At 35.3% G+C, this 72,089-nt stretch overlaps 6 protein-coding genes across 7 annotated transcripts in view; 1 reads left to right on the top strand and 5 right to left on the bottom strand.

Moving 5' to 3' along the window:
• Positions 1 to 619, bottom strand: part of LOC124910734 (SUPPRESSOR OF ABI3-5-like) — a 7,238-nt gene extending 6,619 nt beyond the window's left edge. The window contains 1 exon segment of the mRNA XM_047451415.1: positions 343 to 619. The gene's annotated coding sequence lies outside the window, so the exon portion shown is untranslated.
• A 32,871-nt stretch (positions 620 to 33,490) lies between these two features.
• LOC124910408 (putative pentatricopeptide repeat-containing protein At1g74580) lies at positions 33,491 to 38,085 on the top strand. Of its 2 annotated transcripts, XM_047451044.1 has the most exons (3): positions 33,491 to 33,825; positions 35,288 to 37,688; positions 37,730 to 37,796. In XM_047451044.1, exon 2 carries the CDS (start codon positions 35,386 to 35,388, stop codon positions 37,684 to 37,686), a length of 2,301 nt encoding a protein of 766 aa, XP_047307000.1. In that variant the 5' UTR covers positions 33,491 to 33,825; positions 35,288 to 35,385; the 3' UTR covers positions 37,687 to 37,688; positions 37,730 to 37,796. The 2 variants fall into 2 exon arrangements, with proteins under 2 accessions (XP_047307000.1, XP_047306999.1); XM_047451043.1 differs by having other exon boundaries at positions 35,288 to 38,085.
• Positions 38,086 to 41,734: 3,649 nt separating this feature from the next.
• LOC124909774 lies at positions 41,735 to 42,622 on the bottom strand. The gene is made up of 2 exons (XM_047450417.1): positions 42,446 to 42,622; positions 41,735 to 42,062 (listed from the first exon to the last, which is right to left on the bottom strand). Exons 1-2 carry the CDS (start codon positions 42,562 to 42,564, stop codon positions 41,735 to 41,737), a joined length of 447 nt encoding a protein of 148 aa, XP_047306373.1. The 5' UTR covers positions 42,565 to 42,622.
• A 5-nt stretch (positions 42,623 to 42,627) lies between these two features.
• Positions 42,628 to 48,530, bottom strand: LOC124909775 (TPR and ankyrin repeat-containing protein 1-like). The gene is made up of 5 exons (XM_047450418.1): positions 47,994 to 48,530; positions 46,036 to 47,224; positions 45,606 to 45,956; positions 45,274 to 45,511; positions 42,628 to 45,191 (listed from the first exon to the last, which is right to left on the bottom strand). The coding sequence occupies exons 1-5, from the start codon at positions 48,374 to 48,376 to the stop codon at positions 42,628 to 42,630; spliced, it is 4,725 nt and encodes a 1,574-aa protein (XP_047306374.1). The 5' UTR covers positions 48,377 to 48,530.
• Positions 48,531 to 48,571: 41 nt separating this feature from the next.
• On the bottom strand, positions 48,572 to 52,289 carry LOC124909776. The gene is made up of 7 exons (XM_047450419.1): positions 52,167 to 52,289; positions 51,424 to 52,047; positions 50,103 to 51,347; positions 49,679 to 50,006; positions 49,319 to 49,574; positions 49,031 to 49,247; positions 48,572 to 48,958 (listed from the first exon to the last, which is right to left on the bottom strand). The coding sequence occupies exons 1-7, from the start codon at positions 52,287 to 52,289 to the stop codon at positions 48,572 to 48,574; spliced, it is 3,180 nt and encodes a 1,059-aa protein (XP_047306375.1).
• Positions 52,290 to 64,813: 12,524 nt separating this feature from the next.
• LOC124909777 (adoMet-dependent rRNA methyltransferase SPB1-like) lies at positions 64,814 to 67,644 on the bottom strand. The gene is made up of 5 exons (XM_047450420.1): positions 67,265 to 67,644; positions 66,277 to 67,174; positions 66,061 to 66,204; positions 65,632 to 65,880; positions 64,814 to 65,068 (listed from the first exon to the last, which is right to left on the bottom strand). The coding sequence occupies exons 1-5, from the start codon at positions 67,642 to 67,644 to the stop codon at positions 64,814 to 64,816; spliced, it is 1,926 nt and encodes a 641-aa protein (XP_047306376.1).
• Positions 67,645 to 72,089: the final 4,445 nt, after the last annotated feature.

Below are 72,089 nucleotides of genomic sequence, written 5' to 3' on the forward strand. Positions count from 1 at the left end.
TAATACAAAAATTAAATACCCTTGATAGCAGAAAATAGTTAAAAATCATTTCTATATCTGCAGCATAATAATATAAGGTCCAATCAAGATTATAACGATGGATACAGACATAGCAATACACAAAGTAAATTAATTTATCAAGCTGCGCATTTCCAACAACCAGTCATTACAGCAACAATCTTAAAGCAGAAATCCAAATCTAATATATGACTAATTGTTGTCTATTAATACAAATTAGTTAGCACAACCTTTTGCACGACGATTGAAATAAGTTAATAATGTCCAACGAAACGTAATAGTTAGGCTACTAGTCCTATATACCACGATCCATGAAGTACAGACCTGAAATCAGATGATTCACCCAGTGAAATCGTTTCCACAGGGTCTCCAAAAAGTTTTGAAAAGAGCAATTTTTAGGCGAAATCTTTTCCGAGCAAGAGAGATCAACCGCGACACTAATCGAAGGGAGGAGAGAACTGATCAGCCCTCTTTCTATGTGAAAATGATCTATGAGATTGATAGATCACAGAGATGAAAAGGAAGAATCGAGAGAGAGATCGCAATATGTAAGGGAAAAACCGCACGGATGTGAAAGGGGCCGTCAACCATCAATTGGTCTAGGGTTGATTTCGTTTGTTTCGTAGTTGCTTTTTTGGTGTGGATAAAACTCGGGAGAAAACGAACCGGTTTTGTCAATCAAATCAATTTGTGAAGTTTTTCTTTTCTTTTTCTGTAATTTATTTTATTTTTCTAGTATTGAATATAAATTTTAGTAAATATGAAAATTAGAAGTTAATTTATGATAAAAACTTTGAATTCATGCATCGAACCAATAAGAAAAACAAATAAAATCAATAATATTAACACTAGTTACTTTTGTTTTTGTTTATTGAAAAAAGATATCAACGACCAAAAATTCGACTATATTACTAGAGTGGTTTCATGTTCAAGTTCTTTAAAACCTGAACTTAAATAGGAATGGTAAGAAAATAATTGTAATAGAAACGAGAAGAATCATGAACAATGAATTTTTGATAAATTCTATATATGTATCATATATTTGCACTGAATTCTTTTTAATGAATTTTCTTCTGGAATCGAGCATCGTATTTGAAGATCTTACCATATTTCGGCTGTGTGCTTCGTCCGCTCCTGAAAAGCTAGATTTTCGACAATATGGATTGCTGCCTTGTTATCATATTTTAAGGGAATCGACAATTAAACTAGTGTGTGTCCATTTTAATTCGTAAGCAATTGTGGTCATGATGTGATATTCTATTTTAGCGGAAGAACGTGAAACGATGTTCTATGTTTTTGTTTTCCAAGGGCAATTCCAAACTTGATGTAATAAAATGTAACAAACATGTGATTATTGGTGCAAATCGTCAATATGCATCTGAAAAGCTCTTAAGTAAAGGATTATGAATACAAGAATAAAACAATCCCAACGAAGGCGTATAATTTAGATATCGCACAATCTATAAGGCAACTTTCTAATGTATTTGAAGAAAGTTGTGCATAAACTAATTTAGTTGATGGACACTAAAACAGATGTCGGACCGAGAAAAGTTCAAATATATTAATCGTCTGACTAATCTTTTAAACTTTGCGGGTTCAGTAAACACATGACTATCAATATCATTGAGTTTAATTCCATTTGTCATAAAAATACTATTTGGTTCACGACCAATCATTCATGTGTATCAGCCAATATATCAAGAACATATTTACGTTAATTTACATATAAACCAACATTAGTTGTGTATAGTTCTAAACCTAAAAAATAACTAATTATTTCAAGATCTTTGATTGAATTTTTTTATCAAGATATTTTTTGATATAATTGATTTCTTTTATGTCATCTCCAACAATAAGTATGATATTATATAAACAAGTAAAATAGTAATTGATTTTTCAGTTTTAAATATGAAAAGCCAATTATCATGAATGAATTAAATAAAATCATACTTAATAAGTTGTTTTGAAAATTCCAAGTTTCACTGTTATAAATTTGTTTTAATTCATAAATTTTTTTAAGACGTACTTTATTACCAATTACTTTAGTATAACCTTCAGGAGGATACATATAAATATCTTCTTCGGGGTCACCATGGAGATAAGCATTGTTCATTGTTGTAGATAACAATTATTAGCGAATATTGTTAAAACCAAAAAAAGTCTCACCGTCACTTTTTTGACAATTAAGGATAAACTATCGTGGAAATTAACCCCATCTTTTTGGTTGTATCATTTTGTAATGAGTTGTGCATTGTATTTTGCCATTGTTCCATTCAAATTGAGTTTTGTTTTGTAAATCCACATGCACCCTATTGGTTTTATAAGAATATAGAGATAAAGATTGTATTGAATGTTATTGATAATACAGAGTTATAATATATATATATATATATAAGATTTATCTTAGCGTCCAAGTTAGGGCAACTTTTAAATGAGCTCTAACCTTTAGATGGGTTGGCCCACATAATATATTCTAACACACCTCCTCAAGCTCAAAGTGGTAGAGTAGAGATCAACTTGAGTTTGCTCAATAACATGTAAAATTGACCTGACAAGAGAGACTTCGTGAGACATCTACAGTCTAGTGTTCAGTAGACACATACCGTAATTGTATAGTACCGGCACTAACATATTGTCGTACAAAGTGGTAATCGATCTCGATGTGCTTAGTGCGCTCATGAAACACATCATTCCGAGAAATGTGAATAGCATTCTAACTATCACAATGAAGATCAATGGCTGGCGGTTGAGGAATGTCAAGATCAGAGAGAAGTTGTCGAATCCAAAGAAGCTCAGAAGTAGAATCAGCAAGCGCACATTACTCTAACTCAACGCTGGAACGGGAAACAACAATTTATTTTCTTGTTTCGCTAGGAAACAAGAGAATCACCAAGAAGAAACAATAACTAGTGATGGAGCGTCGGTCAGTGAGATCGCCTACCCAATCAACATCTAAGTAACCAATGCGTACCAATGATGAATCAGTAGAGAAGTGAAGACCATGTAAGAGAGTTCCCTTAATATAGTGGAGAGTATGTTGTTGTTTTTTGGCACAATTAGAATCCCACATCGGAAGATAATGGGAGTGAAAGAAGTTTCTTAGTATATAAAAGAAACTATATTCACAATTAGCATAAATCCCACATCGAAAGATGATGGGAGTTGGGGAAGTTTCTTAGTGTATAAAAGAAACTCTCCCCTCTTTGGTTTATTGCACCCAAATTTGTATCTCTTCTTCCTTATTAATTGATAGCCTTAGTGCTCGGAGACGTAGGCAACATTTTGGCCGAACTCCGTTATCAAATTCTGTTAGTGTTCTTTCAGTTTGTTTTCTTCTTTTGTGGTTCTGTCAAGGGTTTTTCCCCAACAAGTGGTATCAGAGCCGAAGGTTTGTCCTTGGCATGGTGGAGTCTTCAAAAGGGGCGTCAATTCCTTCGTCATCCTGGACGAGGACACCGATGTCGAATTTGAAGTTTGCGGTGGAGATCTTTGATGGAACTGGGCATTTCGGCATGTGGCAAGGTGAAGTTCTAGATTGTCTTTTTCAGCAGGGTCTAGATGTTGCTATTGAGGTCGGAAAACCAGATGGTATAGAAGAAAAAGAGTGGAGTATCATGAATCGGTTGACGTGCGGAACAATTCGATCGTGCCTATCTAGAGAGCAGAAGTATGCTGTGAAGAATGAAACTTCTACACAGAAACTGTGGCAAGCATTGTAAGATAAATTTTTGAAGAAGAGTGGTCAGAATAAGCTCCTTATGAAGAAGCGATTGTTCCAGTTTGATTACCAATCAGGTACTATTATGAATGAGCACATAACTAAGTTTAATGAATTAGTAGCAGATCTGTTAAATCTTGACGTTAGGTTTGAAGATGAAGATCTTGCGTTGATGTTGCTATCGTCCCTTCCTGATGAATTTGAACACTTAGAAACAACGTTACTTCATGAGAAGGGAAATGTTTCTCTTGATGCTGTAAGTTCTGCTTTATATAGTCATGAATTGAGAAAGCAGGATAAAAGGATAAGCAAAGTAGGTACAACAGATGAATCATTGATGGTCAGGGGCCATCAGCAGAACAAATCAAAAAGGAAAGGAAGAAGATCTGAAAGTAGAGTTGCCAAAGATGAATGTGCTTTCTGTCGTGAGAAAGGACATTGGAAGATTAACTGCCCAAAGTTGAAGAAGAAAGAGAAAGATTCTAAAGATGCGAATGTTGCAGAAAACAAATGTGATGCAGATTCAGAATACTCTTTATCGATGTCACACACAACATCACATCCTGATGCGTGGATATTGGACTCAGCCTGCACTTATCATATGACACCAGTTCGAAAGTGGTTTTTTGACTTTAAGGAGCTAGATGGTGGAGTTGTTTACATGGGAGATGCTAATACATTTAAATAAAGGGAATAGGTTCAATCAAGCTGAGGAATGATGACGGATCCACCAGAATTATTAGAGATGTTCGGTACATACCGAATATGAAAAAGAATCTCATTTCTTTGGGGGCCTTGGAGTCGAAAAGCCTACATGTGAAATTGGAAAATGGAGTTCTTATAGTAATATCTGGAGCGTTAGTGATGTTGAAAGCTACCAGGAAGAGTAATAATTTGTATTACTATCAAGGTAGTACAGTTAATGGGATATCATGTGTATCAACTTCCGGGAGCAGTAAGGAGTTAGAGGCAACAAAGCTATGGCATATGCGATTGGGGCATGCTGGTGAGAAATCTATGCAAACTCTTGTCAAACAAGGATTGTTGAAAGGTACAAAAGTTTGTAAGTTAGATTTTTGTGAACATTGTATTCTGGAAAAACAAATGCGAGTAAAATTTGGCACTGCTATCCATAACACCAAGGGTATTTTGGATTATGTGCACTCAGATGTCTGGGGACCTGCCAAGACTCCTTCTCTTGGAGGTAGAAATTATTTTGTTACTTTTATTGATGATTTTTCCAAAAGAGTATGGGTGTTTACTATGAAGGATAAAGGTGAAGTGTTTGAGATTTTTCTTAAATGGAAAACTCAAGTTGAAGAAGAGACAGGAAAAAAGATCAAAATTTTCCGGACTGATAATAGTGGAGAATACAAGAATGATCCATTCCAGAAGTTATGTCAAGAGTGTGGCATAGTTCGACACTTCACAGTCAAAAAAACACCACAGCAGAATGGAGTATCGGAACGTATGAACAGGACATTGGTGGAGAAAGTTCGATGTATGTTGTCTAATGCTGGGTTAGACAGGAAATTTTGGGCAGAAGTTGTGTCATACGCTCAACATTTGGTAAATCGCCTACCATCATCTGCACTTGGTGGTAAGACTCCATTAGAGGTATGGTCTGGAAAACCTACAGCTGATTATGATTCTTTGCATATTTTTAGTTCTACTGCATATTATCATGTAGTTGAATCAAAGTTGGATCCACGAGGAAAGAAGACTCTTTTTATGGGATTTAATATAGGAGTTAAAAAATATCGCCTCTGGTGTTTGGATGCAAAGAAAACCATTATCAGAAGAGATGTTACTTTTGATGATTATTCAATGTTGAATAAGGTAACACCAGACAAGATTGATTGTACTCCGCAACAGGTGGAGTTTGAGCAGATAAAGATAAGCCCAACTAGAAGTGACTCTCCGACGACAGACGAAGAGTTAAATGTGGAAGAGGTTCTGACCCAAGAACCTTCAGAACAAAGTGAATCAATTGATGTGAATAGGCCAAGACGAGTTATTCAAAAATCAGGTCGGTTTGTTAACATGGCGGCTTATGCACTTCTAGTCGTAGATGATGTTCCATCCATTTTTTCAGATGTCAGTCGAAGTACTGAAAATGAAAAAAGGAGAGGTGTTATGGAAGATGAGATGCAATCTATTCAGAAAAATGAGACATGCAAGTTGAGGCATCTACGAAAAGAGAAGAATGCTATTGGTTATAAATGGATCTTTGCTAAGAAAGAAGGATTTCCTGAAAAATTTGATGTTCGCTACAAGGAAAAATTGGTAGTTAAAGAATATGCTCAGAAGGAAGGAGGTGATTATAATGATGTACTTTCTCCTGTTGTTAAACACTCTTCCATTAGAATTTTGTTAGCCTTGGTAGCGCAGATGAATTTGGAGCTAGCTCAACCAGATGTGAAGACCGCAGACATACACGGTCATTTGAATGAGGAAATCTACATTTATCAACCAGATGGATTCAATGTTCCTGATAAAGAAAATTGGGTTTGCAAGTTGAACAGATCATTGTACAGGTTGAAGCAATCGTCGAGACAATGGTACAAGCGACTTGACAAGTTTATGATGGAGCACAAGTACACAAGAAGCAGATTCAGTTCATGTGTGTATTTGCGCAAATTGCAAGATGAGTCTTACATCTATCTACTCTTGTACGTTGATGATATGTTGATAGCATCAAAGAGCCAATATGAAGTTGACAAATTGAAGGCTCAATTAAGTAAAGAGTTCGAGATGAAAGACATGGGGAAAACCAAATCTAATTGTTTAGATTTGGTACACATGTTCCGCGTTTGAGTCGGCGCTGAAGAGCGCCAATTGGAAGCACTGAAGGTTTATTTTTAATATTGAAGATTAGTATTTGAATATTGTGCCAAGGTGGAGATTTGTTGTTTTTTGGCACAATTAGAATCCCACATCGGAAGATAATGGGAGTGAAAAAAGTTTCTTAGTATATAAAAGAAACTATATTCACAATTAGCATAAATCCTACATCGGAAGATGATGGGAGTTGGGGAAGTTTCTTAGTGTATAAAAGAAACTCTCCCCTCTTTGGTTTATTGCACCCAAATTTGTATCTCTTCTTCCTTATTAATTGATAACCTTAGTGCTCGGAGACGTAGGCAACATTTTGGCCGAACTCCGTTATCAAATTCTGTTAGTGTTCTTTCAGATTGTTTTCTTCTTTTGTGGTTCTGTCAGGGTTTTCCCCAACATATGTAACACAATAGAGTGATGAGTTGTATGAGGACTAGTCATGAATTGACTAACTATGTGAACTACATAAGCTATGTTAGGGCGAGTAATAGTTAGATATATCAATGAGCTAACTAATGGACGATAGAGTGTGGGGTCTTTAAGAGGGGTTCCATCGAGAGGAGTAAGACGACAATTTTCCTCAAGTGGAGTCGAGGAAGTTTTTCTATCAGTCAAGTCAACATGGAAGATGAGGTCAGAAGCATACTTCGCCTGAGACAAGTAGATACCATCTAGTATGTCGGAAATCTCAAGACCTAGAAAGTAACGCAATTTACCAAGACTCTTCATATCAAAATGTTGATGAAGATAGGTCTGTAAATCAAATACTAGAGGCATCATCGTTAGTGATTACAATATCATCAACATATAATAATAGAATAATAATCTCAGATGAAGAGCGACAAATGAATAAAGTAGAGTCATAGGGAGAGTCAGTAAACCCATACTGAATAAGTGTTGAGTTGAACTTGGCAAACCAAGCTCGTAGTGCTTGTTTCAAACTGTAAAGAGCATAGCGTAGCTTACATACCTTCCCTGAAATGTCTGAACCTAGCGGTGAACTTATATAAACCTCCTCAAAAAGATCTCCATGAAAAAAAGCACTTTACATCCAACTGGTGAAGAGACCATCGACGAGCAGCAGCAATAGTCAAAAGACAACGAACAGAAGTCAAACGGGCAACGAGAGCAAAAGTCTCTACATAGTCAATGTCATAATCTTGTAAGAAACCCCTGGCCACAAGACGAGCTTTGTAGCGCTCAACAAATCCATTAGAATTATTTTTGATCTTGTAAATCAATTTGTAACTAATAGATTTCTTTCTAGGTGGTAGATCAACGATATCCCAAGTCCTAGTCTTCTTAAGATCCTACAGTTCCTCTAACATAGGCTCACGCCATAATGGATCACAATTTGCCTCACGAAAGTCTTAGGCTCATGGGTAGCTAGAATGACAGAGAAACAATGGTAATCTTGGAGATTATGAGGAAGGCAACGTACCTAGGTAGAATGTCGACTAGTGGCAGCAATGACATGAGGTATTTGATCGGGTACTTGTTTAGGAGACGCATGTGGGTCAGGTACTTCTTCAGAAGATGTAGGTGGGTCACCTAGGGGCGATGGGAGAGAAACGATAATGTCAACATAATTTTGTGTGATCTCATGACCTGTAAAAGAATGGGATGGATCTAAAACAAAAAATGGGGAATCAGTTTGAAAATGAGTGGCAAACTTGGACTCAAAAGAGAACATCTTATGTTCCCAAAAGGTGACATGACAAGAAACATGAATCTGATTTGATATAGGATCCCAATAACGATATCTTTTATGCTCTACCCCATATCCCAAAAAACAATACAAACAATTCTGAGGCTCCAATTTGTTTTGTTAATGCGAGGGGAGGTGGATAAAACTGACACAACCAAATGGTCGAAGAATTGAGTAATTTGGTGGCTGGACAAAGAGTTTTTGGTAAGGAGTGATATCCTGAAGTACAGAAGATGACATTCGGTTAATTGTATAGACATTAGTAAGGGCAGTTTCCCTCCTAAAACCGATATAGACATGAAGCAGAAAGAAGCATGACACAAATATTATCTAAAATGTGTCTATGTTTACGTTCAACCCTACCATTGTTGTGAGGTGTAAGGACATGAGCGCTGAATAACAGTACCCTGGGCAGAAAAAACTGAGAAAGGTATAATCATTGTATTATAGAGCATTATAGTACGAAGTGTTTTAATAGGGTATGAGAATTGTGTTTGAATCATTTCCACAAAATTGAATAAATAGAGGTAAGTTCAGAATGATTTTTCAAAAAATAAATCCAAGTAAAACGTGAATAATCATCAACAAATATCACAAAATATCGATAACCATGAAATGTACCAATAAGGGAGTGCCCCCAAATATCTGGGTGAACTAGCGAAAAAGGTTTATCAGCAATAGAATGATTATTCAAAAAAAGTGTTGGTTGTTTGCCAAGCTTATAATGCACACAATCAAATGACTCAAATTGAATAGGACCCAAAAAACTTTTAGCAACAAGAGACCGGAGTTTATTTAATGAAGCATATCCGAGTTTAAGATGGCACCGATAAATGGAGGAAGGAGAAACGACATTAGAAATTGAAGGTAAAGGTTGAAGGGAAGAAAATTCAAACAGGCGGCCCGTCTTGCATCCCATCCCAAAAATCCGACATGTTTGTGAATTCTGAACATGTATACCAGAAGATGTAAAAGTAATAGTAAGTCCCTACATAAACAATTGGCCAACAGAAACAAGGTTTAATGTTAAACGGGGAATGTAGTAGATATCTTGAAGAGATGGTGAAATGACATGACTAGTATGTGTAATGTGCATAGTTGCACTATTTGATGTGTAAATGGGAGGTGAGGTGGTGAGAGGTTTTAAGGAATGCAACAAATTAATGTTAGAGTTCATATAGTTACAACAAGCAGAATCTATGAACGATGGTTGATTACCTGATGTGGTGGCTAATGAAGGATTGAAATATAAAACATGATTGAGCAGTTTATGAATATTCATAAGGGTGGGAGTAGTGGACTGAGGCGATTGCAAATCATTTGTGGCGGCGACTATGGAGGAGGAAGAGCCAACTAAAGAAGATGAATGACCTAGTTTTGGGCATTTTTGAAGGACATGACCCTTTTGATGGCAATACCGACACTCAATGTTAGGGCAATGAGTGTACACATGATCATCATTCGGACAACGATGACATCTAGTAGACTTATCTGATCTAGCATCTTTCTGCGCATTCTTACGAGGAAACACGAGTAGAGAAGATGAAACAATCATAACAAAATCAGTAGTAGGAGATCGAAGTATGGCAAGACGAGTAGACTCAAAAGAGATCTCCTTCATAGTTATGTCTAATGAAGGAAATTGATGACGATGGAGCAATGATCCACCAACAAACTCGTACTCAGGGCCAAGCTTTATCAGTAGTTGAATGACCCTTAAGTGTTTCTCATTAATGCTGGCATCATCAATGCGATCCTAGAGTGACTGGATAGTAGAGAAGAAATCGTCTATGGATTGTCATGACTCATGTTTTAGTGCATGTAACGAACTCAACAATTGATAGTGGTGCATTCCTCCGGTTGCTTGGAATCGATCTTTCAGATAATCCCAAGTAATCTTGGCAGTATCCACTCGTTGAAGCTAGATTTAGATATTCTTAGATGACGTATTTCAAATCCATGTAAGAATAGTATGATTCTTACTATCTTAGTCATCAATAGGCACATAATAATCATCAATTTCTTTTGTAGTCGGCGGAGTAGAGGAAGATCCAATAGTGACATCGCCACAACTTCTTACCAATTAAAAAACTCTTCATAGATTTGGACCACAAATCATAGTTGTCTCCTAACAATATAACAGTAATACCAGATGCCTCCACACGATCCATATTGAGTGACATAAGGGGAAAATTCAAAATAGGAAAACTACCAATAACCAGCCAAAATATATTAAAAATTTCAATAAAGAACTCAGACTGCTCAGCGAATTAGAAAGCAATAGATTATTCAGAAAACCAAATCAGATATGAAAATAATATTCGAAATCAAAATTTGACTGCACTAGTGCGTCGATGATCGGAGCGAAACTGAATTACGGTGGATGAAATCAAAATCTGACCGCACTGGTGCGTCGATGATCGAAGCTAAACTGGATTGCGCCAGATGACATCAAGATCTGATGGTAGCGAATCTAATACCAAGTAAGAATATAGAGAAAAATGTTATATTGAATGTTATTGATAATACAGAATTATAACATATATATATTGTTAGGATCTAGGTCGCCGCTGGTGGACCGGGGGTTGGACCGGTTAGCGGTTCTCACTCGTAAGGTGGTGGTTAATCCGGTTAGAGATTAACACCGGGGTTTCAATACTACACAACCTGTCACAAACCCTTGAACTAGGTTCAAGCGCGGAAGAGGTTTGCTTTCAAGTTGAAGCGGTACACGTGTATGATAGGCGGAGTCGGTTTCGGATGATGGAGATTTGAAGAATGGTGGGTCGGTTTCGGTTATCTGGATATTCGGTATGGTCAGTATGGAGTCGGTTTGGAGTGGTATGGATAAGTTAGTCGGTTATGTAATGAAGCCAACAGAAAGTAAATAACACAACAGATTTTATGGATGTTCGGAGATAAAACTCCTACGTCACCCCTTCCTCTCGAAACCGCGAGAAGGATATTCACTAAGGAATACAAGTACAATTCGATCGAGACTTATTTCCTGCTCGATAACACTCTTACAATTCACACCGAAATTGTAGCACACACTTAGAATTTAGCACTTAGGCTTTCTTAGAATACCACACTGTTATCACTTGTAGTAAATGCTCTCAACGCTTCACTTGTCTCACTTAATGTCCCGCATTTACTCTTCTGCAACTGCCTCCTTTTATAGGTGAAATATGCCAACGGTCATATTTCAAAGCCTTGAATCTGATTGGCTGATCAGAGATGCAGTGATTCAGTGTCTTAGACCTATCGGTCGTCTCCTCAGACCTGTCGGTCAATCTCAGACCTGGTATCCTATTTCAGACCTGCCGGTCTGTAAGGCAAACCTGCTGGGTTTGTCTTTTACTTGATATAGGCACTGTCTGCTTGGACAGTTGTCTGTACTTTGAAGATTTCCTTTCTGGCTTATCCCGAAGTAGAGGGATCCGGTAGTACTGTTTTCTGCAGCCTACAGTCTTTCCTCAGACTTGCATGGATATGGAAGTATTCAGTCTGTTCCTTTGGTATCATTCTCAACAGATACCCAAAGTGTCTTCTTGTACTAGTCGGCCTCTTGACTTGGCCGAATGTCTTTTGGTAGTGAAGTAACCGGACTTCTTCCGGTTATTCTTGTCTTGTGGATGATCAGTTGTTTGATGGTTCCGGTTTTGAGCTTTGGCCGATCCTTCCTTTGTTTGGTCATGCTCCGAATACTCTTGATCGGTATGGTAACTTGACCGGTTCGGTTTCTTCAGTTGGTTCTCTTTTGTTCATCCCGTCCGGTTCCTTGTTCCTGCATGGGAAGTTTGTTTAAGTTAGGTTTATTTGAACCGGTATGAATTTATCTAACAATTTCTCCCTTTTTGATTATTTTATTTAAAATTATCAAAATTATGTAAGTTTGCAACCGTAGGCCGGTTGTTTTGTTTGGCCGATTTTTGAAAAAGAAACTTAGAGAATTTTCGAAAAATTTTGAGGGAGGAGTTTTGGAAGAATCTCTATCTTTTATCTAACAATTTCTCCCTTTTTGATTATTTTATTTAAAATTATCAAAATCATGTAGAAATGCAAAATAAGGCCGGTATTCAAAAATAACTTTATATATTTATAGATAACCGGAAAAGACAAAGCATAAATACTAAGGCAAATAAGAAAAAGAAGGATAGTCCCTATTCCGAGTCCGTGAATTCATAGGCACTCTTCTTTTTCTTCGGTTGCGGTGGCGGTTGCGGTTGCGGTTGCCTGGAGGGTCGTGGTCTTTTAGATGGGGACCGCAGCTGTTCTTCGACTTCGTCTTCGACTAGGTCGGCTTGCTGCGAAGAACCCGCAGTGATTGGTTCAGATATTTCATTTAGCATCTCGACAATCCGAACTTTCTTAGGAGCCGGCCTCTTTCTTTTTGTCGGTGCTGAAGCGGAGGCGGCCGCCTTCTTCTTTTTCTCGTGTTCCTTTGCAAATCCCGCCAGCCTTCGAGATTCCCTTTCCAGTCGTTCGGCATCCGCTGCGGCCTGTCTTGCCACTTGTTCAGCATACCCTGGATATAAGATCTCGGCCCTTCTTATTCTTTCGGCCTCTACTTCGGCTTCGGTCAGCTGAGACGATCGCGGCGCCTCTTTGTCTTTGCCAGCTTCGGCGTCCAGCGCATCCTGGACCCTTTTAGCTATTAGGGCATCAGCCTCTAGAGCCGCGGCATCCGCGTTTTCCTTAGCTTTCATAATTTCGGCCATCTGTTCGGTGAGTGCCTTTACCTCGGCCTCGAGAGTCTCATTTGTCTTTTCCAGCACTGAGACCCGGTCAATTGTCGTGTCGACCCTTTCGAAGTCCTTCTTTAAGTCTGAGGTCATAGCCTCCAGAGCTGCGGTTCGGTGAACACATTTTTCTCGCTCACCGGCCTCTTCCCACAGTCCGGTGCTGAGTTCAGCTAGGCGAGCTTGATGTTGATCCATAAGCTTCTTTGTCACATCGGCGAACTGCATAGCCGAATCAAATATTTTATCGCAACACTCCCTGAACGGTTGAAACTTGGACACTTCGTGTGCTTGAACGCGGTCATCAATCTACTCCGATATTGATGCCTTAAACTTTTGAAGCCGGTCTTCAAGCTGCCCTGATATGGACATTTCAAACTTCTTAAGTTGGTCAACAATCCGCCCCGAAACGGATGCTTCAAATTCTTGGAGCCGGTCTTCAATCTGTTCTTTAGATGGGACCGAGGCGGTGGCTTCCGGTGGTGGAGAGGGAATTGATTGCTCGGTGGGGTCAAGATCGGCTCTTTCACCGGAGTCTATCAGTGCGACATTCTCATTAGGAGGTTCTAATGTTGCCGCATCCTCTAAGCTTGGCACCTCACTTTCCAGGTTTGGAACCGCATCTTCTAAGTTTGGAACCTCAACTCCCAAAGTCGGTATCGGTTCCTCATCTTCCAATATCGGTTCCTCAACTTCCCTTGGTGTCTCAACTTCCTCTCTTGAGGGTGTTGGGTATTCAACTGGAAATTCTTCGATTACCGGAGCAGTATAGACCGGTACTTGCTTTTGGTTGCATATTGCTTCCAGCCGCTCTATTTCCTGACGTATTTCCAGTTTGCCCTTTTCAAGCTTTTCCAATACTCGCGGTGCTACGGTAGACACCGATCCCCCTTCGGCATATTCTTCCTTAATCTTTCTGATGCGCCTTCTTAGTTTCCGAAGATGACTTCTCGGTATCAGTAGGCAAGTTCGGCATTGTACCTCCTGAATGGTATTGGATTTTGTGAGGCTTAAGATCATGTTCTCGACTTCCTCCAATCTGGCGATGCAATTCTGTTGCGGGAGGTCCGATAGGATGTCTTTATACTTTGTGTTGAAGCGGTACTCATGCCACTCCAAATATAGGTCTATAACGTCCTCGTCTCGCTTGTTGATGCCGAGAAAGATATTCTGGGCTAGTCTTTCGGCCTCGGCTTCGTCGGCCTCTTCCCTGTTGAAGCCTTCATCATTGGCTCCTGTATCAACCCCGTCCTCACCCTCGGTTGTCTCAGGATTAGCGCTTTGTTCGGTATTATTCGGACTCCGAGTCGAATGATCGTCACCGTGGACCGTCTCATCTTCGGTCCTCTCCGGGTCGGTTCCCTCAGGGGCCCACTCCTCATCATCCGTTTGCTGTGGTGGGTCTTCGAAAGTTATCTTTTCTTTCCTCTTTCCTCCGGTCTTTGCTTTTGCCGGGGCATCTTTTTCTGCGGCTTTCCTCTTTCGGCCACCTGTGGAACTGGAGGCCGACTGCGTTCTAGGAAGAAATTGCCTCGATCGAATGATGCAACGTTTTATTAGCCCAACACCGGGACCGACGTTGAGGTTCAAGTGTAGGAAGATCTTACCGAGTTGCACGGCATATCCCCACGACCGGGCTGAATCCGGTCTTACCATGTCCATGAGATTGCCGAAAACTGCTCTTGCCCAGTTAACCTCCTTTCCTTCCAACAGACGAAATATCATTTTGATTTTGTCTCTGGTGAGGTTGCTGAAGTTTCCTCCCCTTGCCAGTATCGCCCTGGCGAAAACGTCACATGCCGGGATATATTCCGGCTTCAGCGTATTCTTACTTCCGGATGTCGTGATTGGCTTATTGGATGCCGATAGGAGGTGGCAGGCCGTCTCAAAAGTATCATCGTCTATTGCTGCCGTTGCGTCCTCGCCGGTAGTTGGGAGACGCAAACTCTCGGCCACCACTGCTTCGGTGATCTCGATTTGGGAACCGCAAACCGTTGCGATGATCCTGTCGTAGGAGATGACTGCGGTTTTGAAGAATTCTTCGACCGCCTCTCTGTAAATTACGTGAGGACCGTCTAGAAAATATTCCAGACCGGTTTTTATCAGTAGGTCAATGACTTCCTTTGCTTCGGTTGTCCCATTCTGCCGAATCTCTTCGAAGTCTACTTGAGAATAGAGTTTGAACAATGCCGAATCACGACCCATTTTGAAGAGTTTGAGAATGAGTGAAATCGGCTTCAGAAAGTTTGGGAAAGTTAGAGAGATAAAGTGAATTCGCGTGAGAATGAAATAAATGACCGAAGGCCCCCTTTTATAGTCGCGGTTTGGAAGCCCAACCGTCCCATCATGAATGGGCGGGAATTTTCCCTCCAATGTAAAAGTGCGTCAAACTATGGGCGGGAAACCGAAAACTGTGGGCGGCTATTTTGAGCGGGAATTTTCCCTCCAAAACACTTAGCCTATGTCATGGATGACGCTTTCATTTCTTTGAGACCGAATGAATAATCGGTTTCAGACATTTCGATTAACAGTTTTGATCAGATTCTATGAAACCGGATAAAAGCGAGTTAATATTTGGTTACTTAGATAAATTTGCAAAGAGTAGAGGGACACGGTCATTGAAACTAAAACGATATTTTAGACCGATACGAAGGAGTACATAGAGAAAACCGATAGAATGATACGAAAGATAGATATTTAAGCAGTAAGCACCATTCTGGAATACTTTTCCACCACCGCATCTGCATCAAGAATGTTTGAGGGAGATGCCGGTGTACCCGGTCCAAAATCTGGCCGGTACTTGAGAATCAGCTTGCTGATGTGAGGTGCAAAGCCGAGACCTTTCTTGGTCCGCACCATTTTCCTCAAGTTTTGAAAGAGGACCGCTGACCAATTGATGGGCGTGTGGTTGTAGATGTGGGTCATGATATTGTAGGTATTCTTTGAATACCGCTGATTGGGAGATTGGCACAGAATGGACCGAGTGACAATCTCAAGAAGTAGCTGAGTACTACGACCGAGGCGGGTTTTTAACCCATTGGTTTCCGCCGGGTCAAAGGTTGCAGAGCAGCGGAACCCATAATAGTATTCATCAGTTCCTTCCATGGCCGGAAAATCAGAGAACCCTTCTTTGGGCAGATTGAAGAGGGTGGCAAATTCGGCTTCATCAAGCCGGAAGGTATGATCCCTTACAGTGGTGACAATACGATCGCCCCAGTTGCAGGCATTTCTGAAGAATTCCTTGACATCCTCAGTTAGTATGGGACCGGATTCATCAAGGAAGGATTGAAGACCGGTAACAATAAGGCTTTCAAACATGTGTTTCTTTGGATGGTCATAATCCCATTCTGCCATACATGAGCTGAAGTCGACACTTAGAAAGTTTCCCAAAGTTCGGCTTGGCATGATTGTGGTATAGAGAGAGAAAGATTCAAGAGATGTTCAAGATGAATACAAGTATTTTGCACTTTTGGATGTGATAAAATGAAGAGAGATTGGCTCCTTATATAAGATCGGTTTTGGAGGGAAAATCTGTGCATTGATGGTCAGTTTTGTTTTATTAAGGAAGAGAATCTTTCCCTTTTAATGATGCATGGGGAAGGAGCAAATCGCAAAACCCAAGGTAAGTGTTAGTTGAGAAGTAACCGATTTGGTTGGATATTAAATGTTCAGGTGGTTGGGAGTTATCTCATTAATTTCGGATGATCTCATTAATTGCATTTAACACATAACGATATTGATTAGATAGAGACCGAAAATGGTAGAGATAAAGCCGAAACATGTTATACAGAAATGAAAAACACAGATAGAACCGAAGTGGACATGGATGAAGCCGATATGATCAGATTTGAGTTGAACAATAATACATCCGGTGCATGAAGCAAAATGACCGGATGCAAGAAGGAGTAACTTAGTGGTTCCTCCTCCACTCTCCCTCAACCCGATCGTAGAACGAGTCGATGAGTTCCTTGGTGAGCACCTGGCTGCGGTCCAAACCTTCGCCGTGACATGTTGGGACCTCAAGCTCCTCAAACAGTCGGCTTATCTGAGGAACGAACGCCACTGACCTGGTGCCGATTATCCAAATAAGGACATCGAACAGCACCCTAGACCAATTGACCGGCGTCCTTGTGATGATGGCCGCCATCATATTGAACGCTGCCGTGCAATATGTGTTGGTTACATCTTTCCCAAGGATGCTCCTCCCTATGATGTCGTTGAGGAGCTGGTACTCAGCCCTCAAGGGATATTTAGAGCCATGGTCATCGACAGGCTCATCTGACCGAGAGAGGGAAAGAGAGACCTCAGCCTTAGTGTCGGCTGGAGGGTGGAGATCCGTGAGCCCTTGTTTGGGCAGACCGAAGCACCGAGCAAAGTCTTGCTCGGTGAAGTCAAAGAGTATACCCCCAACCTTCGATTGGATGTGGGTATTGAAGTAGGGTGTCCCCCGGTACACCCTTGCATTGTTGAAAAATTCCACGACAGACTGAGGATAGATGGTTTGATTATCATCCAGAAAGTACTGGAGGCCGGTATCCTCCAGCTGTTTGATCATTCGATACAGATCATAGTGATCGGTATCGGAGCAAGATTCGAAGTTGACTTGTTGAATGTTTGTGAAGATAGACATTGTTAGGTTGCCTTAGAGAGAGGATGTTCTTGTGAGATTCTTTGCCTTAGTGAGGGAAAGAGTGTATTGCTTTGTGAGTGTTTGAGTGAAAGAGTGCTTCCTTTAAATACTGGTTTTGGGGCTAACCTATTATCCGGGCATTAAATGAGATGAAGTATATTGACCGCAAGATAAGAATCTTTGCATAAAACAGGCAGTTTTGCAGGTCTAGGTGTCGGTCATAGGCCTGGACTGTGAAAGATATCAAAAGATCTTCACGTCTTTTTAGGCACGACCAGGTTTATTCTAAAAGGTAATGATGCAGAGCAGAGACCTTTAACCTCTGATAACTATTCCTCTTCTGTTTGAAATTCAAATAATCTGGGGTAGCCTTCTTCCGAACCGGTCAGCTATCAGTTGTTCATCCCGATGCGGTTACGTGGTGCATGCACCAAGTGACCGGTCGGTTTACTCTATCTGATAGACTGGGCGGTTCTTCCACAAACACCCCGAAGATTCAAAGTTCAACATCTTAGGAAGAATTACCGGTTTGTCTGTCTGAACCGATTTCCCTTTAAGTATCCTTTGGAAGGATTTGGCTAATATCGGTTAAGCCGAGAGTAAGTCTAAATTGAGAAAACTTAGCTTCCTGCAGCGGCTTCGTGAAGATATCGGCTACTTGCTGATCGGTCGGTACGTACTCCAGCCGGATATGCTTCAGCGTGACATGCTCTCGGATGAAGTGATGTCTGATGTCGATGTGCTTGGTTCTGGAGTGGAGAACCGGGTTGTAGGTGATCGCAATGGCACTAGTGTTGTCACAGAAAATCGGGGACTCTTCGGCTGTAATACCGAAGTCCTTCAGCTGCTGTTGGATCCAGAGGAGTTGAGAGCAGCAGCTTCCGGCCGCCAAGTATTCAGCCTCCGCAGTTGATGTCGCCACCGATGTCTGCTTCTTGCTGTGCCATGACACCAGTCGGTCACCTAGGAACTGACATGTTCCACTGGTGCTTTTCCTATCGATCTTGCACCCTGCATAATCTGCGTCTGAGTAGCTTGTTAGATTAAAGGATGAGTCCTTTGGATACCACAGACCGACATCAGGAGTGCCTTTCAGATACTTCAGTATCCTCTTTGCGGCTGTGTAGTGGGATTGCTTTGGATTTGCTTGGAATCTCCCACACACACCAACTGCAAACAGGATGTCTGGTCTACTCGCTGTCAGATACAATAGGGAACCGATCATGCCTCGGTATGCAATCTGATCTACCGATTGACCTTCATCGTCCCTGTCCAGTTTGATTGACGAGCTCATTGGAGTAGCCGCCGAGGAGCAGGTGTCCATACCGAACTTCTTTAGCAGCTCCTTGGTATATTTCGGTTGACTGATGAATGTTCCTTCCTTGAGTTGTTTAACCTGAAGACCTAGGAAGAAACTTAATTCTCCCATCATACTCATTTCGAATTTGTCAGTCATCATTTTTGAGAACTTGTCACAGAGCTTTGGATCGGTGGAACCGAAAATGATATCATCTACATAAATTTGAACAAGTAGGATATGTTCCTTCTTTTCAAACTTAAACAAAGTTTTATCCACCGAACCGATGGTGAAATCATGCTCTAATAGAAATGCGGTCAGCGTATCATACCAGGCCCTAGGTGCTTGCTTTAGACCGTATAAAGCTTTGTTCAGTCGGTATACATGATTTGGAAATGCAGCATTTTTGAAACCGGGTGGTTGTTCAACGTACACTTCTTCACGTAGATCACCGTTCAGAAATGCACTTTTAACATCCATTTGAAAAACTTTAAAATTTTTGAAAGCCGCAAAGGCTAGAAAGATCCTAATGGCTTCTATTCTGGCTACAGGAGCAAATGACTCTTCAAAGTCAATGCCTTCTTCCTGTTTGTAACCTTGAGCCACTAATCTGGCTTTGTTCCTCGTGACCAAACCGTCCTCATTGAGTTTGTTTCTGAATACCCATCTTGTTCCTATGACCGATTGATCTTTCGGTCTGGGAACTAAGTACCAGACTTTACTACTCTCGAACTGGTTTAGCTCTTCTTGCATTCCCAAGATCCAATCCGGATCTGACAATGCTTCATCTATTCTTTTCGGTTCAATCTGGGATATAAAAGCAGAGTTAAAATATCCTTCCAGAAGTTGACCCCTAGTTCGAACAGGTTCTGAAGGGTCACCTATAATTTGCTCAGGAGGATGTTTACTATTTCTTCTGAGATTCAGTTCAGGAGTGTCTACCAGGTTGCCGTTTGTTTGATCAAGGCTAGACTTGTCGGTAGGTTGACCGAGATTGTCAGACCGACCGACTCCCTCGGATTGAACCGAAGTGTCAGCTTCCTGTTGTGAAACAGCTTGATCCGGCTGGGTATCAATATTACCCATTAGGTCATGGACAAACCGCCTGAAGACCGGAGTCTCATCTTCACTATCAGAATGGATATCATTGTTTTCCAATCTGTTGTGTAGATCAAAGCATGAAGTAGTATTGCTCTCAACCGATTCATCGAAAACAACATGAATTGTTTCCTCCATGGTTGCAGTTCTATTATTATATACTCTATATGCTTTACTTACTGCCGAGTATCCAAGCATGATGCCGGTATCGGTCTTTGCATCAAAAGCGGTGAGTTGAGTTTTACCATTTATATGAATATAACATTTACAACCGAAAATTCTGAGGTACTTGAGTTTAGGAACTCTGTTAAAATAAACCTCATATGGTGTTTTGTTGTGAAATCTGTTTATCAAAGACCGGTTTTGTGTATGGCATGCAGTATTGATAGCCTCAGCCCAAAATTTCTGAGCAATGCCGGAATCGGCTATCATAGATCGTGCGGCTTCCTTGAGAGTCCGGTTTCTTCTCTCGGCCAGGCCATTTTGTTGAGGAGTCCTAGCACTAGACAACTCGTGTCTAATGCCGGATTCATCAAGATATGCAGTTAATGTACTATTAGTAAATTCGGTACCTCGATCACTTCGAATGCTGTTGATACGAGTTGATTTTTCATTTTGCAACCGCTTAAGAAGTGTGATCAGGTTTGACACAGTTTCACGTTTAGATGGTAGAAATATCACCCATGTATATCTAGAATAATCATCAATAACTACCATGGTGTACAGCATACCGCCTAGACTAATGACCTGAATCGGTCCAAATAAATCCATGTGAAGAAGATCTAGACATCGGCTGGATTGAATATTTCCATTACTCTTAAAGGATGACCTAGTTTGTTTACCCATCTGGCATACTGAACAGACCTTATCCTGGTTAAACACTATATCAGGAATACCTTCAACTAGCTTTTTACCGCGAATATAGTTTAAGGTTTTCATGTTGAGATGGTTTAGTCTCTTATGCCATAGCCAGGTTTGATCAGTCTTAGCTATCATGCATATAGGATGTTCTACTCTTGTTCTCCAGTCTACCTTATAAATGTTTCCTATCCTATTTCCGGTTAGTAATACAATACCTTGAGAATCCTTAACTAAGCATGCATGTTTAAGGAATTCTACCGTGTATCCGGCATCACACATCTGACTAATACTAAGTAGATTAAAACGTAGGTTTTCAACTAAGAGTACATTATCAATAGTTAGATTACCATGGACAATCTTACCCTTGCCCACAGTTCTACCTTTTGAGTCGTCACCGAAGGTAATTAGAGCACCGGTTACTGATCTGATATCGATTAGCAAATTGCTATTTCCGGTCATGTGCCTGGAGCAACCGCTATCCAAGAACCATTCGGAGTTTCCTAGTCGTTTCTTTGGGTCCTGCAAAATGTACATATTTACAACTGTTTGGTACCCACATTTACTTGGGTCCACATGCGATTAGTCCCTTAGGTACCCAAACCTTGATAAACCGGACAGTTTTCTTTGCTAGGGTTTTAACTGTCCTTTTGACACTTGGTCTGGTGTATTTCGGTTTTCCATCAGATGTCCTAAATGGTGGTCGTCTTTGGTTCGGTGATCTGTAGTTTGACCTACGCGGTTCAGGGAAGTCTTTCTTATATTTGAGGATTTCGGCTTTTCTCTTCTCAAGGTCAAGCCATGAATCGGTTGGGCCAACATAATCGTATTTTAGCTTCTCTTCCCTATAATATGCGGTTTCCTATTCTTCGGCTGTCCAGGTGCTCTTAAGAAATTTTATAAAGGGTAGGTTTCCTTTTGTGAGTCTTGATTTCTCTATAGATTTTCGGTCTTTAGAGCTATTCCCTGTGTATCCTAGACCACGCTTACACCGAGGATGCCTATAGTGTTTATTCATATCCTTTACTATATCGCTAGATCTCTTATAGGCGGCCATCGTATATTGGAATCGGGCATTCTCTTCCTCGGTTAGCTCTCTAGTCGGTTCACTAGGTTGTTCGGTCTTGGGATCTAACTTGGTTTCTAGGGTGTGGGTATCATCAGGTTGTATGACTTCCGGTTCGGTGATGATAGGTACCTCTGGTTCTATTGGGATAGGTACTATGGGATCGGTCTTGATGTTGAGGTGTTTAGGTAACATGGTCAATAGGTTCTTATATTCTTCTACCATGTCATTCAATGCTTCATATAACTCATCTTTAGTAAATTCATCATAGGGAGAGTCAAATACATGTTCCTCATTGGCCATGAGGCACGTGAGTTCATCGTCGCTGTCACTGCGAGCCCATAGACTTCCTCCATCGTCGGCTATCAGTGCTTTTGGTACCTCACTTCCCTCACCGGCTTGTTGATAATTGTTTCTGTCATTTTGATATTCCGGTTTCTGGGTATCCCTCCTTGGTTTCCTGCATTCCCACTTAAAGTGTCCCATACAGTTACAGTTATAGCATCTTATATTGGATTTGTCACCATAGTAGTTGTTTGTCGGTTGGCTCCTTTTCATGAACCTCCCAAACTTCTGTGCAAGCATGGCCATGGCGTCCTCAGTAAACTGTTCGGCTGTTCTGATGGGTGCGGGTGCAGGGACCGGTGTTGGTGCAGGGGTGGGTACAGGAGCAGGTACAACCGGTTCTGTAGATGTGAATAATGCTCTGGTTGATGTTGAGGCCGAGACTTCCTCTTCGGTTCTGGATTTCATTTCGAACTCGTATGCCTTTAGATCTTCGAATACATCGTATAGTTTCATCTTACGTAGGCTCTTTGATTCCCTCATTACCATTGTCTTTATATCCCAGGCACTTGGAAGAGATCTCAGAGCCTTCATAACTACCTCTTTGTTCTCGTACTTTTTGCCCAGAGTTGCCAGTTCATCTAACACACCAGTGAACCGGTCACTGTATTCCTTCATAGTTTCTCCTGGTTTCATTTTGATGCTTTCGAACTTCTGTGTGGCCATCATTATTTTGTTCTCCCTTGTTCTTTCATTTCCTTCAAAGATCTGGATGACCGTGTTCCATGTCTCCTTCGCAGTTTTGCAATCTCTGATCTTGCAGTATGTGTTTCTGTCTACGCTGTTGGAGATTCGGTTTCTTGCATGGTTATCCAGATTGTTCCTTCTCCTATCATCAGCCGTCCATTCTTTTCTGTCTTTATCAATGACTATCGGTCCTTCGGTTAGAACGAATTCCATTTCATCATCCAAGGTGACTAGATGCAGGTGCATGCGTGCCTTCTAGTTGGCAAAGTCATCACCTTCTAGCATTGGAGGCCTATCCTGATACATGTTTGCTTGAGTATTGAAACTACCTGGCTCTGATACCAATTGTTAGGATCTAGGTCGCCGCTGGTGGACCGGGGGTTGGACCGGGGGTTGGACCGGTTAGCGGTTCTCACTCGTAAGGTGGTGGTTAATCCGGTTAGAGATTAACACCGGGGTTTCAATACTACACAACCTGTCACAAACCCTTGAACTAGGTTCAAGCGCGGAAGAGGTTTGCTTTCAAGTTGAAGCGGTACACGTGTATGATAGGCGGAGTCGGTTTCGGATGATGGAGATTTGAAGAATGGTGGGTCGGTTTCGGTTATCTGGATATTCGGTATGGTCAGTATGGAGTCGGTTTGGAGTGGTATGGATAAGTTAGTCGGTTATGTAATGAAGCCAACAGAAAGTAAATAACACAACAGATTTTATGGATGTTCGGAGATAAAACTCCTACGTCACCCCTTCCTCTCGAAACCGCGAGAAGGATATTCACTAAGGAATACAAGTACAATTCGATCGAGACTTATTTCCTGCTCGATAACACTCTTACAATTCACACCGAAATTGTAGCACACACTTAGAATTTAGCACTTAGGCTTTCTTAGAATACCACACTGTTATCACTTGTAGTAAATGCTCTCAACGCTTCACTTGTCTCACTTAATGTCCCGCATTTACTCTTCTGCAACTGCCTCCTTTTATAGGTGAAATATGCCAACGGTCATATTTCAAAGCCTTGAATCTGATTGGCTGATCAGAGATGCAGTGATTCAGTGTCTCAGACCTGCCGGTCGTCTCCTCAGACCTGTCGGTCAATCTCAGACCTGGTATCCTGTTTCAGACCTGCCGGTCTGTAAGGCAAACCTGCTGGGTTTGTCTTTTACTTGATATAGGCACTGTCTGCTTGGACAGTTGTCTGTACTTTGAAGATTTCCTTTCTGGCTTATCCCGAAGTAGAGGGATCCGGTAGTACTGTTTTCTGCAGCCTACAGTCTTTCCTCAGACTTGCATGGATATGGAAGTATTCAGTCTGTTCCTTTGGTATCATTCTCAACAGATACCCAAAGTGTCTTCTTGTACTAGTCGGCCTCTTGACTTGGCCGAATGTCTTTTGGTAGTGAAGTAACCGGACTTCTTCCGGTTATTCTTGTCTTGTGGATGATCAGCTGTTTGATGGTTCCGGTTTTGAGCTTTGGCCGATCCTTCCTTTGTTTGGTCATGCTCCGAATACTCTTGATCGATATGGTAACTTGACCGGTTCGGTTTCTTCAGTTGGTTCTCTTTTGTTCATCCGGTCCGGTTCCTTGTTCCTGCATGGGAAGTTTGTTTAAGTTAGGTTTATTTGAACCGGTATGAATTTATCTAACATATATATACAAGATTTATCTTAGTGCCCAATTTATGACAACTTTTAGATAGGCTGAAAACCTTTAGATGGATTGTGCCACATAATATATTCTAACATGTTTCTTCCCATTTTAAAGTGGAACTATATCTCAAGTGTTGTTATTTTTTTCAATGCGATCAATTCTTCTTTCATAACAATTTTCCAATGTTTAATTTTTTACAGCTTCTTTATAAGTATATAATTTTTAAGTGTTGAAATATTTCCTAAAAATTCTAGGTGATCAATGTTTATACACTTTGATGAATGAGGAAAAGTGGTATGTATGATTTTCCATTAGTAGTGTTTGTATTTGAGTTAACAATGTAATCATCAAACCAAATTGGATGATTTCTTTATCTACTACTTTTATAAAAAAAATATTTTCTAAAAATAAGTGCACGGTTGCGTCTACCATTCAAGTCCTTCAATGCGTTCCCTTCGTGGGCGAAGCACTTGAACGAATAAGTAATGTATGTGACCAATCAATTTCAGATCGCACAAACCGCCCTTAAAGATGTGGCGTGGCATTCGAATTGATGCATAAGAACTTGTAATAGGAAAGATCCTTTCACGAAAAAAAATGATTTAAAAAAAAAACAGGAGTTACAACTGAAAAGAAAAAAAGCGAAGAGACAAAATAAAACATCGTACAATTCCTTTGCGCTAATTTGTAACATTCACGTAAGTTTAAGTTAGTCTAATCCATTGAATTATGAAGTATTTAGAAACTATTTTATTAGTTTACAAGATATGTCTTTAGTGTATGTTCAAGGCGATAAGCAGCTTATATGTGTTTCATTAAGATATTCATTATAACATGTTTTATGTTGGTACGAAGTGATTGTAGCTTGTGTTTCAATTCGGGAATTATGATTTGTTTGATTTGGGGTTATTTGAATAACTAGGTGTTATTTTCTAATAATTTAGTTTGATTTAACCTAATTGATTGTAGTTTAATTTTCGAACTAATTAATCATTCAAGAGTTGAAATCTATTTGAATATTAAGTTTTTGCGTACAAGATATTATTTTTTATCTTTATGAAATCTATTTGAATATGGTGTTTGTAACTTTTCTCTCAAATAATGATGTCCAAATTACTATTTTAATTGTTTTTTTGTGATATACTATAAATTTTTAGGATATTAATCTTATAAGGTGCAAAGTCTGAAAATTTGAGATTTTACAACTCTAATGGTAAGATGTCACAAATAGAAGAGTCGGTAGGTGACACATAGAGGAGTAACAATGCATTTGATTCTACAAGTTCAAGGGCGCAAATAAAAAAATTAAACCAATATTGAATGTGGATGCATTTCGAAAGGTTTAAAAATAATGAGGGAAATCTGATAAATAGGTGCATACATTGTAAAAAGGTGTATATTGAACCATCGAGATATGGAAAAATACCTTGAAACACTATTTAAATAGTTGTCAAGTAAATCCTTCGAGAGATAAAGGTCTATCTAGATACAAGAAAAATAGACCCTCCTTTGGCATGGAAATTTGACCAAGATATTGTTCGTAAAAACTTGACATTTATGATCATAATAGATGAGCTTCTTTTTTCCTTCGTTGATGGTGAAAGATTTAAGTAGTTCATGTCATCTAGTTGTCTTAAGTTTTCCATTTCATCTAGATGAACAATGACTAGAGATTGCTATGATTTGTACATGTAACCCCCGAGAATGGTCCCCTCTACAGCTTAACACATGTTTGGATAACATGTGGCAATACAGGGGGAGCTAATGTGGCTCGAGGTTTGATACGTTTCAACCTTAGTTTGCGTGCCAGACATCTTTTAAAAAGAAAATATTATTTTAAAGAAAATAGAAATACTTGGAAGTTTTGAAAATTAATCATGTAAAAATAATTAATTTTATTCAAAATTTGATAATCTGGGAATCAAATAATAATTTGATTATAACCCAATTTAATTTAGTCAAACATAATTAATTTAAAAGATTATTTATTTGAAAATAGAGTCGTCAAATGATTTTAGAAAAATTAGAAAAAGATACGTGTATAAACGTACTTTATAACAAAGTTTATGTAAGGGTTCAGTTTTTGGTTACACTCGGGAAAGGGTTTTCGCGCCCGTCAAATGAATGTTTTATTTTTAAAGCAAAAGCTTAGCTATTAAAACATTATTTATAACATTTATTTTCTTTAATTAGTAGTCTCGGGGTCCTAAACAATAGTAGGTTTAGATTACGTAAATAATTACACAAAATTATTTAAAATGGTGTACCTACGATTGCGTTGATATAGGTTAAGTAAAAATCTTGAAAAATATAAGAAAAGTTTAAAATTTAAAAATAAATTTCAAACGGGGCTTTAGCCAAAATATTTGTTTGAGAAATATCTCGAAAATATTTAAATATCATTTTCAAGTAATCCTAAAATGTTATAAAAGTGGAACCAAACATGCCTTAGAACCAAAGTCATAGGGTTTGGGTCAGTTTATACCGATTTGGGCTCGGAGGGACTTGGTCTAGATCAGGTCTCAAGAGCGTGTGTCCATGGATCCGGAGGGCTTGGTCCTGGGTTCGGGAAGCTTAGTCTCGAACTCGAACTACTCGGTCCTACGGTTCAGGAGGCTTTATCTTGAACTTAATTTGTTCGGTCCTATGCCTATGAGGCTCGGTTCCAGGTCTAGCTTTATTGGTCGTGGACTTAGGAGTCTCGATCCCAAGTCAGACCTTTCAGTACCAGGTAGGGCTGCAAATGAGTCAAGCTACTCGTGATCCACTCGCGAGCCACTCGGTCAAAACTCGGCTTGAGCTTGACTTTGACCGAGCTCGAGTCAAGCTCGAGCCGGCTCGTTTAATATTCGAGTCGAGCTTGAGCTCATATAATGCTTGCTCGATGGCTTGTCGAGCTTTTTTGAGCCTCATAGTATATAATATATATTTTTATTTATTTAATATTAAAACTCAAAATTCAAATAATATATTTTTTCCCTCTCTTTCTCTCCTCAAATCCCATATGAAGGCCCACAATCCATAAAGTAAAACCATAATTCCTAACATATCTACATAACTCTTCATCTAACCTAATATTCTTCATCTAATCTAATATACGTGCTTCTTCTTCAATTCTTTCATTCTTCCTTCATTTTCTCTTCAATCTTCACCATTTCTTTCACTCAATCTTCACCATTTCTTTCACTCAATCTTCACTGTTTCTTTCACTCTTCATCTTTTCTTTATTCATTCTACACCATTTCTTTATCTCTTAATTTTTTCTTATTTAGTCTTCACAAATTTTTCACTCTTCATCTATTCATTTTTTTCTTTTTCTATCTTAACATGGATCTCACTCAGAAGAGACTTACATGTAATTAAAATTTATTTTCATTTTTATAATAGCTATTATTTTTGCTTCTTATTTAACTTTAATTTCTTTTTACCTTAAAGAAATTCAACAACAAAGAAAGGAAAAAACTATTTTATTGGTTAGGTAATGTAAGTCTTGTTCATCTTTTTTCGATGTATTAATAGAAATGTATGTTCATATTTTTTTTTCCATGTATTAGGAGAAACTTATACTTCTATTATTCTATACATATGTTATAGGTTGGATGAATATATAGAATAACAATGATAAAAAAGTAATAAATTGTATATAATAAAAGTATATTATATATAATATTGAAAGAGATAAAAAAAGGTAATGAATTATAAAAGTATTAATAGAAGTAATATTAAGGATATAATAATTAGTTTAGTATATAAAAAATAAAAATAATTAATATTATTTATAATAAAAGTATATTATATCTAAGATTAGATTGAAAAAGATAAAAAGGGTTAATATATTATATATAATAAAAATAAATATTATGGATATAATAATTAGTATATTATAATATATTACTGATAAAAATGGTTAATATATTATATATAATAAAAGTTTATTATATATAATATTGAAAGAGATAAAAAAAAATATTAATATATTTTATATAATAAAAGTATAATATATAAATACTATATTATAGTATTATATATAATACTATGAAAAAAAAGTTAATATATTTATTATATATAATATAGAGAAAAAAAGATATATATATATATATATAATATGTTTTGAGATTTTTTTATAAGATTAACAATATGTATTATAATATATAAAAAAAATTAATAAAATTTTGATGTAAGTAGATTTTTCTTATAATGTTAGAATCTTATAACACTTGCATCTAAATAATTCAAATATATATAATAATATCTAATAAAAAACATATCGAGTTAAATCGAAAACATTATTTGTTAATTAACTTATATCTAGATCAATTAATTCTTTTTATATTTGATGTTTGATAATTTTATTTTAAGTATACTAAATTGACATATTCATTAAATTTTAGTTATTTATTTAAATATTTATTTTTTATATTAATTATTTTTAAGATTAAACATTTCATATTATTGAATGCAGGTAGTTGTACGTGTGCTATGATTGAATAACATAAGTTAAAAAGATTAATATATTGAATGTTCAAACAATTTATATATAGTTTTGTACTTTGATTTTTGAATTTTATGTTTTAGAATTTTGATTAATAATGGTGATTTAATGTTTTAAATTATCATGTTTTAGAATTTTGAATAGTTATGATTGTTTTATATTTTAACTTTGAAATGTCATGCTTTAAATGTTTAATATGTATGAAAGTTTGATATTTTAATTTTACAAATAAATTTAGTTCGAGCTCGAGTTTGAGCTTAAAAATTCAATTTCTGTTCAAGCTTTCAAGTCGAGCCAAGCTTGTAGGTAATATAGTCGAGTCGAACTCGAGCTCAAAATTATAAGCTCGTTCGAGCTTGAGTTTGAGTCGAGCTAATAAATACTTAATTGAGTCGAGCTCGAGCTCGAGCTCTAGCAAGCTTGAGCTTTGCTCGGCTCATTTGCAGCCCTAGTCCCAAGTCTAGGCTAAGAACCTCGGTTGGAGTCCTCGGTCCTTGCTCAAAAATACAAGTCTTAGGTCTCGGTCTTGACTCAAGAACATCGGTCCTTGGTCTCGGTCCTATGTCAATTTTCTCAATCCTCGGTCTCGGTCAGGACCGAGGATTTTCGGTCCTGTTTCTCGGTACTAGGCTAAAAACATCAGTCATTTGCCTTGGTCCAAGAGGACCGAGTGTTCTTGAATTGGTCAAGAATTGCAGATTTCATATCTTTTGATACATATCATGAAATCATGATTTGTAAATTACAATATACTAATATGATTATAGGGATTAAAAGCTCTAACCTTAATCACAATTAATCTCTACAAAGATTAATTTCTCAAATCCATTTTTAAGTCGAAATTTAGGATATTCTGAATTAGGCCATCTCATTGCTTAATTATTGTTCCAACAGCTTTGAAATGATGAACATAGTCGAACACAACCAAAACAATAGCATCATAGTAGCAGCTCTGTAACAACTTTTGAAATCGAAATTCATTTTTTTTTAATTTCAGGTTGGATCAAACATGATCGGGATGTTATATAATGATTTGAGAATCATCTTAACTTGTTTACAAACATGTTAGGCAACCATATGAATTAAAATTCAAGCCAAAAAACTCTAGACATTAAATTCAAAAATCTAGATTTTCAAACCAAATTTACATTTTTTTGTTTTAGGTTGATTCGATCAAATCTCTTTCAACAGAAAGTTCATACATCATCTAGGGAGTGATTCTTAACAAAGAAAATACATAATTGAACCCAAGAATAAATCAAACCGATCAAACTTGAAAAATTAAATTTTAAATCACAAATCGAAATACAAAAGATCTGAAAGCTTACAAACAGTTGAATAACACTCCAATGAAGTGTTAAAAGCTTTCTTGAAACCTGGATCAATGCTTTGATCACTAGAGAGGATTTTACAAAAAATCAATTCTTGCCGAAATCTTGATTCTTTGAATTGGATCGTGATACGTGATTACAGCTTGATGGCATGGGAGAGGATCATCTATAGAGTATTTATACTCAACTAGGTTAGTTGTAGAGGTCGAATTCAACTCCAATTTGGCCACTGAAGTTCTTATCCCTAATTATATTCTTATCTTTGGTAGCCTAGTTCTAGGATAATGTAGGGATTCTAAGGTTAGGGGAATTCAAGGCGGAGAGGAAACGTGCACGAGGGTGAAAAAAATGAGAGGATAAGGTCGAGAAATGACGAAGATGTCCCTTCTAGAAGAATCGCCTATGTCGAGCGCGGCCTCCGGCGATTGCACTGTTCGACTAGGAAAGACGAACGAAACGATGTCGTTTCGTTTAATTGAAATGCGTTGTTGCATTCCATTGGAGATACGTCAGCGTTCGGGCTTTTGGGATAACGGGGTTAGCTGTCATGTTAGTCAATCCAGTGTGGCTCTAGGCGCGCGCATGTTCCATTATATTTGGATGTGTGGCGTCCTCCTAGGTGCTGAATGAAAATTCAGCGCCGATCCGATGGCTCTGAATCTTGCTGCAAAATTTAAATGTACGGTGAATAAATTGGAGTTAGAATGAGCATACAAGTGAAATAAGATATGTGTGAATTGTACCACTCATACAAAGATGAGTTGAATCCATATAATGATACAAATAAAAGAGTTCAACTAAGTGAATTGTTGTCTCAATCAACTTCAATGAAAAAGACACAATGATGTTGCATCATAGGAGACACAAGATGGGAACATTAGGTGAAGAAAGAAAATCTGAATTGAACATATTAAATGAAAATATTAAGAAAGGTGTTGATAGATTTATTGTTTTGGGATGGTGAAAAATAAATTTTCATAAATTTTCTATCCTTTCATAAATTGTCTGTGATCTAGTAGCAGTTTTGGTCTCCATTGTTGCTTAAGAATCAACAAGTACTGTGGAAGAGTTTTAAATGATTTCAGAAGTTCACTTACTCCGCGAATTGTTCAAGGTTTAATATGTGCTCAAGATTGACTTCGGACACCTCTACAATAAATGTTATAAAACATTAGAAAATAATAATATACTATTATAATTATAAGTTTTTATTATATTTTTAATTTAAATTTGTATGTCATAACTTTTTGTTTTTTTAGATTTGTCAAAAATAATCTTTGAATCGTGATGAATGAAAATATGATAACCTCAAACAAAGTATTCAATTTTGATTATTGGATGATTTGTATATAACACTTATTTATTTTAAAGTATTTTCATTCTCATAACTTCATCAGAAGATTTCGATTTTAGCACATAGTCTCACCAGAGAAGAGTACGTTTTTATCATATGAGCTCATTTGAGAAGAGTTTAGTTTTGGTATTTTAAAACTCAACCAATTTACTTAATTTTAGATTTGTGGGATTTTATAAATTTTGGATTACAAACCTACTTGAGAAGAGATTGATTTTTATAATCATCTAGTTTACTTTATTTTAGATATTTATAGGATTGTCTATTTTTTTTTTAATTTTAAACAAATTCAAAACTAATTTTCTAGTTTATATACATATTTTTTTGGTGTGTTAAGAAAGTCAAATGTGATCAATTCAAATAATGTTGAATGAATAAAAAAATGTGTTAAATGGATAGAAAAAAATGCATTAAACATGTCAAAGACGTGTAATCGGGGTTTAATGTGTCAAATACTTATTAAACGGGTTAAAAATGTATTAAACAAGTCAAAATGTGTTAAATGACTCAAAGACATGTTAAAAAAATAAAAAAAATGAATCAAATATTTATTAAATGAACTAAAAACATGTTAAATGAATAAAAAATTGTTAAATTAGTCAAAGAAATGTTAAACAGGGTATAATGAGTCAAATATCTATTAAACAAGGTTAAAACGTGTTAAATGAGTCAAAATGTGTTATATTGATTAAAGACATGTCAAACGGGGTATAACAAGTCAAATATGTGTTAAACGTATTAAATGAGTCAAAATATGTTAAATGAATAAAAAACGTGTTAAATTTGTCAAATTAATGTTAAATAGGGTATAACTATTCAAATATTTATTAAACATGTTAAGACGTGTTAATTGAGACAAAAATGTGTTAAACATGTCCAAAATGTATTAGACGAGTCAAATACGTATTAAACGGGAAATAAAAAAAATTAGCTTGGATTACCCGATCTATACCCAACCCAATTTATATTAGTGAATAATATGAGCTAAATTATGGATTGAGTTAACTTTAATTTGAATTGAATATGTGTTGAATAATAAGCATGGGCAGAATCATGATTTAGAGTTGGGGTGTACTTGAAAAAAAATTAGGGTGAACTTAAAATAATAACGATAAAATTTTAGATAAAACGAGTAGATAAAAGTAATTCTTATAATATTTTTAATAATTAGATAAACAAATAATAAATTATATTGATTTTTTTTTTTTAAATAGGGTGTGATTTTACATTTTTATAGTAAAAATAATAATAATAATATATATATATATTTTTTTTACTCAATACATAAATTCGTCCTAAAACTGGTTGAATTTATCTATTTGCTCTACTAATATGGATGACATATATTCCTTCCACCAACACAAATTCTTACATGTATGGTTACTTCTTATTAATATAATATATATATATATAAATTCAAATTATATTATGTAGGCTTTTAGTTTTTGTTATTTTCCTTCAAGTGAACAAAATGAAGCAGTCAACCCAGCAATGAAACAAAGGCCTCATTTAATTACCAAATCAAACAAAACAAAGGCCCATAAGGCTTGGTTCTATTCGAGCAAAGAAAGAAAGAGCTGAAAAAAAAGAAAAAAAAATTAAAAGAAAGAAACAGAAGCTGAAATCAAAGAGGCCCGTTGGGATCAGAAAGGCACGCCGCGGACGAGAAGAACACGCTCGAAATGGCGAAAAGAGGCTTGCGATTTTAAGGTGATTTTGTCCTACATATCAAGCTCATCACCCTCCATTTCAACTATAAATAGAGAGGCAGCATCACCAACAAACGGGACCCAGAAATCAGCAAGAAGAGCACTAGAGATTCAATATTTCTTTCTTAAATCTTCATCACTTAGTCTAAATTTGGAGAATTAACTCGGAGCTTGTGGCTGGATGAGGAACAGGGCAGCAGCTGGTTTCTGAAGAAGAACCCGGAACTGGGCTGGTGCAGCACGGCAGCAGTAGTTGTAAAAGTTTTCAGCTTTGTCCTAGTAAGTTCTTTTTCCTAGCTAGTTTAATTATTGTACTAGCTTATGACTAGAGGAACTTAGAAATAATGTCCATGGTTGTTTATGTATTTATTATTTTCTGATTTGGTGTTGGAATGAATGATTTGTGATTGATGAATGAATGTTGTAGTAGAACTGTTTCAACTAGGCTGGATTTAGATTTTCAACTGATGAGAAGAAGTAACATTGAAATCAAATTTAAAGTATTGAATCAGAATAACATGTTGAGATCTTTAATCAATAACAAAAATTGTGTTGAAGCTGATTTTTTAATTTGGGGCAGAATTAGGCTTTGGTCCGGATGAGTTTTGGGATGGATCAATTGTTTTTAAGATGAATTAAAAATTGGTTTGATGTTGGCATTTGGTTGATTCTGTTGTGGTGTGATTAGGGATAGTTTGGGGTCTGTTTTAGTGAAGGAGTCGGGGTTGATGCTATGTAAGGTTTGATATGAATGTTGATTAAGCATGAAAGTGGGATTCATTTGCTATTAAAGTTTAGTTTAAGATTGATACTAGGTGGTTTGAGAAACAAGTATTTAGTTGGGCGTTGGAGATTGAATGATACGGAAGATGTGCAGTTTTGCTCAAAAACAATAACACTGTTATGGTGAGTTTGTGGAGAGAGGATTAGTGATGAATGTAAGACTTCTGATTTTTCTTGTGTATTGATAAAGAAATATGCTAGTATTATATATATTAAATGCTAATGGTTAGTTACCACTATTGAGTAGCTACCATTTTTTTTATTGTGTATTGATAATGAAACATGCTATTATATTTATACACTAAATGTTAATGAGTTGTTACTACTATTAGATGGTTACCACTACTAGGTAGGACGTTACCACTTGCTCTACTACTGAAACACTAACTAGTTTAACTATTTCCATATATATATATATATATGTATACATATATATAGGCTTGTTTAGCTCCGTGCTAGAGCGTAAGGTTCATTACCTATTCCAACGTCAAAGTTTGGACTACTACTTAGTATCGATAATATTTGTATCATATGGAAGTAACACAACCCTAGTATAATGTTTGGAATATATTTCATTTTAAGGACTTTGTTTTTTAATAATTCATTTACTTTTTTTCTCATAGAATAATCCATGTCACTTTACCTCTTATTGTACTATATCTTTGTCTTTAGGTATTGAAATGACCCATATCAATAGCTAAATTTGGAAAAAGTTGTTAATTACAATCAAAATTTGTATTTTGTTTGAAATAAGGTATTGAAAATATGTTGTTTGACTAACTCTGTTGCATTATTGTTTTATTTGAAAACATAACATTTATTTATCCTTTTCTCGGAAACAAAATCTTGGCTGAATAGCTAAATAATGCTACAGACTCAAATATAGCCCATTTAACTTGATCTTAAGCTCATTTATCCCATTTTGTTAGTTAGCATCTAATACCTTGGGTGATCACAGGGCATAAGTACACGAAGGTCAAGGTGAATCGCCAAACTGCTGCAAAAGATGTCAATTTGAGATATGCACAACGTTTGAGTAGTCAAAGCCTGCATAGGATGACTTCGACTTTGCTTCCGAAACATGTCCTTGCTGTTATTAAGCATCAAGGGGATGTTCAAGTAGCACTAAAGAATTTCAACTCAGTGAAAAAGGTAGTTGGGTTCAATCATAATTTATTAACTTATAAGTGTATGGTTGAGAAACTTGGTTCTTATGGAAAGTTTGAGGAAATGGAAGAAATTATTCAAGAAATGAGAGTCAATTTAGATAACAGTTTGCTTGAAGGAGTGTACATTGCGGCAATGAGAAAATATGGTCGAAAAGGGAAGGTTCAAGAGGCCGTCGATATGTTTGAGAGAATGGATTTCTACAATTGCGAGCCATCTGTCTTGTCGTATAATGTGATAATGAACATATTGGTTGAGTATGAATACTTTAATCAAGCCCATAAGGTATATTTGAGGATGAAAGATAAGAGGATTGTTCCCGATACGTGCACATTCACTGTTAGAATAAAATCCTTTTGTAAGACAAGTAGGGCTCGTTCTGCCTTAAGGCTTCTTAATAACATGCCTTTACATGGTTGTGATTTAAATGAGATTGCGTATTGTACTGTGGTAAGTGGTCTCTATGACGAAAGTTTCATCTCGGAAGCACGCCAAGTGTTTGAGGAAATGCTTTGTTCAGGAATCTGCCCTAGTGTTATCGTTTTTAATAAGCTTTTGCACACGCTTGGTAAGAAGGGATGTGTCCAAGAAAGTGAAAGACTTCTCAATAAGGTTCTAAAGAAGGGAATGTCTCCAAATTTGTTTACTTATAATATGTTTATTCAAGGCCTTTGTAGAAAAGGTATGCTTATTGAAGCTGATTCGATGCTACATGGTATGAGAAGAGAAGGTGTGGTTCCTGATGTCATCACGTATAACACACTTATATCTGGCCTGTGTAAAGGCTTTAAGGTTATGGAAGCTGAAAGTTACTTGCATAAAATGGTAAATGAGGGGCTTGAGCCTGATGCTTTTACTTACAATATCATCATTGACGGATATTGCAAGACAGGTGTGGTGCAAAATGCCAATAATATTCTCAATACTGCAGTCTATAGAGGTTTTGTTCCTGATGAGTTCACATATTGCTCCTTCATTAATGGCTTGTGTAAGGAAGGTCATATAGACATGGCATTAAGTATGTATCGGGAGTTAGTGGGAAAAGGAATAAAACCTAGTATTATTGTCTACAACACTTTGATTAAAGGATTATCTCTACAAGGACATATCTTGCAAGCATTGGACTTGATGAATGAAATGCCGGGTAATGGTTGTAGTCCTGATGTATGGACATACAATCTGATTATAAATGGATTATGCAAAATGGGTTGTGTAAACGATGCAAATGTTCTCATGACTGATGCCATGCATAGAGGATTTCTTCCTGATGTTTTCACCTACAATACACTGATCGACGGTTACTGTAAAAAATCAAAAATGGAAAGTGCGCTTGAGATTGTTAATAGTATGTGGGACTATGGTGTCAATCCAGACATCATAACATATAATACAATATTAAATGCACTCTGTAAAGCTGCAAAATTGGATCAGGTAATGGGAACTTTCAAGGCTATGGTGGAAAAAGGGTGTCATCCCAACATTATTACTTATAATATACTCATCGAAAGCCTATGCAAAGCTCGTAAATTAATTGAAGCCCTATCTTTGTTGGAGGAAATTGAACAAAGAGATCTAACTCCAGATGTCATCACATTTGGCACTCTAATTAGCGGTTTCTGCAAGAATGGGGATGTAGATGGAGCGTTCCAGCTGTTTAGAAAAATTGAAACACATTATAAGTTTTCTCATACAACATCAACCTATAATATTATGCTCGATTTCTTTTCTGAGAAGCTCAACATGGAAATGGCACAAAAGCTTTACAAAGAGATGACGATGAACAATAATGGTTGCTCACCTGATAATTTCACATATTGTGTCATGATTGATGGCTTTTGCAAAACGGACAACATTGATTTGGGGTACAAGTTCCTCTTGGAAAATATCGAGAAGGGTTTTATCCCATCGTTGATAAGCTTTGGACGGGTATTAAATTGTCTGTGCGTGAAGAATAGAGTAGCTGATGCTGTGGGTGTAATACATTTAATGGTGAAGAAGGGGATCGTCCCTGATTCTGTGCATACGATTTTTCAGACAGTAAAGAAGGAGGTTGCTGCACCTAAGATTGTGGTGGAGGACTTGTTGAAGAAAAGTCATATAACTTATTATACTTATGAACTTCTTTATGATAATTTGAAAGACAAGAAGCTACTTAAAAGTCCTAAAAAAGATCTTAAGCATGATATCTAGCTTTTCTTAGAGAAACAAAATCTTTGATGTACAGTTGCTAAGGTTTCTAACTAACCATGTGTTAGATTGAGCTAGGATGTTATCGGATCTTTAATCACTTTATAGGCTTTTGTACAGTAGACTCAAAGATTATTTGTGTATATATATTTGCTACTTCCATTGAGTGGCTTACTGAATGTAGGCATATTGCCTCCTTAAGTTGATTCTTGATTCTTCTGTTGTGAACCTGAATAGAAATTAAAAGTGATAAGTTAAACACGTGATCCATTTTTCTATGATTTTGAGGTACTTAAACAAGAACCTGTTGAAGAGTTTGTTGGAGATAACATCATGAGAGGAGTAACTCATGTACTTTCCAGATTTATGAGGAGACTATGATGGACCAAATGTTGGTCCAAAAGGGGGTATGTATGACAATATTTCTTCCTTTTCTTTTATTTTTTATTTGAGGGAACTCATGTATTGCTCCTAAAGTGTTGATGGATTTTGAGATCAGTCCCTAAAGTTTGCAATATAGATATCCGCCCTTAAAGTATTAGTTGAATTTGATATTCACTCTTTTCGAAATGGAAAATACTGTCGTATTCCCTTTACATTTTTTCAAAAAGAATCCGATACCCCTTTTGCCTTATTCACATAACCTCTTCTCCTTCGTAATCCATTTCCTTCTGCAAAACCTACGCCTCTAGTCGGCACCACCACTTCTGTAAAGGTAATGTTCTGTTTTTCTATAACATCATTCTGTACTAAAGAAGAGTTTTTTATGGTAGAATCTGAAATTGCATATGTAGATATCTGGATTTGTCAAATAAACAGTGTGCATGTTTTTCTGTATTTTCTCTTGGTCTTATTTTATCTTGTATTGAGTTTTAGCAGCAGATCATGAATGTTAATGCTTGCCAGTATTCTTGTAGGATGGTATGAAGTTTGCTGAGGCATATGTGAAATCCATTTGCCATTAGATAATATGAGTTTATTGATTTTTTTTTTGAAAAGGGCGCAATTGATTGAATGCTGATGGTTGATTCATAAGATTCAAATTACTCTAATCATGGTTTTGGAGGATGAAACATCAAAAGTTATGCAGTTGACTTCTATGCATGAAGAAAGGTAACATTGTTAGATAAAGTGTTCAAAGACCATCAGTTTGCAACAGATATTATTAATATTAATATTCTTTGTATTATGTGTTAGGATAGATAATATAATCAAATACCTATCAACTGATGCACAAACTATGACCAACCCAGAAGAAGAATCAAAATATTGTAAGAACACCAACAACCAAATGAGAAGAATAATCATCGTAAGAATTCAAACACCAACATTTATATTGGTTCGAACAAATTGACCTACATCTATTTGCCAAGATTAGACCATGGCTTGTCCACTAAGATTTTCGTTTTCAAGAATTGTTAACACAATGAATTGCTCTCTCACTCATTTTAACACTCGAGAATGTGTCCAAGCTCTTCAGTGAGTGATCTTTCCAAGCTCTCTCTAGCTGAGTGTTGTCTCTAATTAATGCCAACTACTCTTTTTATAAACCACAGATTGTTAGTCTTAAAACAATAGAAAACCTAAATGCATAGCATAGTTCATAGTCTTCATGCGTGGTCTATCTATTGTGTTTAGCTCATTGTCAAGTGTAATGTACATTATTTTTCATATATTTCAATCTTCATCTTGATTTGCTCCAAAAACTCTCTTTCAATATCTCTCCAAGTCTAAGTGCTTAACACAATGAAACTATCCCTACCATTGATTCTCTCCGAGAATATGTCAACAATTAAAGTATATCATCTATATATGGCAAGCCAACAAGCATAAAGTGTAAAGATGTAATTGGTTATAGTTCAAGTTATAACATTTCAATTGATCTTGTCAACGTTTGTTATAAACCTACTCACAAGACTTAGATGTATAACTCAAATATATATAGCCTTGTACAAATCATGTCATACATTAAACTCCCAATTGCATTTACATAAGGGATGCCTTTCATCTTCTTCTCTTGTCTTGGAACACTAGAAAGTGAAAACTAGGTTGCCAAAAGCTCCTCATCTTGCAAATTGAATCTTGAAACAACTTTCACAAAATAATCTTGTTGCCCAACATACAAGAGCCTATCTTTTTCATTTCGTTGGATGTTCATGCCAAGTTATTCTATATGGATTTGCAAGCCTTTGATCATTATACATGTTTTGTTTTCCTTCGACTTTCAACAGAAAAATATAAAAATTTATCTGAAGCAACGAAAGGTTGGTCTTGATTAAGACAGCAGTGTATTGCAAATCTCCAATTCGGATAAGAAGCTCTATTCGATGAAGAAACCCCTCAATCATATGGAGGATAAGAAGCTCTATTCGATGAAGAAACCCCTTAATCATATGGAGAAATTAAGACAGACCCATAAGAGGGACAGCACGAGGGCGGGCATTGCCAGTTCTAGATACTCGAATATTAACGCATAGTTTTAGTTGTCCCTCAAATTTTGGAAATAAGAAGTAAATAATATTTGAAATTAGGATTATTTATTTATTTATTTCACACTAGTAATAATTTTGTTATTTGGAATAATATAACCAAACAAGTATTTAGGTAAAAAGGTTTAGTTTATTCAAATTGTCACCTAACAGATGATCAAAGTATTTATTCAAAATTTATTACTCTAACGTTTGAAAAGTCCTTAAGAAAATATATGGACCAAACATTGTACCAACTCTTTTCTACATTTTACTGTAAGATTTATATTTATGCATTTTTTTCTCTTCTCTTGAGGTTCGACCTCCTTCATTGAATACTTATTTTTTTCGGTTATAGGTTTGGTTTAAAGATCTGAAGCTATTTTCCCTTCTAATTGATTGATAGTTCAATTCCTTCCTAGATTAGTCCAATTTAATTATCATTTCATTGTTTTAGTTTGCATATGGTGATTCAGAATTGAGGGAGGAATCAGTTGCCTGCAGAATATCCTTTGAATCCTCCATCCTTTTTGTTACTGATGGTAATGTTTCAAAACCCTTTCTGGAACTTCTTTAGCATATATAATGTATGCTTTCAGAGTATAAAAATTCTTAAGCATATATAATTGTATTCTTTAGTATATTCAAACTGAAAACAGACGAGATGTTTTTGTTTTTAAAAAAGTTTTGACTGAGCTACATGTATTTTGGATAAGTATAAGGAACTCATTAACAGAGCACTCTTGTTCTTCTGTTTTATGCTTCACATATTATTTCTGGTATAGAATCTACTCATTAAGCCTTTTCAGCTACTAAAAGATTTCTGAAAACACTAGTGAATCTAAATAAGGAACACCTGAAGTTTACACGACTTTCATAGAACATTTTGTCAAGCTTTACTACCACATACTAACATAAAACTATGTTAAACCATCTGATATAATATACCATTTCCTATTATAGCATTGTGCAAATCCCATAAACAAGACATTCATTTTTTGTTGGGCAGTCTAATTAACCTTCAAAACTCAACTAAATGAATTCTCTATGAATTAATACAAGTTATGTTTTTTAGTATAATCTTGAGATAGTAATATTAATATACAAGTTATGTTACAAACCGATATGAAGTGAAAAAACGTTGTAAATTAGTAATCCAAAATCCAGTGGAAACAAAGTTAAATCGGAAATATGTTGAGCAAAATCCGTTAAGTTAAATTCCGACTCAAATAGCCTCTATCTTGTAGTGCAAGGAATAATGATATGCTCAAGCATGGATTTTTACCATTTCCTTAAAACAAAGTTAATCACAATAAGACCAGTGATATATTACTTTGTATCTAGTAATTGAGTTGTTTGAAGGTCTTTTCCAGATCACTAGTCTGTTAACTTCATATTGTAATAAAAGTACTTCATTGTATACACATCTTCATACAGTGAGGTGGTTTTTGCAGAAAATGTCAAACTTGATGTTACATTTTACTCTAGGTTTAGAGATAGTCCAAAAAATGACAGAAGCAGTAGCATTTGTTCATAAAAACCCAAAAGATGTATACATACCAGTAAAAGGAAGAACTCTACTTCTACCGGCCTTTGCCCTTCCTTTTGTTCTTACTCTTTTTCTTGTTCTTCTTTCCCTTGTCCTTGGGAGCATTATGTTCCTTCTCTTGGGATTCATCACCTTCACCTTCTACTTTTCCATCGTATATGGCCTCTGCTATCTCGTTAACATCTTCGTTTTCTCCACCTCCAGTGGCTTCTGCTTCCTTGTTCGTAACTTCACCTTCTTTAAACCTGGACTCTTCCCCTTCCTGCCTTGGTGGCTTGCTGAAGAACATTTCAAGTATTGGTTTTTGCATGTTCAGCTTCCTCACAAGTTCCAAAATCATTGGAATGCCTTCTCCCACTTCTCTGTAAACACCAACAAGGACCGTCAGAGAGAGATCTCCACATCATAACAGGAAAACTAACATTGCATAGCTAAAACTAATAGCAAAGTTCGCCAAAAATAATACATATTTTGACCACAAACATACAAAATTGTTTTTTTTTTCTGAAATAGGAATTTCATAGATAAAACACTTAATAAAGCATCCAATTCAAGTAAATGTGTATAATGAAACCAAGACCACAATGAAAGAAGAACAAAACAAAGATGTTGCCTCGTAACTTACCAACTGCATGAGTTACAATGATCGTTGTCCAAGATAAGCAAACTTTTGAAACAATCAGATTCATGTATATAAGCAAAGATTTTAACTACATACAATTTGGTCTAGTAATCATAAACATACCTTGTCTCTAAGGCAAAGTTAAGATGTGGCTTAAGATCCTTAAATATGTGATGCACTTCTAGCAAGAGGCCTTCGTCTTCTCCCATAAAAGTCTGTTTCCGGGAAGATGATATCAACATAACCACCTTCTCTAGCTCTACCTGATAAATGATGCAAGAAAGAAAAAGAGTGTCAACTCCATATCAATTGAACATTAGATAACGTTGAGAAGTTGAATTTACCTTTATATGTGGAAGATGAGATATGAACCTATCAAAACTCTTATCAGTTGTATCCTTTACTGATCTCAAAGCATAAGATATTTCCTGGAACAAGGCGGCGATTTCAATTGGCTCACTCAAAGACAAAGAATCGACATTCTTCACTTGGTCTTCTTCATGTTCTACAGATTCAGGTAGAGTTGTTTTCCGTGGAAACAACAAACTTAATATACTTTCCCTATTCATTCCATCTCTAAGTTCCAGAAAAATGACACTAGGAGATACAGTTACTGGACATCTATCTTGCCAACTGACAATCACAAGTGGATTACCAATCATTGCTAGTGCATCGGATATTACATCTGCATTCAGCCTAGTATTTCTCGTCCTTAGAGCAGTATAAAAGTTTGTCGGCAGTCTTGAAGTGATGTGTTTCTGTCTAAGAATTTGGTTTAACATGTCATTACCCGTATTTAAGTAAAGCAAGCAAGACATTATCACACATCTCAACACCATTATCGGATAGAAGTTAACAATATTAACACTGGAATTCCGTATCCATTGTTCTGTTTCATGGTCATAAAGGAGTTGCCTGATTAAGTATTCAATATAACTGAAAATCTCGTGTAGTGCATCTTCTTTTGGGTTGATTGTAAGATTCTCACCTGGTTTCTCATAAATAAGCCATTCCACAAAAACAGATTTTGTGGTGTAAAGAAATTTTTGGGAGCGGGAAGTGAGCAGGAGAAGGCGTTCCAAGATATACAAGAAACATATTGGAGATATGTAATCGTGCACCTTCCAGTTAGCTCCGTATGTCTCTTTCAAAGCTGTCATGAGCTTGTATGCGGAAGATATTTTCACTATAATTGACTGGTTCTGTGAAATTCGGGTCACTATGTCCTGATTAGAATCCTCAAAGAAAATTTTCCAAGATGAATGACGATTGAGCCTTTCTGCAATCTTCATGACCATTTCGTCAGTTGGTCTGCCAGAGGAAAGATACAGTGCCATTATTCTACCAATTTGCCCATGTGTAAGACCACCCTTAGACAAAACACCTTCAAGCAAAGATTCATGCAATAAACTTCGGAAATCGTCTGTTCTTCTCAAGAAAACAATGTTATCATTCAAAGTTTGGTTCCAGTCTAATGGAAACACATTCTGAAAATGCTGATGAGATTTTCTAAGAAAATATTGCAGTCTCTGCAAATCATGATGTTTCCCAAGATCCTTTGAATTCAGAAATTTTGCAATCATGTATATGTGTAAAAGGGGCATGGTCCTGCAAAAGAGAGATGGGGAAATCCTGCCAGAAATGACTTCAAGAGTTCCCAAAACCTTTAGACCGACAAAAAGCAATTCGGAACGCCAGTGGCTCAAAGAAACAGTGGAAAAATTGCTAAGGTCAGTATAAAGTAGGTTTCCTTTCTTTCTAATAAATCTTTTGTCAATCTTTTTTACCCAATCAGCTTCAGGATTCAACAAATGGTAGGTGCTAGAATTCAGATTGTTATGTTGCTTCCTTACACCAAAATATTCAAAGCAGAACAGAACATAGGCATTGTTCTCCTCAAGATCCAGTTTCTTAGAAGATTCTAGAAAGCTGATGATTTTGTATATCATTTTGGCCCAAAGATTCCAGTAGAACAACAACGATGCGACAGAAACACTGTTGCGTGAAAGAATCTTCTGTGAATGACTAAACGGATCATCTACCAGTTCATCTTCCAATTCATATTTGGATCCATTTACGCACAAATGAAGATCCAAAATTCTCCGTATAGACAAAATTTCACCTCGCAGGCTTCCATTCCTCACAGAGGCATGCAAGTAAAGAATCAAATCAGACAATTTTGCTTTCTCACTTGATAAAATCATCGCATCAGTATAGATCATCTTATAGAAGTTTGGGTCTGTTCTTGCAAATGAAATAGCTTTTTCCAAAAGGTCATCTTTCGTAGCAAAACTCTTGAGAGGCCAACCTGTGCTTCCATGTGCCCAGAGAGAAGTAAGAAAGACCGACCAAATGAGAAGCCTGGCAGCTTCATTAGAACAGCCTGCCTTCCCCAATAGATCAGACTCCAAAAGAAGATCACCCCTCATCTTTGCAATCACGGCAGCCTCCAAAAAATTACCCGATTCTTGTTCTACCAATAAAAGCTCATCCAGGCAATCTAAAGATTTCAAAAACTGGCGTTTTGTATTAGTTGACTGAAAAGCTCGAACAAACTTCATCATGGATACTCGATCTTCAAGTTTGTAGTAATTCATTGCGCAATTCTGGAGGAACTTTTGTTCGATTTCATCAATTCCACTGCTATTTTTAATAAAACTGCCATCAGAGTGATTGTGTTGTTTCCAGTACTCTATGTACTTCAAGCCCATATCATAGAGTTTTCCTCTATTGCATACATCTAAGCACTCGGCTAGGAAGCCTCCCCGAGCGTAGACTTCAGCTGCAAGGTCAGACCGACCTGCCAGAAAGAAACATTCTCCAGCCTTTGTTAAGTCAGGCTTCCCACACTTGTCCAAATAAATTCTCCCTGAAACCATCCCAAATAATGAAAACACTCTAAAAAAATTGAACACAGAGAAGAAAAAACAATAGAAATAATGATAGGGTACCAGCTTTCTCGTACTCTCCTAGTTCAAATAAGCATTCTGCAGCAATCTCAGCCCTTCCAATAGATTCAAAAATTTTAGCAGCTTCACGAAGTATCGTAAAAGCTAATTCATCATTTGAACCGCGAAGCCGGTCAGCAGCAGCCTTGAGTCCAGTAGCTTTAGCTCTTCTCTCCCAGGTTAAGTCTCCAGCCCTCTCGAAGCACATTGTAGCCATCTCGTAATTACTCTCATAAAATAGCTAAAGGACAGAAAGAAAAAAAAAGCATTGTTAAAACTAGGAAAATCATATATTAGAAGATAATAGTGGCGCAAGTAAAGAACAGTGATAAGACCTTTATGCCCCTTTGTTTCCATTCCTCAGGGCAACTTGCCACTTGCATTGCCTTTGCAAGAGAATCATCTAATTGCCTGACTTGAACAAGGCACAACTTCTTCCAGTAGTCAAACATGGGTTTTGAGAGCTCCTCTTTGTTCTCGCAAATCCACAACCTTTGTCTCGTACGGGTAATGGCAACATAAAGTTGTTTCAGCTCAGAGCATAGAATACCATGTCTCGTGGTATCGAAGCTTGGAAAGGACTTGCATTTATCATCAAGTAATTCTCGAAGCTTCATGAACTCATAAACAACTCTCCATTGATTCTTCAGTGGCGATGAACCAAAGAAATTATATAATAACACATCCTATAGAGAAAACATGTGATCATCAAAGGAAATAATTTTGGAAAAACCAAATAAATAAGACACATGTTGGTTTTGTTACCTGAAACTCTAACCCTTTACACTCCATAATAGTAAGAACTAGTGCATGCTTTCCAACATAGCAAGATATTTCCTCTCTAGCATCATCATCTCGAACTAAAATCACTTGCTCGGCTCCAAACCCAATAATGTTACTACTCATACTTCCGCTGCTCCCAAATATAGTTACAATTGCATTCTCGTCATTTCCCGATTCAAGTAGAACAGGTGATTCACCATAAATAAGACTTCTCTCTGGATTCAAAAAGTCAATAGATTGAGGGAAAAAATTGTAAATAAGGTCAATTACACTTTGAGCCAATCTTAGAACACCATCATGTGTACGAAAGTTCTGGTTAAGGTTGAAGATATCAGACATTTTCCCTTTAACATCATTTCTACCAGTAACATCTCCTCCTGATTCCGACATAAACTCGTTATAGAAAAGACATCTTATATCTTCAAACCTGAAATCTATTCCTCTTGCAATTGTCTGTGCAGTATCCCCTGAAAAAACAAAACCCTCTTCTACATTTTTGCAAACATACTTGAAAAGTGCGATCTGTTGCATGCTCAGATCTTGCACTTCATCGATGTATACAAAATCAATTTCATCACCCTGAAATCTCTCTTTTGATAGCCTATGGTGAAGATCAATTACCAAATCTGCTAAATCAAAGTCACCATTCTCCGACTTCATTTTCTCATAATCTAGAAAAATCTCATAGATTTCATGCCTCCTTTGTTTCGTCAAAGTAGATGTCCTGCCATTGGATAATGCTTTGTATTCCTCCAAATCAAGTTTTCCACTATAAGTCTTCCCAGCTTGCAAGCCACCTTTTATGCAAGAAATGATCTCAGTAAATATTCTCGATGGATCAAACTTCTTTGTCAGATTGGAGTTGAAATGAGGCCAATAGAATGAATAGAATCTATCGTAGTTGACCTCCTTAGTTCTAATGAATGTTTGCAAAGCAATTGACCTAGAATTCAATCTTTTTCCGTAAAACTCGCTAAGACCAACAAACCTTTCAAAGAATGAATTACCAGATGTTCCATCGAGCATCATTAGGAACTTGTTAAATGTAATAACAAGAGGGTACGTTTGATTGGGGATGTCAATAAATGAATTAGATATATCAGTAAACCATGCGCTCTCATCAAGATCTTCTGATTTTTCATCAACTGAGAAGCTTCCTCCACAAGAAAATCTGTTCAGAATAAAACCAACAGTCAAAAAAAAATTCAATTGAAAAAGTAATTACACAAAATGGTTATCGCACAAAATAATAAAAGCAAGTGTGGCACCAAATAGGATCTCTCATCTCCAATTTGCGAGTCAATTAGGATCATCTCATGCCCTAAAAAGACCCTTACTTTCAAGGCCTTCTGGTGGCACAAGATCAACAAGGAGAAATCAGAATTTTTTTTCTCATGCTTCTTCTAACCGGAGAATCGTAAGCAAGGATATTTGGTTCCTAATCATTGAGATATGGGACACATACTTGCCCTGTGGAAGAGCAAAATGCTTCTTCAACAAAAGTTCCTACACTCCTTCCAACTTATCATATTAGCAATTTGTTAGCGTGGAAATTAACTCTTGGCATGCACAAGAAGTTATCATCGTGACTTACTCTTATCAATGTTGATTTTTCCTTTTACATGTATTTATGTGGATGTAAAGAAGATTATTTCACAATAGATAAAAGAAGGGAAAAACACAGAACATGACATCATATGATACATGCATCAATATTATAATGTGCAAATACCTTCTAAAAACGATTGAAGATAAAATTATTATTTTGATTCAAATATGTTTATATCGCTTGAAAACAATTTTCTTAAACTTATATACTTATAAAAGATTATTTCTAACCATGACTCTGTTCCGACCACAAGGCAAAGCCAAAAGGAGTGAAGTCAACAGGTAACATAAATAATTACATGCCATGCACAATTGATCAAGTGATTACACACCTTTTTAGTCCAGAAACATGTTGCTTTATGGCATAACATAACTTTGGACTCACTGTCACAAAAAGTTGGCGGAGGATAGTTTCTTTTTCAGGCCGACTAGTTTCTCCAACTTTCTTTCTTTCTTTAACATTAGAAGTTGCATTAATGTCTAATGCACTGAAACCCATTGAAGCAATTCGGTGCCTTTGCTCCTTTTCATAAAGCTTCATTGTTAGAACTGTTGTTTTCCCCGTACCAGACCTTCCAAGTATAAAAGTACTTTGTGGGAAAAGAATTAAATCTCGTTCCTGGTCTGTTACTTCGAATGGTAACTCCAGTTCTTTTCCTTCTTGATTGGACAGCAAATGTCTCGTCACACCAGAAGACAAAGAGTAGAATTTCATCAAAAGCAAGCTCTCGCTAACCTTTGAATTCTCTACATAATTACTACTAATAAGATTATCTTGGTTCAAATTTCCACATTCTTGATGACCAAGAGTCTTAAATTGGACAATGTTAAATGTCGTTGGCCATGTCTTGGGGAACTCCAAATTCCTAGCAACAAATAAAATATAATATCAGATGGGAAAATCTTCCCTTCATCCCAAACAATGAAAATGTAGTAACACGTACCCTTGAAGAAACTTTTCTTTGCAGTGACTGATGTATTCATCAGTATACATGGCAAACAACCCCTCAAGACGTTTCACCAATTTTGGGACTTCATCACAAGGCAACACATCCCAGATTTTTAAAACTTGAATATACATTTCTTCCTTCTTTATATCAATGCTGCAAACAAGAAAGAGCCCTTCAACCCTGAACTGCTTCAAGATATGTGATGAATTTTGACAAACCAAGTCCACGTTTTTACTCTTGGGACGCCAACCACTTGAAAGACTAAGCAAGAGAGTCATTACTGACTTCTTTTTGCGTGTTGAACTCAGCTTAAAAAGTGATTTTTTAAAATTTTCGCTAAAAAGAACCTGAAGAGGGAATGGTAGGATGAATTAGTAGATAACAAACAATTAGTGGAGAAAACAAACGTGCTCACGTACCTTCCATTGTGCATCCTTGAAATATATGCTATCATCATTGAGCAAATCATTCCACTGATCAAGTTGTTTCTTGACGTCAAGTATTGTTTTCTCTATATCTTTTTGATCATCAGCATTGAAGAAACATTGACGTTGCTTTGCATCACGGACCAAGGATGCCCATATTGTCTCACTGTTTTCCAAGGTTTTTTCACTTCCCAGAATCCAAAGGCAGTGCCTGCATAAATTTATAAATATTACCACCCTATGGAAATAAAATAGTAGGTAATAATCAACAAAATTAAGTACCTAGCTCTTGTTAATGCAACATTATTTCGTTGATGACTCGACATAAAACCAACATATCCGCCGGCATTAGATCTAACAGTAGATATCACTATGATATCTTCTTCTCCACCCTGAAATCCATCAATAGACATGACCTTAACTTTGAACCCATCAAGGTCCTTATAATCAGATGGAAGTTTATCTCGTATCGCTGCAACCTGAGCTGCATAGGGCGATATAATACCAATGCTAAGCCTCGTTTTGGAATCACACCAAGCTGGGAATCACAAAGCAAAATAATACAAACTAAATTATATTGGTATCCAATTAATAGTTACAAAAGGAGTTGATCAAACTTCTTTACAAGTTTACTTTACAAACCTTTATAAAGATTCCTTATTATCTTAATGACAACTGCCACCTCAACCATATTTCTTAAGCTTCTCCCATCATCTTCTCTTTCTTCTAACCCATTTCGAATATTGATGAAAGAGTATGGCCCAAACATGGGTGCAGTAAGATACCTTCTCTCATAATCTTGTTTGACGACATTAGATGCGTCCAGTATCATGTTGGAATAGAACTTTGAGTTTGGAAACAAACTTATTGATGGATGCATTCTATATTGCATATTGAGAAGGTGCTTAGAATGTCCCATCAAACTAAGTCGTTCAAACAAACTTCTCCCAAAGCCAGCTCTTTCAGAAACCTATGAATTCCATGCATGCAAGTAAACATTTTATCTAAGAATAACAAACTAAAAAGAACAGTTATTTATATTCCATACATGATAATGTAAACTTACTTTGCTGGTAACCATAGCTGGTAATTGTCGCTCATCACCAACAAGTATTGCATGCATGACTTGAGGAAGTTGAAGTGGTATAGTTGACTCACATTCCTTCAGTTGTGACGCCTCGTCAATAACCAACACTTTGAAATCTCTCACATGCGGAAAACGCAAATTATATGAGGTTGAAGCCGTACAGAAAACTAAGGAAGCCGATTTAATGCAGAATTGCTTCACTGAATCCTTAACCTTTACATTTGGAAGGTTTAGATTATGAAGAAAAGCTTGAAGGTCTTTTAGGGAAGATAGAGTCTTTCTCACTGTATGTAAAGGAGATGATAATGCTTCATCAGAGTCCCGACATATTTCATCAGACCGCAAGAAGATTTTCTTCAATTCTTCTGATGAAACATTTTCATTAAACAACTGTTTTCCCAATTGATCAAGGAGATCGAAAAGTATTATCATTTCGAGCTTCTTAGGTTCATTAATAAAATGCCGTGGTAGATGAACAAACAATAAAGGTATGCAACTTCTCAAACTGGAAGAAACAAGATTGAATCTGTTCCTGGAAAACTCAAGGAATGATAATATATTTTCTTCCGATACTTCTTTTTCTTTTGCCTTTTCTTTAGCCTTTTTCTTTTCTTTTTCCTTCCCTTTTTCCTTTCCATTCTCATTTTCTTTTTCTTTTTCTTTTGCCTTTTCTTTGATCAACTCATTGTCAAAGTAAATTTCATACTGAGAGACACAATCTGTGAAAAAATCACTCATTGAGATCAAAGAGTGCCTCCACCCACTAAGTGGAGACAACAACATAGTAAGCTGCTCAACACGAAAGTCAAGATAGATCTCTTTCAGTTCAAGATCATCACGGGCTTTTAGGCGATTGTTATTCCCCAACAGGAGCAAATCTCCAAGAGGTAGCAAAAAGGCATCATCAAAAGAATCTTGTTTCACCAACTTTAGTGTTCTAGAAGCAATTTCTTTTATGGCTACATTTGTTGGGGTGCATACAAGAGTGCTGCATTGCATACTCAAGAGTTTAAAAAGTAGCAAACTAATAGTTTTAGTCTTCCCAGTCCCTGGAGGACCCCATATAAGATCTATGGAAGGTTTATGGGAACAGTTGGTTCGGATAAGCGATGACATAACAGCATCTCTTTGAGATTTGTTCAGCTGGGATAAAAGACTATCATTCCACATTGCAGACAACTGCAGGCTATTCATAGGGTCACAATATCTGCAATCTTCCAAAGCCTGCTTAAACAAACAACAATAAAATCAAAACAAAATCCATATGTCCAACAACACAATATATACAGCATGGGCTTACCTCACTATCATCAGTTTCTATAACTTTCTTAATGATTTCAGCATTGCTGCAACTATGAAGTGAGTGCCAAACCCTTTTCTCAGTCAACACATTTATCAAGAATACCATGTACAGATCTTCAACACCAATCTCTTTGGATGCCATAACATTGAAATGTGTTGAGGAATTGTTCTCCTTATCTTTGGATGCCATAACATTGAAATGAGTTGATGAATTTTTTTCCTCATCATCATAGACAAATCTCACCAACGCAAGAATCCATGTTCTTCCTTTCCGATTTAAGTCTGATACAGACTCAGGCTTATAATTGGAAAACAAAACCAGATCACCTGACATTGGTTTGTAAGTCTCTTTCCCATGGTCATTTTTACTCCACTCGCCAACTTTTATATCATGTATGAAGACCTCAACTGACTGGGACTCATCATTTAAGACATCTTCAGAGAGTCTGAAGTTCTTACCTAGGTTAGAGGACACATTACAAGATGAGACTTCCTCAAATGGGGCCTTGGAGATGTCATCTAGGCATGAACATAGCTTTGCCCGGATATCCTCTTGTAAAGGGTGGACAAATGAGCCATAGTATTGATTTACTGATTCAAATGATGCTGGTATATCCACCACCTTAAAAAAAAAAGATATAAAATTTCCTTCTTAATAAAAATACATAAAACTAAGAACAATCAAACTTACAACATTATATTATAACAAGAAAGAGTGAGGAGGATGAATAAGAAAGGCACCTGGTCAGTGTAAAGATCCTCATTAAAAATGTTGTCAAGAGACAAGGAGAATAGAAACTTAGTGAAACCTGCATCTATATGGTTTACCCATGTTCTACTTTTCTTTACCATAATCAACTCCATCTTCTGAGTAACAGGAGTGCAAGAGCATGGGGGAGAGAGAGATGAACATGAAATGATCAACAAGGAAAATATTTAAGATGAAACAATAATTTGAAAATCAAAAAGGAAATTAAAGCTGAAACAAGGGATTAGCTCAAATGAAATGACTAAAAGGTAACAGCTTTGGTGAGGTACCATCAGAAAATGTAATAGTACACTACTCTCTCGTTTATATTCCCACTGCATGATGACAGCCATGCTATTATGATCTGCCTTTGTCATCGTCTTCTCATATTCTGACAACAACTTCACTCAATCACTTTAGTTATTCCACGCCTATTCATGGATTATTTGAAATTAATGTATTTTATAATAATTAACTTTATTTGGTTGGGAAATAATATTTTTGAAATAATATAAGGCATTTTCAGGGTTATTCAAATAAGTAAAAAAAATTTAAATATAATTTTATTATTTTCATTAAATCTAAATTAATTAATTAATTAATTAAAATATTAAAATAATATATATTTTAAAATATTATTTTTTATTTTATTTATATAATTTTTAAATATTTTTATTTTAATATATTTTAAATTAGGCTTTTAAATTTTAAGTATAATTTATCTTGTTTTCTTAAATATAAGGAGACACTTGATTAAAATAAAATATAATAATAATAATAATATAATTGATAAATGTGTGGAATAAAAATAAATATGATTAATAAAATATAATTAATAAAAATAAATATGATTAAACACTTGATTAATGTTTGTCTTATTGAGTGAGGGATAAAGGCTGATATTTTCTTTAATTATATTAGGTTTATGAACTGAGATTGTCATTCTTTTGACTAGTGGAGGAAAATAAATCATATATATTGGTTTTTAGTGAAAATTTTTCGTCATTTACCTTCTTCCCTCCATTATTTTCAACTCAAGATATTGTATAAGGAGTTTCTTTATTTTGTTTTTTTAAAATTCTTATGTAATGAATTCTCCCCTTCTATGAATAAATTCAATTGAAATTTCAGGTGAAGAAAAAACAATTCTTTTTGAATTTTGTGACCATTGTAATATTTGGTGTTGTTGGTACTTTTATTTTTATCGCAATCATTTCATTGATAGGTTAGCCATATTTAGTTATCAGTTTTGTCTTTCATATTATGCATATTGTTTCCAATATGTGGTCCATGGCAATGAAGTTCTTGAAGAAAATGAATATAGATACTTTGGACACAGGATATTATCTTGGTACATTCTTTTTTTCGTTATATTTGCCTATTTTCTTCCCTGTTTTTAGAACCTATTTAAAAGGGTATCATTCTTCTTAATTCATTTTGCACATTGTAGGTATGTAACATTTATTTGACCATTGTCAAAGCACGGGAATATCTCTGAAAATGTTCAACTTCTTTAATCAAGATGAGACTCCATTCTTGTATAATCTTTTGTTTAGAGAACGAGTTGTGAATTTGATGCCACATCTGTTGTATTTTTCAATGCGATTTAGAGCTTTATCTAACACGCATTGACTCGAGTATCTTTTTCACGTTGCATCTAATTTCACATTGACTCGAGTATCTTTTTTAAGTTGCATCTAATTTCTTATGATTGTTTCTTGCGGTTGTTATAAGCACTTTTTCTTGCTCTTTTTCACTCACACAACTGATTACATACTCCTTTATGAATATGTAAATTCATTACATATTATTCGATCAACTAAAATACTTTTAATCCCACTTCTTCCTCAAGAGTTAAAGAATCTCTAATTCCACAATTTGTATTGACTTAACAAATATTCTAGCCTAAACATGACACTTAGACTCGTTAGTTTAAGCATGTTCCGTTAACTGTTTGTTGTAGTTAATAAGGAATGCTCCTAATTATATCAACCAAGACGAGTGAAGAAGATCAATGTGTTTGATCTGCATCATCTCCATAAATTTCTCATTGTATACTAATCCATCTGCAAAACAAAAGTATAATAACTTATATATTATTTTCCTTACTTTGTTGTACATTTTAAGGATATTGTGCAATAGAGTAGTATTTATAATGACATATTCAATCAATGACCGACTCAGGTAGACTATGTATTTCTATGTGATAAGTATCAAATAATTTTATTATGATACCGTTTTTTATGGTCATTGTGGTCTGAATGAGAAGAAGAGAAAATCATATATAAATTATTTTAAAATATTTATATGATAATCAAATATAATTTTTAATAATTTAAATATAATTAATAATAAAAATTAAATTAAAATAAATATTAAAATAATAATTAAAATAGTTTATTTAAATACAAAGATAAAATAGTCTTTTATTATTTTTTATTCCTTTTCTTATTCCACCAAACAAACACAAAATTATAAAATATATATACAATTTATACCTCTCTTAAATTTTCAACTAAACACAAATAACATATAATTTATATTCTTAATACCCCATATAACTCATATTCCGTCTTAAATTATATATAAATATTTTATATTATATCATGTTCACAAGTTTGACTAGGGAATTTAAGTCATATTTTTCACATATATGAGATCTTAACCAATTCATTTACGCTTTTTTTTTTATATTTTTTTATATCTATTTAATTATTTAATTACCAAATTTAGTAAGAATATATATTTATTAAAAATATAAAAATTAATTAGTATAATAGATAAATGGAAAAATAAAAATAAAATATTTAAAATTAATATATATAATATATAAATAATTAAAAAATGTGTGGTAATAAAATTGTGTATAAGTGTCTTAATTTATTTTTTAAAATAATAAATTATTATAATATATCATTGGATAAATATTAAAAAATAATTAAATAAAAAATATGTGCTAATAAAAAAATTATCAATGTAATATCTTAATTTGTTTTTTTATAATAATAAATTATTAAAAACTATTTAAAATTAATATATTTATATATAAATAATTAAATAAAAATATATGGTAATAAAAAAAATAATTTAAAGTGTCATTATTTGTTTTCTTATAATAATAAACATGTCTCAAATACATTTTTCAAAAATTATATTTTTAATTTAAATATTTTTATAATTTTGTTTTACAGTTTTATTTTTATTTTTATCAAACATTTTTTTATTTCTTAAATTTCAGTCATTTTAATTAATAACTTATTAAATATATATTGATATTTTTCTTTTCTAATTTTAATCAATTATAAAATATTATTTTAAGTCTTATTTTGTTATTTAAAATAATAAATAAATCATAATTAATTTCACGATCGCCTTTAAAACTTAAAATATATTTTTAAATATATTTTCTAATTTATATATTTTTTAAAATATATATATATATAAGAACAATATAAATTAAAATAAAAAATATTTATTATACTTTTAATATATATATATATATATATATATATATATATATATAATAATTTTAATACTAAAACGGAAAAAAAATGTATTATAATTTTTTTTCACCCATATATATTATCTAAATTATATTTCAATGATGTATTTTAACCTTAATTATTTTCAATTCCCACCATGCTTAATCATTCGATTACGCACTTTGGCATGATCTTTGGCTTTGACTCACCCTCCGTGGAAAAACTTTGCGGTCTTTAAGTGTGCATTTTTAAACATTCTATTACACCTTTCGACATGATCTTAGGCTCTGATCACCCTCCGTGGACGAACCCTTAAGTTTCTCACCAATATTTGTTTTACTCAAGTCAACATTCCCAACATTCGATTACACATTTCGGTATGATCTTAAGCCCTAAATCACTATCGTGGACGAACATTTAGGTTTTCTCAACAATGTCTACTTTATTCAAGTCGATATTCCCTATGTGGACGAACCCTTATGTTTTTATCACCAATGTTTGCATAACTCAAATCGACAGTCTCGCTTCCACTTCATCTACCAATGTTCGTATAATAATTACTTTTAGAGGGATTCGAACACCAGTCTTATGTATGAAATGCTAGCACTTCAACCACTATATCATTTATGATTGTTGAAATAATTTTATAATTTTGTGTATGTATTTATATATTTTGTAAGTTATACTTTAAATAACTATAATTTTTTTATACTCATACACAAAAAAATAATAAAAATAATTATATCTCTTATCCTAATATTAAATAAAAATATTTCATTAATAATGATATATATATATATTATAAAAATAATTAAACTTTTTATCTTAATTTTTTTCAATGATATAAATTTATTAAAAAAGTAATTTTTATTTTCTCTTATATATATATTATTCTAATTATTCGTTATTTATTAAGTATAAGACACATTAAATACATATTTTAAAATTATTGTTATTTTTTAAATTTATTTTGTTTTATCTTTTTCGTGTGCATTGCACATGAATTTACCTATTATTTATTAAAAATGCTTAATAGTCTTAAACATTTTTGGCTTTGATTCACCGCCCGTAAAGAATTTGCGATTTTCAAGGGTGCATTTTTAAATATTAGATTACACCATTAGGAATGATCTTAGGTCCTAAATCACTTCCGTGGACAAACCCTTAGGTTTTCTCACAAATATTTGCATTACTCAAACAAATATTCCTAAGATTCGATTACACATTTCGGCATGATCTTAGGCCCTAAATCACCCACAGTGAATGAACCATTAGGTTTTCTCAACAATGTTTGCTTTACTCAAGCCAACATTCTTTTCATGGATGAATCCTTAGGTTTTATCATCAATTTTTGCGTTGCTCAAGCCGACATTCTCTCCGTGTATGAAGCCTTAGATTTTTTCACTAATGTTTGCGTTACTCACCAACATTCTCGTTTTTACTTTATCTACAGATATTTTCGCACTCACATATAATCATTACTTTAGAGGGATTTAAACCATAGTCTTAATTATGAAATGTTAACACTTTAACCATTAAATCACTTATGTTTATTGAAATAATTTTATAATTTTGTGTATGTAAATATATTTTGTAAGTTATATTTTGAATCACTATATATATTATATAAAATTTTAATACTCATACAAAAACAAAAACAAATATAATAAAAATAATTATATCTTTTATCCTAATATTAAATAAAAATATTTCGTTAATAATGATATAGACTCAAGTATCCATTTACTCATATATATATATATATAAATTAACCATAACTTTTGACCCAGCAAAATCAAATTAAGCATTATTATTATTATATATATATTGTTGTTATGACTCTCGCGTGTTCAACAAATTTTGTGTAGAATTTAAAAGGTAAAGTCTTATTAGTTTAGTTGGTTAAAAGATTTTACTTGTTTTGTTAGGTTGCAAATTCAAAACATACATATAACATTTTTAATTTTATTTTTAACCGTTTAAAGTTTATGGGCGGGTCCCAACCCAAGTATCCATTTATTCTTACATATATATATCCAAATTAACTACATCTCTCGACCCGACAAATTCAAATTAAGCATTATTATATATATATATATATATATATATTATTTTAATGAATGTCGCACGTTTATCAATTTTGTTTAGAATTTAAAATATGAAGTCTTATTAGCTTAGTTGGTTAAAGTATTTTACATGTTTTTGTTATGTTGCAAGTTCTAAACATATATATATAACATTTTTTTTATTTTTAACCGTTTCAGATTTATGGGCGGATCAACACAAGATTCGACCAAAGTATCTATTTATTCTCACATATATATATCCAAATTAACCACATCTCCGACCCGACAAATTCAAATTATTTATATTGTTATGAATATCGCTCGTTCATCAAATTTTGTGTAGAATTTAAAGTATAAAGTCTTATTAGCTTAGTTGGTTTAAAGGTTTACTTATTTTTGTTACGTTACAAGTTCGAAACATACCTATGACATTTTTAATTTTGTTTTTAACCGTTTCAAGTTTATAGGCAGGTCCCGACCCAAGTATCCATTTACTCTCACATATATATATCCAAATTAAGCACAACTTTTGACTCGGTAAATTCAAATTAAGCATTATTATATATTGTAACCCCTGAAAAATCTCTTTCGTAGCTTAGCACGTGTTAAGGACACGTGACATTACGAGGGGACCCGATGTGGCTCGAGGTACAATGATTTCAACCATAGTTTGTGTGTCGTGCATCTTTTTAAAATAAAACATTATTTTTTAAATATTTTATCATTACATGATAGCTTTTAAAATTAATTATATAAAATTAGTTAATTAATTCAAATTTTAATAATTTGAAGATTTGTTATAACCAAATGATGATTTGATTTAAAATTCGATTTATATTAATTAAGAATAATTAATTTTAAAAAGATTGTTAATATGAAAACAGAGTCGCCAATTGATTTTAGAAAAAAACAGTAAAATGTACGTGTTCAAACGTACTTTATACTAGAGTTTAATTTCATAAGCGGTTCGTTATTTGGTTACGCTCGAGAAAGGGCTTATGCGTTATGTTCTCCGCACCCATTGAAAATAGTTTTATTTTGTAAAATTCAGGCTATCAAAAAAATTATTTATAATATTTATTTTTTTAATTAGTAGTCTAGGGTCCTAAATAAGGATAAGTTTATATTACGTAAATAATTGTACAAATTTATTTAAAGGTGCATGCCTGTGATTGCGGTTATGAAAGATTGAGTTAACAGCCTAAAAATATCAGAAAATAATGTTAGGATTTAGAAATAAACACAAAACGAAGCCTTAATCAAAATATTTATTTGGAAAATATCCCGAAAATATTTTAAAATTATTTTCCGACCATTCGGGATTATTTGAAAATGGTTTGGGTTCTAAAATTACAAAAATAATTTTGGATTTTGAAAAGTGAAACCAAACAGGCCTTAGGACTGGAGTCCTAAGGCTCAGGATCATTTTTTTCGGTCAAGGACCGAAGAGACTCGGTCTAGACCGAGAAAGCTCTCGATTAGGCTTTAGGATACTCGATTGGAGGACTAGAGTCCCTAGGTCAGGGTGCCAAGGACTCTCGGTCCTTGGCAGGAATTACCGGTCTAGGTGTAAAAACCTACTAGTCTTGGACTAACTTGGGGTTAGGATCATCGGTCTTGGGTTTGGAATGTTTGGTCCTAAAGTTGAATATCTCGGTACTAGGACCTAGGAGTCTCGGTCCTAGGTCAGATTTATCCGTCTTATGTGAAAATCCTCAGTCATATTTCTTGATCCTAGCTCAAGAACACCGGTCTTAGGGCTCGATCCTAACTTTAAACATCAGTCCTTGGTCTTGGTCTTTGGTTTCCGAAGTCATTCCCCAACCGACTTAGGATGAGTATAAATACCCCTCAAGTCATTCCGAAGCTAACCTATAACACATACCCCTTAAATCAAAGAGAATCGAAATCTGCCATTAAAGCTTCAAAGCTTTAGATATTTTGAAAATTATGTATAAGGCCGTGATGCTCGGATCTGTACATCCAGAAAACTTCCAAAAGGATCAAAGAGTGTTCTTCAATCCTTGTAAGGTTTCAATCATCCTCTAATTCATATTTACAGTTTAAATTTAAAATTTTTATATTTCAAATTGCATAAGCTTGTAGGCTTGTTGTTCATGTCATTTTAAGTTTGAATATTGATCCTAAGTTCATTTAGAAACTATTTAGATATGATAAAATCTAGCAATCGACTAACAAAAAAAATCCAATTTTGATTGTCAAAAATTAAAAAAACAGGTTTGTTGTTCTTGGATTAATTTTGTTGAATCGCAGCCCAAAAAGCTTCCTAATATGATTGTAAAAATGTTGGACACTCATTTGTATCATGTTTGATTCATCCCGGACATGTTTGATCAAAATAAAAAATTCAAATAAAATGATGTTTTTGAATTGGTCAAAACGAACAGTTAGTGTTCTTGTTTTGGTATCAATCAAATATATGTGATATATGGAAGCTATTAGCTAGCTCTTTTCATTTAAAAAGAGCCTTTAAATCAAAAACTCAATTTTTGATCTTAAATTATTTTGAAGAAATTGATTATCATCTAGGTCGATTGATACCTTTAGATGATGATCAACATGTTCATGGGAGCTTTATGAAACTACCCAAGCTCTTGGATCAAAGAATCAGAGCTAAAAAAATGAATTTTAAAAATTGAACTCATGTGTTCTTGAGGACTGAGGCATGCGAGTACAGGACTGAGAGATCCGACCGAGGATCCTCGGTCCAGAACGAGACCAAAGACCAATATTCTTGAGTTAGGACTAAGTCTTAAGACCGATGTTCTTGAGCTATGACCGATATATCCAACCAAGGATTTGTACATAGGACTGAGAGGTATGACCTGGGACCGAGACTCCCAGAACTCATGATCGAGAACCAAACCTAGGACTGAGACTCTTAGGACCCAAGATCGAGACTCCTAAACCGAGGGACCGAGACTCCCAAACCTAGGACCGAGAGTTCCGAGTTTAGGACCGAGACTCTCTAACATAATGATCGATCACTCCAACCTTGGGACCGAGACTCCCGAACCTTGGGATCGAGAATCCCAAGTCTAGGACCGAGGATCTTATCCCCAAGCTAGACTTGGACCGAGAGGTTTATACACATCGACCGAGAAACCTATCATCGGGCTAGTCTAGGACCGTTAGGTTTTTACACCTAGACCGGTAATTTCAACCATGGACCAAGAGTCCTCGATACCCCAACTTAGAGACTTCGGTCATACGACTGAGCATCCTGGACCTCGACCAAGAGCTCCCTTCGCCTAGACCGAGTCTCTCCGGTCCCCGACCGACAAAATTAGACTCGACCTTTAGGACTCCAGTCTTAATTAAGGCCTATTTAGTTTCATTTTTCAAAATCCAAAATTATTTTTGTTGGTACCCCAAGCCTTTCTAAAAAGTCCAAGAGATCGGAAAATGACTTTATAATATTTTCGGCATGTTTCCCTAATAAATATTGTACCCAAGGTTCGTTTGACGTTTATTTATAACATCCTTAAAATGATTGATATTCTCATGTATGTAACATGTACCAGCATTTTAATATTGTTGTTTCAATATTTCAAATAACGTTAAAACCTAGAAGCATGATTATGACCAGAAAATAATCGGCTAAAAACTCAAACGTGATACAACCGATTTTCAAAGAGCCAAGTTTATAAAGTAGAGACCGTTCTTTAACTAGTACGGATGACATAGCGCAAAAGTCCTTTCCCGAGTATCACCAAATTTTAAACCAAACAAAACTCTGGTGTAAAATACGTTTGTATACGTACACATTTTTATTCATTTTTTAAAATCAATTAGTGACTCTGTCTTTCAAATAAAATCGTTCTTAAATTAATTATGTTTAACTAATTTAAATGGATTTGATTAAATCAAATCTAAAGATTATTAAATTTTGAATAAAATTAATCAATATTACATAATTAATTTTAAAAATCTTTTAAAAAATCCACACAAACCGCGGTTAAAATTCAAGTTCTCAAGTCACCTAGTTTAGGTGCTAAGCTATGAGACTTCCAAGGGTTGAAAAAGTTAAAACCATTTGAACCTTAAGCTGCTCCAATCCCATATTGCCACGTATGAGACGGGGTTGGTTGCAAAGGTTGAAACTACCAAAAAGCAACTCAGAACCACCCACTTTAATTTGGGAAATTTGATGAAATAACCCCTCATAAGAGGGTTATTACCATATATAGCATGCCTTTACTAATTTTTTCATTTTTAACCTTTTGCCTTGGCAAAAGGTCACTTTTGCCCTTTAATTAAAAAAAAATTGAAATGTTAGTGCCTTTCAGTTTCTTGTCCCCCATTTCCTTCCTCTCCACCAACCAACGTCCTTCATCAGTTTCATCAACTTTCCCCTTCATCAGTTTCATCTCATCAATGTCCTTCCTTCATCATCAACGTCCTTCATCAACAAAACCGGAACGTCTTCAACATTCAGGTTAGACGCTACCTTCGTCGTTTTATCGCGAAAATGGATGAATGTTTAGGGTTTCGTCGTTTAGAGTCTAGGTTGTAGGTTAGGTCATGGAAGAATGGTTTTAGAGCTTGGCTGATTTATTTTACGGTGAAATATACATCTGACGAAGGTGACGAAGGCGACAGTGCATCTGTCGCAGGCGACGATGCATTTTTCGCATGCGACAAATGCATTTCTCGCCTGCGACAGATGCATCTCCCGCCTGCGACAGATGCATCTCCCGCCTGCGACAGATGCATTTTCCTCCTTGCATTTTCCTCCTTGCAATTAACACTAACTGGGCACTGACACTGACTTCTGTGAATTTTTATCAATTGCAGATCACATGAATGTTGGTGTTTTTCTCCTCTTTGATGGAGACTGGAAAACTGATGATGGTGGTGTTAGTCTTTTGTCTCAAGTTCGTGTCGTGGTGTGAATGTACCCCGAAATACTACATATGAAGAATTAACTTCAATTGTCTATAATTCTATTGGTGTGGACAAATTAAGATATGACTTGGTGTTCAAGGTGAAGTATAATATGTTAATGATGAATTCTCCTCCTGCAACAATCATTGGAGATAGCGATGTGGCGTTCTATTTACAAGAACTCTCGTCTTCACTGCCCAATCATCGCGCCCCGCTATGTGTCTCTTTAGTAGAGAAGTCAATATTCAATTCAAAAAAGTGAAAGACCAGAAAATGACATATTTGAGCAGCAAGATATCTTCCCAAGGCAGTGTGATGTATGTGAGCAGCAAGATGTATTTGAGCAGCAAGATGTATTCTCAAGGAAGCGAGATGTATGTGAGCAGCAAGATGTATTTGAGCAGCAAGATGTATTCCCAAGGCAACAAGATGTATCTGAGCAGCAAGATGTGTTTGAGTAGCGAGATATATTTGAGCAGCAAGATGTTTTTGAGCAGAGAGAAGTATGTGAGAAGCAAGATGTTTTTGAGCAGGAAAATGTCTTCCCAAGTCAACCAAGCACTTCCCATGTTAGGAAAATATTCAGCCATACTGAGGGAACCAAGCACTACTTCTCATATGAACCACTCGAGATCGAAACACCTGCTCCATTAATTGAAAATTCATTAGAAGTGGGTACGTTTTTTTATAACAAAAAAGAAATACAATTGAGGTTGCATAGACATGCGATGTCTAATCATTTTATCCTTAAAGTGGTGAAGTCAACAAAAAAATCTTTGGTTTGTAAAATGTATGGCTGAGAACTGCAAGTGGAAATTGCGTGCTAAGAAAGGAAAATTCTCGGAGTTGTTTGAGATCAGAAAATTTGTAAAAGAACACACATGCTCAATTTTGACGAGACAAGACAATGTGAGGCAAGCACCATCATGGGTAATTGCGGAGTGTATCAAACGTAAATACACGGACCATCACCATGACCACATGCCTAAAAAAATAATGGAAGACATGCATACAAGCTATGGGTTAACTTTGACATATAATAAGGCTTAGAGGTCAAGGGAAAAGGCCTTAATGGCGGTGCGAAGAACTGTGGAGGATTCCTATGGTGCCATCCTACTTGTTCATGTTGCAGAAGAAGAACACAGGTACCATAACTGACATCCAGACGGATTAAGGACACTTCAGGTATATGTTCATGTCTCTAGGGGTTTCAATTAGGGGTTTCATAGGATGTTGTCGTCCTGTATTGTGCATCGATGCCAGCTTCCTTAAGCACAAAGTTGGAGGTCAACTACTGGTTGCGATAGCATTGGATGCGAACGCGCAACTATATCCCGTTGCTTTTGGTGTCGTTGATTTGGAGAATAATAACTCCTGGACATATTTCATGCAACAACTAAGGTTGGCAATTGGATCAGTCCCGGATCTCGTCTTCATATCCGATAGACACCCAAGTATTGCCAACGCCTTGTCCGCGGTTTTTCCAGAAGCACATCACGGTGCATGCACATACCACATCAAAATGAATATAATGGCCAAATTTAAAACTGATAACTGCCATGTTGAGTTTGATTTGGCTTCTCGTGCATACACCGAGTCCACGTTTCAGAAGCATTTTGACAAGATCAGAACTAAAGACCCTAGGATTGCTGAATATTTGGAACAAATTGGAGTGGAGAGATGAAGTCGTGCTTTTTTCCCCGGTTCGCGATACAATCAAATGACAAGTAATTACGCTGAGAGTTTTAATAGTCAGTGTAGAGAAGCTAAGAAATATCTCATAAACTGTATTTTGATCATCTGTTGTTAAGTGTTGTCATCTGATGTGGAATGTGTATTGTATCAACAACAGGACAAAGAGAAAAAGCAGGAATGCATCTATCGCAGGCGATAGATGCATTGTCGTCTGCGACAGATGCACTGTCGCCTGCGACAGATGCATTTATGTTCTGTGCTTAATTATATATATACTACATTATATTTATACTACATTATATAACCATTTGCATTCAAAATAATACAACTGCTAACTAAATTACATTCAAAAATACATATGGTTTACATTCAAAAATACACATGGTTTATATTCAAAAATATACATAGCTAAATTATGTCCATTTTCTATGGGTCTATTATATGGTGGAATAACCTAACTGCCCATTTTTGTCTCCAAAAAACCATGTTTTATGTTGTCACAGCTGATATATCCAATTTGGCAATAAGGTACTCCAAATACATGATTGTAAAAAGACCACAGTCTCCACTCTTGGTGCACTTGGGGACTCTTGGGTGTGGTATTACAACATATGACATTCCTTCCAAACTGAACTTAGGATATTTGATCCTGTCAAACTCGGTCGTTCTATTTAGAATCATATATGGAATCATTTCACATAGTGGTTTCATGAACTTGTCATACTGATTCTTTTTGATAAATCCCTGTTCGCAGTCATAAACATTGATGCATCAATCTTGTAGTTGCACCTCAAATAGGACCCAATGCTTCATATTCAGATTTATAGGGAAATATACCTTATCTACAATGATCCAAGAAGTCATAAATTTTCGTTCATCACCCATGAAATATTCCATCAAGTCATCGTCGAATTCGTATGTTTGTGGATTTTTGGAGAACTTTGAATAACGTAACGACAGCCTCGTAGAGACATTACAGTCACATATTGAGAAATCTATCGGTTAATAAGTCTTGGGGAAATTGGCAACCCTTTTTTTAAGAATGTAACATGCTGCATCTATCTCCTGCGACAGAATCGAGAAAATGAATTAAGCACACAAAACATCAAATGAATTAAGCACAGAACATCAAATGAATTAAGCACAGAATTGCATCTGTCGCAGGCGGAAATGCATCTGTCGCAGGCAGAATATACTATTCGCCTGCGACAAATGCACTGTCGCCTGCGACAGATGCATTCCTGCTATTTATCTTTGTCCTGCTGTTAATACAATACCCAAAAACAGTTTCATCAACAAAAACTTACATGATCATGTAGCCAATTCTGAGGCCTCAACATTCTGTTAAACAAATCTCGACCAGCATAGAAAAGAACCAGATTTATCTTGTCTTTATCCTGCAGCTTCAGCCAGTGTTTCAACTCATCCATCAGTTCACTATCATAATCTAAAAGAGGATTGACAGTTACTGGATCAATGAGTTTAAAGGATTTTCCATTAGGATCTGTGTAGTTCCCCAATTGTGTGGACTTTTTCTTTCTCCGAAAACTCTGTTCCTGAAATCTTGTTGGAGTCAATACCAATACATCATCATCCTTCTTCTTTCCCAACTCAGCCTCTTCATCCATCTTCTTTCCCAACTCAGCCTCATCATCATTCTTTTTTCCCAACTCAGCCTCTTCATTCATCTTCCTTTTCTTGCCTAACTGCTGCAACCTATTTTTGGTCAAAACCACCTTCCTCTTCTTCTTCGTGGACAATTCATTCTTTCCCAACTCAGCCTCATCAGCTAATTTGTTGTTTTCATTCTCAAAAACAACATCAACATCTTTGTTTTCATTCTCATTCTTATCAACAACAGCAGCATCTTTGTTTTCATTCTCATTATCAACAACAACAACATCTTTGTTTTCATTCTCATCAGCTTCTTTGTTGATCTCCAAACCATCAACATCAGCATCATCTTTGTTTTCATCATCATCAGCTTCTGTGTTGATCTCTAACCCATCAACAACAACAGCATCTTTGTGTTCATCAACAACAGCTTCTTTGTTGATCTCCAAACCATCAACAACAACAGAATCTTTGTTTTCATCATCATCAGCTTCTGTGTTGATCTCCAACCTATCAACAACAACATCATCCTCCAACCCAACATCATGAGCATCTTTGTGTTCATCAACAACAACATCATCTTTGTGTTCATCAAAAACAGCATCATCTTTGTGTTCATCATCATCATTCTTTATCATCTCCAACCCATCGGCAGCATCATTCTCATCAGATTCTTTGTTGAAATCCAACCCATCAGCAGCATCTTCTTTCTCATTCAACCGATCAACAACATCATTCTCATCAGCAGCATCTTTTTTCTCATTCAACAGATCATCAATATCATCATTCTCATCAGCAGCATCTTTGTTCATCTCCAAATCCTTCTCCACTAAATCATCATCAGCAGCAACATCTTTCTTTTGTTTTATTTCACCCAATAATTGGATTATGTGATTGAACATAACCCGTTGATCCTCTTTCATTACCTTCATTTCAGTTTTAAGCTCCTTCACATCCCTTGTAAGCTCCTTCATATCCTTTCTCAGCTCATCAAACTTGACATCATTCTGGGCTTGAGTCACCAGATTGTCTTGGCTAGTTGGAGAATTGTCTTCTTTCTTTTGAGGACTCGTTGCTAAAGGGACATGGCTAGATTCACGAGTAGTAGACCGAAAGCTGTCTTGGCTAGATTCATCACTAAATGACTTCTCGGTCCTCTTGGCTAGTGTGATTTTAATTGGTTTTCTCCTCTTGGGCGTCGGTTTGGGAGTACTGACATCTTCATTCTTTCTCTTCCTACCATCCACTTCAAATAAATCATCATAAATGTAATCTCCCATTTCTTCAAAGTCTTCCCCACAGTAGTTCCTCTTCTCCTCCTCAGACTCATCAATCTTGTTAAACACATTGCATTTGAAAAGGGCATTGGATACCTCTTGGCTAATGTTGGTGTTGCTTCTAGAGGCTGTAAAGAGTAATATCCTTGGGCATATATGTTTTTCCTCGATCATATCCGCAAATTTGGGGACACATGTCTTCATAACTAAATATGTCCAAACTTGGAAGGCTATGGCGAACCCACTAATAGTATAAGCAACATCACAGTTCCCCTTGCAGGTTTCCTTCTTCTCCACATATAGCTGCCGAAGATGTTTCATGTCCTTGTCAATACCCTTCAATGTTGAATTGAATGACACCTTTCCCCATGGAAATTGAAGGAACATTTTCATGTCCTCCACCATGCTGAAGATCTTCAAACATACCATCTTCCTATTATCAGATCCAAAAAGACACTGGTAATAAGGTTAATGAGCCAAAGCTTCCATGCATCCTCCTTCTCAAAGCATTTGAGGAAAACTGTTTGAACCTTTGTCACTCTAACAATTGTTTTTCCACGAAAATATTTATGGACTAGGGGTGGACATTCTTCAACGTGCCAGTTTTCGATCACAGGAAATCTTCCAAAATTTAGGTCTGTTACCAAGGCATATTCCTTCATGCCCCAGTACAGCTGCTGACCATTGACTAAGAAAGTTATTCCCTTCGAATTGGAGCTGCTTTTCCTGATCAACATCTGGTGGATTTTGTTCCTGAGAAAATTACAGTCGGAGCTTTCAATAGATACTGAAATTGACTCTTCATAGCCCTTTCCATAAGACCAAAGTGATTAAACTTGTCCTTGGTCTTTAACAAGCAGGTGCAAGTAGATTTCCATGAAACACGTCCAGGAAAGTTCTCAATTACTGTTTTGTTTTTGCATTTGGTTGGTGCCATCTGCAAAAAAACATTAAGTCAGAATAATGAAAGTAAATACCACTTCTTTAAAGGAAATAAGACATTTGTCGCAGACGACGGTGCATCTGTCGCAGACGACTGTGCATCTGTCGCAAACGACGGTGCATCTGTCGTAGACGACAGTGCATCTGTCGCAGGCGGGAGATGCATCTGTCGCAGGCGACGATGCATCTGTCGCAGGCGAATAGTATATTCTGTCTGCGACAGATGCATCGTCACCATCGACAGCCTGCAACAGCCTTCGACAGAAGCATTTTAAACCCAAAACTATTCATTCAGCCAATAAACCTAAACCCATACCTAAACCTAAACAATAAACCCTAAACCATTCTTCCATTATAGCATGCATGGAATATAAACGATATAAAACGGCAAAACTCGGATAGAAACGGGAAAACATGGAAGATAAACTCACCTTCGTCGTTTTAGAGTTCTGATTCTCGTCGGAGGCTCTTATTTGTCGTCGGGGGCTCGTCGGGGTTCGGGGGAGAGGACGTTGTAGATGTTTCAGAGGCTTCTCGTCGTCGTCGGGCTTGATCGGGTCTTCGAGGGTAGGGGAAGTTGAAAAGAGAGAGAGGGAGGGAAAGAAGAAGGAAAGGGAAACGACAGAAAAGAAATCAATCTTTTTTTTTTAATTAAAGGGCAAAAGTGACATTTTTGCCTTAACAAAATGTTAAAAATGAAAAAATTAGTAAAAACATGCTATATAAGGTAAATTTCCCCTTTAATTTAAATAATTTTTATTAGTCATAATATTTGCTAGATTTTAAATTTATTTCAAATGTTTTATTATTTGTATTTGTTTAATTGGTTGTTTTATTATCTTATTTTAAATTGATTAATATTTTTCGTTTCCAAAAGTTAATATACTAGATTTGAAATTTATTATTTTTATTTTTAGCTATCAAATAGTGCTTAAGCAAAAAAAATGTCATCAGGAAATGTAAATAATTGCCTAACATGGCCCAAAAATAACCCATTCAAGTAAGTTCAGAAAGACAAAAACAACAAATTCAAGTAAGTTCAGAAAGACAAAAACAACAAATTCAAGTAAGTTCAGAAAGACAAAACGAGTTCAAAAACTGTCTGAATAATGAAAAAAACAAGTTATTTCCTGGAGCGCCTACTGGGTCTTGACATCAGAATCTGAGCAGCCTTAACCTCCAACATTCGAGTTTTCAGCAACTGTTGCGACTCTGAGTCCTTGTTGTTTATAGACAATCTGGCTAGACTTCTAAGCCTCTTGAATGCTGTAGTGAATCTTGCAGGTCTCTCAGCATCATCCAAGGACTTCAAATAGGCAACATCAATCATCTTCTCTTTGGCTAAAGCAGTCCTAACAGTATTTCCTATCAGAGCTGCTGCAAGTTCCTGCTCTTGAGTCCTAGCTGAACTGGTCTGAACTGGTATGAAGGCAGAGAATTTTGAAGGTGCCTGAGTTGAATCAGCTGCAGCTTCTACCATGCTGCTTCCAACTCCAGCAAGTGTTGTCTCTGTTCCAGGTAAATTCCCTGCAGCCTCTGCAACCCCCATGGTTTGATCTACGGTTTGTTCAACAGCCACCCTTGTCGCAGGAGGAGGTGCATTTTGAGAAGAATCAGCAACAACTTCCTTCCCGGCCTTGCCTTGTTCCATTGTACCAGTTGGTTGAACAACTGGAGGTATTCCTGTGTTTCCTGTAATCTGCAAGCCTGAAGCAACAAGATCAATGTTTAGAGTATTGACACCTGGTGATGCTCTGGTAGGCGCAAACACCGCGACGAGAGCTCTCATTTCCTCCGTAAAGCAGTTCTCGATGCATCTTCTCGTGAAGTCCCTGACCTCCTGTGAGACATTTCGTGAAAAAGACATCACTATGCGTATGAATATGATCACTAAGATTATCATTGCCGATTAACAATATATATAGATTGTTCAGTCACCTTTGTGTTCGGCCAACAATTTTATTAAGAATTAATTATTTTTAAAATTAAATTATACATAAAATATTTAATCAAAATTGTATATATTTATATATATATTATTTTAATGTATCTTAATCTTAATGATAATAATACTATTTTATAAAAAAAAAAACCATAAATGTCAATATGATAAACTAGATAAATGGAAATTATTTAATTTTAAAAAATAAATATATATATATATAAATATATTTATATATTTTTTTTCTTATCTAATTACATTATTAATATTAGATGTAACCAAACAAATTCATTAGAAACCGTTTGGAAAAGCTTTTTGTTTTAGAATTAGAGTTGGGTCTTAGTGACTGACAAAATAAGAAATAATTACTACTAATAAAATTTTGGTTACATTTTATCAGAAAGAAAAACTATTTTTAATTTTTTAAAATTTATTAATTTTATATTTATTATATTATATATAATTTAAGAACATATTTTTTTATTTATTTGATTAAAAATAAAAATATTTAATTATAATTCATTAACACGATAAAATAATTTATTTTAAGATAAATATTACATTATATTTGAGACTTTTAATATTACATAATTAGTAATAATCTGATAATTATAATATTATTAAATTTAAATTATTTAAGTTGTCAAAATTTGAATGTTAATAAATTTCTAAATAAACTGATTTTTTTTTTCTTTTGTTAGAATAATATTATATTTTAATTCTAAATTTTATTTTAACTATCAAATTAATTATTTTATTAATTAATATATTAAAAAATTATGAAATTTAAAATTTAAATATATTTAAAAAAATCAAGTTTAATAATTAAAAACTTAAATAATTTACTTTTTAAGTTAAAAGTTTTATTTTGTTTTCTTTTCTAAATTCATAAAAAAAATTATAATAAATCTATTCAACGATAAATAAAATTAACTATTTTTAAGTCATCGATTGTTAAGTCATCGATTGATTGCATGCTTCTAATTTAGGCCTCGTTTGATTCGGCGTTAATAAGCCGCGTAGGCGTCTGCGTAATAAGTTCACGCAAAAAATTACAATCAAACACATGTTTGTGTTTAAACTTAAATTTTTCTCTACCTCTCTCCTCAGGTTTAAGGTTATAATAATCTCAGTTTTTTTCTCTCTCATATTTTTAAATATTTTTTATTCATTTTCTTTCATTTATATCTAATCATTTTATTCATTCTCTCATTTATTTAATCTATTTCTAATCATTTTATTCATTCTCTCACATTTATTTTATATATTTATAATATTTTAATATATAAAATTATTATAATAAAAAACATATATTTAAATATATTTTTATTTGTTATTTATAATATATGTATCTTAATATATAAAATAATTAAGTAAAATATAAATTATAAATAGACTTTGATATTTTTGTTTTATAATTTTAAAAATGAAACTAGCTTTAATTAATTATCTAAAATACTGATTATAATTTAGATGAATCTTAAAATGAATGATAATACTAAAAATGAAAAATGTGAGAGAATAAAAAATAAATTGAAAATTGAAAGATTAGATCACAGAGAGAAGTGTAGAAATGTGAAAAAGATATTATTAAATATTATTAAATACTTTTATATATATTAATACATATTTTATATCATATTTATATTAAATATATTTAAAATTATATATTTATAAAAATTAATATATTCATATCATTTATTTTAAAATATATTATTTTTTAATTTAAGTCATTTATTAATAATTAAAATTATATATTAACAATAAAATTATAAAAAATAATATATTAATATAATTTATTTTCAAATATAATTTATTTTTTAATTAAATCATTTATTAATATTTAAAATTAAATTATTAAATATATATATAACATTATATCTCTATATAATATTAATTATTAAATAATATATTATAAATATTAAAAATAAATAAATTGGGCGTATAAGCTATATCAAACATACCTAAACTTAACAATTAAATAAGCTGA

The sequence above is a fragment of the Impatiens glandulifera genome, chromosome 7, assembly GCF_907164915.1.
Source record: "Impatiens glandulifera chromosome 7, dImpGla2.1, whole genome shotgun sequence".
In the NCBI taxonomy this organism is placed as follows: domain Eukaryota; kingdom Viridiplantae; phylum Streptophyta; class Magnoliopsida; order Ericales; family Balsaminaceae; genus Impatiens; species Impatiens glandulifera.

Bases quoted from the DNA above. Each gene is read 5' to 3' on its own strand.
- LOC124910408 (XM_047451043.1), top strand. From the start codon at position 35,386: ATGACTTCGACTTTGCTTCCGAAACATGTCCTTGCTGTTATTAAGCAT.
- LOC124909774 (XM_047450417.1), bottom strand. From the start codon at position 42,564: ATGTTGATATCATCTTCCCGGAAACAGACTTTTATGGGAGAAGACGAA. The intron at 42,063-42,445 runs GTATGTTTATGA...TGGTGTTTACAG, and splicing joins AACTTTGCCTTAGAGACAAG to AGAAGTGGGAGAAGGCATTC.
- LOC124909775 (XM_047450418.1), bottom strand. From the start codon at position 48,376: ATGAAATTCTACTCTTTGTCTTCTGGTGTGACGAGACATTTGCTGTCC. The intron at 45,957-46,035 runs GTAACAAAACCA...TTTTCTCTATAG, and splicing joins GTAAAGGGTTAGAGTTTCAG to GATGTGTTATTATATAATTT. The intron at 45,512-45,605 runs GTCTTATCACTG...TCTGTCCTTTAG, and splicing joins GGAAACAAAGGGGCATAAAG to CTATTTTATGAGAGTAATTA.
- LOC124909776 (XM_047450419.1), bottom strand. From the start codon at position 52,289: ATGGAGTTGATTATGGTAAAGAAAAGTAGAACATGGGTAAACCATATA. The intron at 52,048-52,166 runs GTGCCTTTCTTA...TTTTTTTTTAAG, and splicing joins AGGATCTTTACACTGACCAG to GTGGTGGATATACCAGCATC. The intron at 49,575-49,678 runs GTTTGTAAAGTA...TGTGATTCCCAG, and splicing joins AATAAGGAATCTTTATAAAG to CTTGGTGTGATTCCAAAACG.
- LOC124909777 (XM_047450420.1), bottom strand. From the start codon at position 67,644: ATGGTATGTTTGAAGATCTTCAGCATGGTGGAGGACATGAAAATGTTC. The intron at 66,205-66,276 runs GTTGATGGTTTG...GTTGATAATGAG, and splicing joins AAAACAAAGATGATGCTGAT to AATGAAAACAAAGATGCTGC. The intron at 65,069-65,631 runs GTAAGTTTTTGT...GACTGCGAACAG, and splicing joins AGAATTGGCTACATGATCAT to GGATTTATCAAAAAGAATCA.